Here is a 72,089-nt window from a genome sequence, read left to right as displayed (position 1 = left end):
GAGGGGGGGCTCTGCACGGACTTGCCTGCCTCTCCGGTCCCGCTCCATGGCTGCTCCCGCGACGCTTCCTCCTCAGGCGGCTTCCCGGGCAGCGAGTACCACTGCTACCCGGTCGGCGTCTTCACCGCATGGCCGACCACGCGGCAAACAGGTACCACAGCGCCACCGTGTAGTCATAATATTGCACGTTACATTTGTAACATGCCCTTATAACCTCGGGTGACCTCTTCATGCAGGACACGCCTCCTACTCTCCCTATTTAAACCCAGACTTCCACTTCTGGGTCATCCTTGGTTGGTGTATTTTTGCTACTTGCTTGCACATTAGATTGTGACTGACTGCTCCGGTTTGACTTGGCTTGTTGACCTCGTTCCTGTCTCCTGATTCGGCTCCTGATTCCTGCTCGTCTGGTATTGATTCGGCTTGTTGACCTCGTCTCTGGATTCTGATTTGGCTTATCCTGATTACCTGTCTGACCCGGGTGGTTCTCTGACTTTCTGGTTCCTGTTTGGCCTGGCCCACTCTGCCATCCGGGGTCCTACCTCACCATACCATTACACTTACACTGTTTTAGCAGATTATCCATGGGTTTACAGATCACTCCAGATTTAGCGCTGAGTTTTATTTCTATATTAATAAAAAATTACATTTATCTATTTAGAGGTCTTACTCTATTAGATTCTTAAATTAATTGAGGGGCATTCTCTTATTTTTTGAGTAAGGCATACGGAGAGGCTTTCCTGTTGTGTGGAGTGCTGGTATATGACATAGCCACACCAGTAGGGTGATCAGTCTGATAATGCAGCCCAGGGGTAATTTGCCTAGGCAGTAATAGACCAAGGCAGAAGTAAAAAGGCAGACCTCATGTCTACCAATTAAAAACACTATATGAGAAGTGGGGCTTTCAGGAAAAGTGCTGCATTCCAGATTATCTGCAAATTATATAACTATCAATCTTGCCTTTTTATTATTATGAGCAATTGCTTAAATTAATACTGTACCTTTCCAAAACTCCTGACATGGAAAGAGTTAAAATATTAGCTACTGTCTACTGATCAAAAATGTATAGATTTTTATGGGGAAAGATGAATTGGCTGTGTTCAATAGTTTCCCAAATAGGACATGGGCGCAGAGATTTTTAAATATGCATACCTCTAAAATGTGGCCTTTAACCCCTTGATGATAATTGCCGGTCCGGGCACGTCACGGAAAAACATGTCGTTTACGACAATTGACGTGCCCGGACCGGCACGCCTTTAAACGGGTGCAGAAAGCGATCTACTTTCGCTTTCTGCACCCAAACGGCGTTGCTGTAATGCCTCGACCATCTCTGGCCCCTCCCCGGGGCGTCAACATCCGCCATACATTGTATGGCGGCGGACGCCCGTTTTAAAAGCGTTTAAAACTTAAATGGTGTCGCTGGAATGCCTCGATCAGGAGGCATCCAGCGACACCAAACACTTACCTCGGGATGGACTGTGGCCGCTCCAGAGAGCAGTCACAGCCGCCGCTGCCGGTGATCTTCACCATCCTCAAGATGGCGGCGGCCCGGGAACAAAAACAATAAAGATGAAAAAGTTCGCTAGATAGTCACCAGACCCTCTAGAGAACTCTGGCTCCACTTGCAGGTTGAATACAGGTACTGCATTCAACCATGCAAGTCAATGGAGCCCAGCTTTCTAATAACAGTGTGATTAGTAAAAAATAAATTAAAAAATAAAATAAAATTAATAATTAGAAAAAAAAGTAAAAAAACAGTAAAATGTAAAAATAATTTCCCAATGATGTCACTATCAGGGGAACCTTCAAGTTGAAAAAAAATGTTAAATTTTTTTTTAAAAAAAGGCCAAAAAAAATTAAATATATATATACAAAATATATTTTTCTGAGCAAGTCCTAAAATTAGCATATTAGCTTAAAACAATTCTCGCATGGAAAGAGTTAAAATACTGGCAATGCCCATGGGGTGTCTACTTTTGATTTGATGGGGTAAATTGAATTGGCCGGGTTCAACAATCTCCCAATTAACACGGGGGGAAGGATGGCCACACATCTAATTTCCAATTAGAAAAATGCACACGTACCAAATGTGGCCTTAGTTCCCCCAAAAAATGAAAAATACACACAAAAGAATACTACTGCAGACTTTGAAAAAATTCTGGTGGTAAAATGTGTGCATGCAAAGAGTTAAAATACTAGCATTTGAAATACCCTGGGGTGTCTAGTTTTCAAAAATATATGGCTTTATTGGGCACACTGAAATGGCCCGGCTCAAAGATGTACCAAATAGGGCATGGGCAGTGGATCCCCAAATGCCAAAGTTCAACATTGAAAAATGCGCATGCCCCAAATGTGGCCCTTTTGCCCCCAAACAGCCAGGCAAAATCATTCATGTGAGGTATCGCTGTACTCAGGAGATGTTGCTGAACACATATTGGGGTGTTTTGTGATAGTGACATATATCAGAACCTTTTAATTCATACCTGAAAAAAAATTACTACCATAAAGTTTGCTAAAGGCTGATGGTAGAATTAGTGCTTGGAAAGGGTTAAAATACTAGCATTTGGAATACCCTGGACTGTCTTGTTTTCAAAAATATATGACTTGATGGGGTAAATTGCATTGGCCGGCTTCAAAGATACCTGGCACATAGGGGGAAGAATTACCAGATTTGGAAAAAATGGCTTTGAAATAGCAAAACGCTACCTGTACATATTGCCCCATAATGTGTAGAAAAAAGCAAAAAAACATAAAAACATTGGGTATTTCTAAACTCAGGACAAATAGTAGAATCTATTTAGCGGGTTTTTTCATTACCTTTTATAGATAAGTAAAATATTTTTTCAACTAAAAGTTAGAAACAGTAAATTTTTTCAAAATGTTTCACCATATTTTATACTTTTTTTAATATGATACAATCAAAACAATGTCATCTAAAGAAAGCCCTTCTTGTCCTGAAAAAAACAATCTAATGTGTGTGGGTTCAGTAAACGGGAAAGAAGAAAATTACAGCTAAACACGAGTAGCGCAGAAATGTTAAAACGGCCATTGTCACGAAGGGTACAAAAAGTAAAATCAGCCTTTGTCACGAAGGGGTTAAGCCCCAAACAACCTGAAAACCCCATGCATGGTATAATATCACTGGTAAAACAGGAGATGTTGCTAAACACATATTGGGATGTTTGGCAGTGACACATACCAGGAGCTGTAAATTCATACCCAAATCAAAAAAATACTACCACAAATATTGACAAAGGCTGGTGGTAGAATTAGTGCATGGTAGGAGTAAAAATACTAGCATTTGAAATACCGTGGGGTGTCTAGTTTTTAAACATATACTCACTGGCCACTTTATTAGGCACACCTGGCTAGTATCGGGTTGGACCCCTTTTGCCCTCAGAACTGCCTTTATTCTCCGTGGCATACTTTCTACAAGGTGCAGGAAACATTTCTCAGAGATGGTCTGTATGGCCATGATGACATCATGCAGTTGGATTCAGATCTGGTTACTGTGGAGGACATTGGAGTAAAGTGAACTCGTTGTCATGTTCAAGAAACCAGTTTGAGATGATGTGAGCTTTGTGATATGGTGCAAGTAGCCATCAGAAGATAGGTACTAGACTTGGGCACCAGGGGGCTCTTCGTGTTCGTCTTCGTGCTCGTCTTCGGGGAAAAAAAAATCTTCGTATTCCGCGAATATTCGCCCGTTCCTGTCTTCTCTTCGGGCGAATATTCGCGGACATTCTTCGTGCTCGTTTAATCTTCGTTTTCCTCCTGGTTGCCTAGCAGGGGTTAATACGGGGTTAATAACACATCACAGCAGCAGCAGCTGCCGTGAAGGTACGTGTGTGCAGCTCTATTGGTCGTTTCGGCAGGGGGCTGGTCTGGCATCAACGAGTGAATTGCAGAACTGCAGAATGCACTTCATTCGTTGATGGCAGGCGAGCCCCCTGCCGAAACGACCAATAGAGTTGCACACACATACCGAGGTGTACTGTCCATAGATGTTTAATAAAAGAATAGGGAATATTTTACATTTTTAAATTGATTTTGGACCACTTTACATGCCTAACATTTGCTACCTATTTACAATGGCATACTTTGCAACAACCCAACTTACTTATTGGACAGGACTGGAAAATAGCAGGACTGTCCACCAAAATCTTGGGTGTGTTGGCAGGTATGCTGATGGAAAAATGTTGGACAAGAACTAAAAAATAGCTTAGGGTTAATGTACGGTTATGTTTAAGATTAGTAGCAGTGCACTGGTTTGGTTAAAGATGGATTATGTCTAAATAATAATAATTTAATTTTAATGTTTTTTTTAAAAAAAAAATAGGGGTTTATTTAAATGTATTTTAAAGTTAGATTTATTATTTAGTACTTGATTATATTTATTAAATGTTTATAGTAGCGTTACCTACCGAGCTATAACTACCTATGTGTATTTGCATTTTGCATACCTAGTTTAGCTAAATTAGATGGGACAGGACTGGAAAAAAGCAGGACTGTCCCTGAAAAAGTTGGGTCTGTTGGCAGGTATGTGGATGGAAAAATGTTATAGGGTGAAGTGTGAGTTATAGTGTTAATGTAATGCTATTAGTGAGTGAAGGCCAGGGCAAATAACAAGGAAAAGGTCCTTGTGTTTTGTGCATTGTAAGTGTGTGTGTATGTGTGTTATGTGTGATGTCACTGTGTGTTATATGTGTTATATGTGTTATTGTGTGTGTTATGTTTGGTTGGTTGTGTATCAGAAGGAAAATAATGAAATGGAAAAGGAAATGGGAAAGGCAAATGAGTGGGCAATTGGCGACCCGCTCACCTGTTTCACCCCAGGGCAAAGCACCCAAACACTGTCAGTCTTAGACGTTTGGCAGCAGACTTCCAGAGCTCAGACACAAGGCCCTAGCGTAAGCTGGCCACTCCGGCGGAGGTAGCAGGCGTTGCCACACCGCAAACAGAGGCAGCCAGGGGGGAGAAACTGCCCTTACCATTAGGGACATTTTGGGCATGACTCTAGCCAGGAAGCGAACTGGCAGAGAAGAGATGCTGGCACCACCACCAGCAGCAGCATTGAAAAGGCGAATGAGTGGGCAATTGGCGACCCACTCACCTGTTTCACCCCAGGGCAAAGCACCCAAACACTGTCAGTCTTAGACGTTTGGCAGCAGACTTCCAGAGCTCAGACACAAGGCCCTAGCGTAAGCTGGCCACTCCGGCGGAGGTAGCAGGCGTTGCCACACCGCAGACAGAGGCAGCCAGGGGGGAGAAACTGCCCTTACAATTAGGGACATTTGAGGCATGACACTAGCCAGGAAGCGAACTGGCAGAGAAGAGATGCTGGCACCACCACCAGCAGCAGCATTGAAAAGGCGAATGAGTGGGCAATTGGCGACCCACTCACCTGTTTCACCCCAGGGCAAAGCACCCAAACACTGTCAGTCTTAGACGTTTGGCAGCAGACTTCCAGAGCTCAGACACAAGGCCCTAGCGTAAGCTGGCCACTCCGGCGGAGGTAGCAGGCGTTGCCACACCGCAGACAGAGGCAGCCAGGGGGGAGAAACTGCCCTTACAATTAGGGACATTTTGGGCATGACTCTAGCCAGGAAGCGAACTGGCAGAGAAGAGATGCTGGCACCACCACCACCACCACCACCACCAGCAGCATTGAAAAATTGGAAAGGCGAATGAGAGGGCAATTGGCGACCCGCTCACCTGTTTCACCCCAGGGCAAAGCACCCAAACACTGTCAGTCTTAGACGTTTGGCAGCAGACTTCCAGAGCTCAGACACAAGGCCCTAGCGTAAGCTGGCCACTCCGGCGGAGGTAGCAGGCGTTGCCACACCGCAGACAGAGGCAGCCAGGGGGGAGAAACTGCCCTTACAATTAGGGACATTTGAGGCATGACACTAGCCAGGAAGCGAACTGGCAGAGAAGAGATGCTGGCACCACCACCAGCAGCAGCATTGAAAAGGCGAATGAGTGGGCAATTGGCGACCCACTCACCTGTTTCACCCCAGGGCAAAGCACCCAAACACTGTCAGTCTTAGACGTTTGGCAGCAGACTTCCAGAGCTCAGACACAAGGCCCTAGCGTAAGCTGGCCACTCCGGCGGAGGTAGCAGGCGTTGCCACACCGCAAACAGAGGCAGCCAGGGGGGAGAAACTGCCCTTACCATTAGGGACATTTTGGGCATGACTCTAGCCAGGAAGCGAACTGGCAGAGAAGAGATGCTGGCACCACCACCAGCAGCAGCATTGAAAAGGCGAATGAGTGGGCAATTGGCGACCCACTCACCTGTTTCACCCCAGGGCAAAGCACCCAAACACTGTCAGTCTTAGACGTTTGGCAGCAGACTTCCAGAGCTCAGACACAAGGCCCTAGCGTAAGCTGGCCACTCCGGCGGAGGTAGCAGGCGTTGCCACACCGCAGACAGAGGCAGCCAGGGGGGAGAAACTGCCCTTACAATTAGGGACATTTTGGGCATGACTCTAGCCAGGAAGCGAACTGGCAGAGAAGAGATGCTGGCACCACCACCACCACCAGCAGCAGCATTGAAAAATGGGAAAGGCGAATGAGTGGGCAATTGGCGACCCACTCACCTGTTTCACCCCAGGGCAAAGCACCCAAACACTGTCAGTCTTAGACGTTTGGCAGCAGACTTCCAGAGCTCAGACACAAGGCCCTAGCGTAAGCTGGCCACTCCGGCGGAGGTAGCAGGCGTTGCCACACCGCAGACAGAGGCAGCCAGGGGGGAGAAACTGCCCTTACCATTAGGGACATTTGATTCATGACACTAGCCAGGAAGCGAACTGGCATCGAAGAGACACTGGCACCACCACCAGCAGCAGCAGCAGAATTGGGAAAGGCGAATGAGTGGGCAATTGGCGACCCACTCACCTGTTTCACCCCAGAGCAAAGCATCCAAACACTGTCAGTCCTTGGCGTTTGGGAGCGGACTTCCAGAGCTCAGACACAAGGCCCTAGCGTAAGCTGGCTACATTGGCGGAGGTAGCAGGCGTTGCCACACCGCAGCAAGTGCAACCAGGGGGGAGAAACTGCCCTTACCATAAGGGACATTTGAGGCATGACACTAGCCAGGAAGCGAACTGGCAGAGAAGAGACACTGGCACCACCACCAGCAGCAGCAGCAGCAGCATTGGAAAAGGCGAATGAGTGGGCAATTGACGACCCACTCACCTGTTTCACCCCAGGGCAAAGCATCCAAAAACTGTCAGTCCTTGGCGTTTGGGAGCGGACTTCCAGAACTCAGACACAAGGCCCTAGCGTAAGCTGGCTACACCGGCGGAGGTAGCAGGCGTTGCCACACCGCAACAAGTGCAACCAGGGGGGAGAAACTACCCTTACCATCAGGGACATTCGAGGCATGACACTAGCCAGGAAGCGAACTGGCATTGAAGAGAGACACTGGCACCACCGCCAGCAGCAGCAGAATTGGGAAAGGCGAATGAGTGGGCAATTGACGACCCGCTCACCTGTTTCACCCCAGGGCAAAGCATCCAAGCACTGTCAGTCCTTGGCGTTTGGGAGCAGACCTACAGAACTCAGACACAAGGCCCTAGCGTAAGCTGGCTACACCGGCGGAGGTAGCAGGCGTTGCCACACCGCAGCAAGTGCAACCAGGGGGGAGAAACTACCCTTACCATCAGGGACATTCGAGGCATGACACTAGCCAGGAAGCGAACTGGCATTGAAGAGAGACACTGGCACCACCACCAGCAGCAGCAGAATTGGGAAAGGCGAATGAGTGGGCAATTGACGACCCGCTCACCTGTTTCACCCCAGGGCAAAGCATCCAAGCACTGTCAGTCCTTGGCGTTTGGGAGCAGACCTACAGAACTCAGACAGAAGGCCCTAGCATAAGCTAGCTACACCGGCGGAGGTAGCAGGCGTTGCCACACCGCAGCAAGTGCAACCAGGGGGGAGAAACTACCCTTTCCATTAGGGACATCTGAGGCATGATTTCTGCCAGGAAGCGAACTGGCAAAAGATACTGGCACCACCACCAGCAGCAGCGTTGGAAACGGAAAAAGGTGAATGAGTGGGCAATTGACGACCCACTCACCTGTTTCACCCCAGGGCAAAGCATCCAAAGACTGTCAGTCCTAGGCGTTTGGGAGCGGACTTACAGAGCTCAGACACTAGGCCCTAGCGTAAATTGGCTACACCAGCGGAGGTAGCAGGCATTGCCACACCGCAGCAAGTGCAACCAGGGGGAGAAACTACCTTAAACATTAGAGAGAAAAAATTTAACTTTCCAAGCTAAGAGCTGGGTAACCCAATTTGGGCAGATTGAATTTAAGAAAGGCAATCTGCTCCATCAGATGAGGTGCCATGCGTGAGCGCTGTGGACTCAGTATGTTTCCAGTCATAGAAAACACGCGCTCACTTTGAACAGTGGTTGGCGGACATGATAGAAGCTGCTGCGCAACCCATGAGAGTGCAGGCCACACACTCTTCTTTTCATCCCAGTAGCTAAGAGGATCAACATTAGGAGCAGAAGGAACTTCACAGAGGTAAAGTTTGACCATTTCAGCAGCACTACTCTCCTTTCTGCTGCTAGCTCTGTCAGATGGTCCAACTATACTGCCAAGTGCCTCTTCCCAAAACGCAGCTGCTCCACTCAGCTGTGTTGTGCTGCTTGTGGCACTGCTGCTGATGCTGCTGCTAGGGGTAGCAGACCACATCATCTCTTCCTCCTCCTGCACCTCACCCTCCTCGGACAGCATTCCCATTTTACGCTGCCAGTCACGCACCTTGTTGACCAATTGCTCCCGGTAGCTACTGAGAACATTGAATTTCAAAGCTAGCTTTCCCTTAATTCTTGGATCACAAAGGCACGCTAGCATCATTTCGGGACTCTCTTCCATTCGCTTGCGAAGGTGTACTTTTAGCAGATCCTTCAGCTTCCTGACTATGGCTGCTACGTCAGGATGTAGAGTGCCACCTTGAACAGCCTCACGGTTTCCAAGGAACACATCCATCTTGCTGCCTAGATGGGAGAACACAGGGATTACCTGGGCCAGACTGGCAGTGTTTGAGCTTAAATTTTCTGTGGCATCCCTGAATGGTTTAAGGACTGCCACTAGCTGGGCGATCACTGTCCAATCCTCCCTATTCAATGGAGAGGTAATCCCAATATTGTGCTCTGAGGCAAGATTATGGATTGCCCTCTGCTGCTCCAAAATCCTCTCTAGCATGTCTAACGTGGAGTTCCACCGTGTACTGACATCCTGACGTAGGCAGTGTACGGGAAGACCTGACCTCGCCTGCTCTTCCCTCAAAAGTTGGCTAGCCTTAACACTATGGTGAAAGTGCCCAGCGATCTTTCTGCAGCGGGACAGAACTACTGCTGCCACATTAGTTCCTTCTGACATTGCTGCCTTCACTACAAGATGGATGATGTGGGCTGCACAGCGCACACCAACAATATGACCATCTCGCAGCGCTTTCACCATATTGGCACCTCCGTCAGTTACCACAAAACCAACTTCAACATTGGTGCCCGCCTCTGCTCCCACCCAAAGGCTAAACATTTTCCTAATCGCATGCAGAATATTTTGGGAAGTGTGCTTTTCATCCATCACTTCTGCATGGAGAAGGAATGATCGGTAGCCTGCTGCAGCAACTTCCTTAGACACACCGGGCTGCCACCAGTGTGCTGTCAAAGAAAGAAAGGCATGCTGGGCGCTAGGTGCACTCCACAAATCTGTAGTGAAATGAACACACTGACCAGCAGCCTTGGAAAGCTCCTCTTTCACTGCTGCAACACAGGACCGATACAGCGAGGGGACAATGTTCCTGCTGAAAGTGGAACGTGACGGAACTGTGTATTGTGGAGCCACAGCCGCCATCAATTGTTTGAAAGGCTCCCCTTCAATCATGGAGAAGGATGCCCCTCCAACAGCAATGAACTGACCAATAAGTCGCGTTACTTTATTGGCCTGCTGTTTGGGCATCGTTCTCTTGGAGTGGAATGCCCCAAATTCTTCCAGGGTGGGCTGGGCATGCAGTGCTCCAACCTGCCTTGGTCTCTGGCTGCCAGCACTAGTTGCTGCTGCTGCTGCTGCTGCTGCTATTGGCTCAGAAGAAGAAGCTGTTGGGGTTTTTCCACGGCCACCAGCTATGCTGCCTGCACTAAGTTTTACCTCTGCATCTTTCCCCAATAGCACAGCGTTGTGTTGAGTGCTGAGGTGATGCTTCATGCTAGCACTGGTAAAATGGCCAGACACTTTCCCTCTGCTTATTAGCTTCCCACAATGTTTGCACTTTCCATAGCGCCCTTCTTCAACATTTTCAAAGTGCTCCCAAATTGGGGCGCGCATAGCCTTGGAGTGTGCCTTGGGTGCTGCTCTTACTGCTCGGGGTGGATGAACAGAGGCAGAACTAGTGGTGGTGGGACTGGTGGTAACAGTACTGGCCATAGTGGGACTGCTAATTGCTTTAGATTTGCTAGGTTTTGCTGCTGCTGCTGGTGGTGGTGATGGTGATGATCGTAGCGGAGAAGGTGGAGGCTCAGGGGAAAATTGTGCACTAGTCATTTGGACACTGCTCCCTGAGGAATCTGATTCCTGACCACTCATCTCCTCTACTTCCTCTGGCTCATAGTCTAGCTCTTCATTAGCCAGATCGAATGGAATTCCTGCTAGGCTGGAGCTAAGACTGATATCGTCGTGAGACTCGTGACTAGTAGTAGTGCGAGCAGGAAGAATAGACTCTGCACTTGGCCTCTCAGTCTCAGGCTCCTCTGCTACCTCGCTAGGTGGAGTTCCACTATGTGTAGCCCTCTCTCTAACTGTCTTTACAAAAATTTTGTAAGGACTTGGTGGCTTGCTAGAGGTACTAGGAGGACATGGCGTGGCGGTACCAGTGGGAACAGTAGGCGCAGCACTAGTGGTGGTGGTGGTTTTCCCTACAAAGGAATGAGATCGCTTTGGTTTGGGACCCCTCTGAGTCTTGCTGCTAATTTGGCTCTGCTTGGTACCTTGCATGCTGCTGGTGGATGGGGAAGATGCTGCTTGGGGCAAAAGGCACTTCTTTTTAGTCACTGGGCTGGTACTACTTGTGCTACCCTTTAACTTTGAACGTGCTTCTGGTGCTTTAGGCTTTCCGTAAAAAACCATAGAGCTTGTGGGCCTAGCCGCACTACTACTGCCTGCTTTTGGTGCCTTTCCTTTACTTGATGATCCTTCAAGCAATGCTTCCCCAAATGATAAGCGAGAGCTTGGCCTACTTGGCCGACTAGACTGACGCAAAGGCTGCATCTTAGAGCTGGTGGTGGTGCTGGTGGTGGTGGTAGATGGAGCTTGTCCCTCCTTAGTCCCAAAAGGAGGATCCATTTCAAATTTTGTGTTGTGTGTGTAGTGTAGTGTAGTGTAGTGTTTAAAAAACTATAAAAAAAAAAATAAAAAAATAAAAATAAAAAAAAGGAAAAACGAATTAAAGACAAAAAAATTAGAGGAAGTTCTCTTCAGTGCTACTGCTTAAAAAGTAAAACTATGCACTACTGCACTGTGCTGTGTGCAATCTGCCAAAATCCTAAAGTTATTGAAATTATTAACTCAAGATTAACTATTTAATAACTAGCAGTATTTTATTTTTAATTTGAATTTACACGGACCTAAGAGCTTAGCCTACCACTATGCTAGCCTAAAGCTATATTTCCTTACTATAAGTCTACCTCTAGGCAGACGCTCTCAAACCCACTAAGCTAAAGTGAGGTTAAATCAGATTCAGTATATGATTTATTAATTAATATTAAGTTATATAATATTAATAGATTAGAACTAATTTACTTATATATTATGTATTATAGATAGAAGAATATAGATTATGAATTAGAATTTAGAATTAGAATTACTTATATTATAGATTATGAATTAGAATATTATTATTTATAATATATTATAGATTAAGATTAAAGAAGATTAGAATTATTTTAGTACTACAGCTAGTAGCTTGAAGCTTTGCTTAGTACAGCTCGTCACAGTCAATTTTTCTTGAAAAGAATTAGAAATAAAATAAAATGTCACAGCAAAACAGTTATCTTCACTGCTTGCTGCACTCACTAGCCCAACAAGTTCACTTCACTGATGGACTGAGGTGAGCAAAACACTAAGGGTACTTTTAATAAAATTGAAATAAAATGTAAAATAAATGAGAAAATCTTTGCAAAACAGTTAACGTCACTGCTTGCTGATCAAAAAAAAACACAGCACTTATGCGGCTGCACTCACTAGCCCAACAAGTTCACTTCACTGATGGACTGAGGTGAGCAAAACAAATGAAATAAAATGAAAGATTAATTAAGAAAAATTGACTTGGTCTCTTACTGTTGCTAAAACAAAGCACAAACTATAGAGCTGCAGCACCAGTACTAATAAGATTAGCTGAACTATACGCTAGTAGTAATTAATTAATATTATTACTTTTATTTATAGCTAATTTAATTAACTATTAAGATAAGAAAGAATTAGAGAATTATTGATATTACTGATTTTAGATTAGACACTAGTAGATGTTCTGAATGTCTACAGTACACTCTACACTAGTATACTATTACTAACTATAACTGACAAATATATATATAATTTTATAATGAATTCAATTATTAATTATATTAATTAATATTACTGATTTTAAATTAGACACTAGTAGATGAATGTCTACAGTACACTCTACACTAGTATACTATAGTATATATATATATATATGACTGACAAATATATATATATATAATATTATAATGAACTATTAAATTATAGATTCTATTAAATTGTAATTTATAAATTCTATTTAATGTATTTAAGCAGGACAGGCAATAGGCACTAGTGCCAGCCCAGGGCAAGGGCACCCCAGTGCCACTGAGGCACTGGGTGCACTGTCAACTCAACAGCACTTACACTAAAGTTGATGACAAATTAATTTTAAAAAAATTAAATTAATCAAATTATTATTATTAAATATATAAATTAAGTAGCACTGAAGTGAGGATGAAGTACACAGTGAGAAATGGCAGGCTAAGGCTTACCAGTCTCACACAGAACAGAACAATCTCTCTCTGTAACGCTCGGATGCAGCACAGCAGTGTTGCCAAAGCAGTCACAGCGAAAAATGAATGGATCTCTCAGGCAAGCTCTGGTCTTATAAAGGCGCCTTCAGAATTCAAAAAACAGCAGCACAGGCATTGGACGAGACCCTTAGCGTTACGTCACAAGAGTGAGCTGATTGGACAGACGAGGATCAGCTCACTCCTGTTTGAAATTTTGGCGGTTGCGCGGCAAAAACGAAGACGATCACGAAGAATCTTCGATTCTTCGTGATTGTGAGTCTTCGTCTTCGCCTACGGTTTGCCGGCACTGTATTCTGTTCTACGTTCCTTCGGAACGAACAAAAAAACGGCCTCTTCGTGCTCGTTTTCATGTTCGCCCGAAGACGAATGCACAAGTCTAATAGGTACAGTGTGGTAATGAAGGGATAGACATACCCAGCAACAGTACTCAGGAAGGCATTATGATTTGAACAATGCTCAATTGGTACTAAGGGGCCCAAAGTGTGCCAAAAAAAAGGCCCCCACACCATTACAACACCACCAGCCTGAACCCTTGATACAAGGAAGGATGGATCCATGCTTTCATGTTGTTTACGCCAAAGTCTGACCCCGTCATCTGAATGTTGCAGCTGGAATCAAGACTTATCAGACCAGGCTATGTTGTTCCAGTCTACCATTGTCCAATTTTGGTGAGCCTGTGCAGATTGTAGCCTCAGTTTCCTGTTCTTAGATTACAGGAGTGGCACCCTGTGTGGTCTTCTGCTACTGTAGCCCATCTGCTTTAAGGTTTGGCGTGTTGTGCGTTCAGAGACGGTATTCTGCATAACTTGGTTGTAACAAGTGGTTATTAGAGTAACTGTTGCCTGTCATTTTGAACCAGTCTGCCCATTCTCCTCTGACTTCAACAAGGCATTTTTTTCGTCCACACAACTGCCGTTCACTGGATGTTCTCTCTGTAAACCCTAAAGATGGTTGTATGTGAAAATCCCAGTATATCAGAAGTTTTTGAAATACTTTGATTAGCTCATCTGGCACCAAACAACCATGCCACGTTCATTGCTAGAGATGATGTCACTGCAACCCCCCCTTATTACCCTCAGTTCAGTAGGTAGGTATTGATTCATCCCAGAATTGGTGAAATGTCCTTTACCTTACCCCTGCTCACTACCTTATGACACAACTTGCACTGCACCCATGCCCCCTCACTTTACTATGATGTTGCCCATTAGATGAGGTAGCAGTGGCATTAGTGGGGTTTTGTTTTTTTGGGGGCTATGCATGAGTCATTGATATGTACCCTCCTACACTCAGTCCCAAAATGGCTTATAATGGTGCCGGCAACACGTGGCAAGAATGGACGAGCCATGATGAATTTTCAGAACTTTTGGAGTTCATTTTCATTGATTGGTACAAAAGGCACAAAACAGGCAATTTTTTGTTAAAACGTTTGTACAAAATTGAATGCACAAGTCTAGTATGTCTATACGTGTGTGTCTGTGTATATTTGAATTGCTTTTTTGCTTATGTATAGGTTAGTGTAATGTAGGAAAGGGTAAGTGAAAACATGTTGGGGAGCCAATACAGTGGCTCGGGGGAAATATGACTGGGGGTGTAAAACACAGGGAGTGTAATGGTGAGGTTAAACCAAGACAAGAGTAGTTTAATTTTTTTTTAAAAATGATATGAGGAGGCACAAAAGAAAGGAATAAAAAAAAGACAAAAATAAGTAGTAAAGAAAGTTTAAAAAGTAAGGGCAGAAAAATTGGGAGGGGTAAAAAAGATGAGGGGGAGGGTTAATATAAAATGGAGAAAAGAGTAAAGGATTGGGAAGAAACTAAAGAGAATTGTAGGAGAATTTCATAACTGAGGCCAAAATAGTTGGCCTCAGTTTTATGATTCTCATGCATGTCCCTTAAAATTCTCACCAATTCTTTGCTTAGTGAATAGATCCTAGAATGTTTATGTATTCAAGTTTATCACTGTAAAAAATATATACATTTAATAAAATACTTTATTTTTTTTATTTAAATACACTACATTTTTATTTGTTGTTTAAGGTCTATTTTCATCTTTTTCAAAATCAAATGTTTCTTCCCAGTCATTCACAGATTCATTACAGTAATTTGTTGATTACTAGAACCTGTCAAATTTAAGACAGCCGAATTATAAGGAAACGTCTGAGATAGTAAAAAGCAAATTTAAAACGAATACATCAAGTAAATAAAAGATTTGTTTAAATTGTATTTTGGTAATGGTAAGTTGCAGTTACAGGTCAATTATTTATACTGGTAACATTCTCACTTAGGATGTTAAGAAATGCACAAGACAAAGCAGCCAATAGTTGTGATTTAAAACACCAAAGCCAAGCTTTAAATTTATTGAAGTACATTCTTCTAGGCAGAATGTGAAATCCTCTACCATGAAAACTGTATCCATTACTTAAAGCATTTAAAGGTTATAAAATGTTTGAAATTGTTTTCCCCATCTAATCAGCATAAAAAACATGCTGCTGTGTTCCACTATATCCACTAGAAGGAGGCAGAGCATCAGTTTTAACAAACTGCAAAACATAAGAATACATAATAGTGTAATAACGTAAGAAAAAAGTGATGAAATATGTGATATGGATACACTCACAAACACAGATGGTATCAGAGGCTCTTCAGAATAAAAATATTTTCTTTATTTCTTCCATTAATCTAAAATGAATAAAATAGAAACTGCTCCTATCGGATAGTACCGTGGAAGTTGCTCTTGAAGCAGAGAAGAGGAACTTCCACGGTACTATCCGATAGGAGCAGTTTCTTGGGACTTTCTATTTTGAAGAGCCTTATCAATTCTACGATCCTGTAAGTGCATTCTGACTTTTATCAAACACCACAGGAAGATATTGCACCATTAGTTTTTTTCTATTTTATTCATTATAGATTAATGGAAGAAATAAAGAAAATATTTTTATTCTAAAGAGCCTCTGATACCATCTGTGTTTGTGAGTGTATCCATATCACATATTTCATCACTTTTTTCTTACGTTATTACACTATTATATATTTTTTTCCCACATGTACATGCGCCCCTATGTCTGTTGTATCTGTTGCTGAACACTGAGAGGAGTGTATATTGGGCTGCTGCAGTATTGTGGGAAGTATTTATTTATATTTTTTCAGTTATTTCCACACACGTACTGGTGTTTATTTTTCACCTTTGGGTTTTTAGTTTTCCTACCACAGCATCTACCCTTACGACTTGCCAGAGGACTATTATATTCTTTCGGAATGGAAAAAGCCGTTTCACTCTTTTAGAGGAAAATTGTCTCTCAGAGTGATTCCCCTGTATTATTATAATCTGTTTAAATGGTCAAGGAATAGGAAAATGTTTATGCCTCTTGATGTAACTGGAAGAGAACTTACCCGATTTCTTGTCTTCTCTGGCATTAATAGTGTCATTACAGCTTCTGTTTCCTTTGCCAAGAAAAAAAGGCATCTTCTCTCAATCCCCCTTCTACCCTGAAGAAAGTGTGTCAAAGGACAGGCCTGGGTCCATTCTTTTCCACGTAGAAAGAGAAGAAAGACAGAACCACTAGAGTAGACTGGGGAGGCTGTGTCCTAAAGAGCTCTGTAGTTCAAACCAGAACCATTTCAGGAATTCACAGCCACATCCTCTCTGGATCTAGAACAAGAGACACAGACTTTGGACTTGGAAACATTAAGGAGCTTCTTGCGGTGTGTTTGGATTTAGAGGAGTTACATAGTTATATAGGCTGAAAAAAGACATGCGTCCATCAAGTTCAGCCTTTCCTATATCTGTTAATTTTTTGCTGTTGATCCAAAAGAAGGCAAAAAACCCCAGTTGGCTCTTTCCAATTTTGCACTAACAAGGGAAAAAATTCCTTCTTGACCCCAAAATGGCAGTCCGATTTCTCCTTGGATCATTAAGCTGTTTCCCCATAATTAAAGATTATATCTCTGAATATTATGTTCTTCCAAGTATTCATCCAGTTGCTGTTTAAACGTCTGTACAGACTCCAATAAAACTACCTCTGCAGGCAGAGAATTCCACATGCTTATTGACCTGTAAAGAAAAAAACCCTTTCCTCTGCCTTAGACTAAATCCCCTTTCTTCCAGTCTAAATGCATGACCACGTGTCCTATGCATAGTCCTGTTTAGGAACAGATTTCCACACAATGGTTTGTATTGACCCTGAATATATTTATATAATGCTATCATATCCCCTCTGAGGTTTTAAACTAAACAGATTTAAATGTGTTAACCTTTCTTCATAACTACAGTGCTCCATTCCTTTTATTAATTTTGTAGCCCATCTCTGCACCTTTTCTAGTGCTATAATCCTTCTTTAGAATAGGTGCCCAAAATTGCACAGCATATTCAAGGTGTGGCCTTATCATTGATTTATACAGAGGCAAAATTATATTTTTATCCCGTGAATTGATGCCCCTTTTTATACACGACAATACCTTACTGGCCTTCCTATGATTCTCCAGCTGGGGTCCCTCAGCCTGTTTTTCAGCCACAGTAGCAATAAACACAACGATCAGCAACCACCATCTGTACCTTTATATATGGCGTCCTTGACTTGCATGTATGCATGCTGTGCATCCTGCAAGTCAGCATGAAGCGAAATGAAACTAAGAGCAGGCTTACCCCACACAAAAGAAAGGCTTCCTTTAGATTCCTTTACATTAATAATACCATCTAATTTATTATATATATATATATAGTGAAAAATGAAAACAAAACTTTTCTGCCATTATTTAATTAAATATTTTACTGGGCGTTGAGCCCCAAAGTATTTTACTAGGGGCATGTTAACACTTGATTTAAACATTTTAGCACCAGTCTCTCCTAAATATTGCAGTAAAATGCCATTCTATCCAAACACTATTTCAGTACATTTCTTGCCTTAGGTTCATGAAATTACTGAACCAACTTGTGATTTGTACAAGTTTTTAGTTTTCAAACATGGAGTTTTGACAGATCATATTTCATTTTATCACCCTAAAACTATATATTTCCAAAAACTAGAAAGCTCATGGAATCTAGTTAGGGGCATATTGGTTTGTCCCATGCAGCTGATTCCATACCAGCCCCTTCCTAAGTTATTTTAATTAAAAAAAAAAAAAGAAAACATTTTTCACATCCACTTTGCCGTTTCACCATGTTTATTTTTCTGAGTGGATATGTGAAAGAACTAAAAAGGTCTTGATTTGTGTTCAGTCACACCCTCCGAGTACAGCAATACCCCACATGAATGGATAAGTAATGTTTCTCAGACATTGTGGAGTCAAAACTGGAACATGCACATTTCAGTTTTCAAACTTGAGACAAAGTAAAGGTCCCAAATATACATGTAACCCCATAAAACTATATATTCCTTGAACCTCAACGTAAACCCCTTACCTTTCATTTTAGTGAAAACAGGGGTAACACTAGGATTGTGCTTCTAGTTATAGGTACAGTTAGATTTTAGGTTACAGTACTGTATAGTGTTTGTGTTAGGGATGATGATCAGATTAGGCCTCTGGCTATTGAAGTGAGATGGATCAATGATTAGTGACCAAAAAGGTCATTAATGTCACACAGCATTTTATTAGGTTAAATATATTTTGTATTTTTATTAGATGTATAGCTATCAGATCATTTGTAAGTGACAAGTTTAGGCGATCAATAATCAGTGACCAAAAATGTCACTGACAAGTGATCAAGTAATAATTATATTAAATATATTAAATATTTTTTTTTCTTTAATTGGTGGAAATAAAAATCAGAAGCTTATTACCTTAGATGACTCCTCCTCTCTCTAGGCTGGGGTCATCAGGGGCTGCCATAATAATCAGATCACTCTTTTTGGTCAGATGTGATTTGATCATCATCAGCCCACTTTTATTTGGTCCTGCAGCAGTTTAAACTGCAGTTCCATAACCAACAGTAATTCATCTGGAAGCATTCTTGACTTTTTTTTCTCTCGATAACGTTTAATCGCGGCATCAAAGGGGTTAAGGCTGCACCACCACTTTTAACCCCTTCAATCCCAGGGGTTTTTGGTACCTCAAGTCCCGGAGCAATTTTGCTATTTTTGCGCTGTCGGTTCAGCGATTATTTTCTTTTCCTGTGAATAGTGTACCCATGTAAACTATATATTGTTTTTTCAAGGAGAGATAGAGCTTTCTTTTGATACCATAGTTGGATGATTAGCTGAAAATTTAGAATGAGAAAGTTAGTAAAAACTAGCGAAAATTAGAAGAAAAAAAACACCTCATTTTTTTAAATTTTCCTTCTGAATCTTCCAAATGTATCAATTCAGGTGTCCTGATTTCAGAAATACCTAATTTATATAGAATTGCCATACTTTCCCAGCACATATAGGCAACATACTATAAGGTGTACATTACTTTATACAAAGCTGTTAAATTGTTGCATTAGGTATGATGGGACTATATACAAAGGTATATATGTCTGTAAAGCAGACAATCCAGGCTATCCTATCGGGCATTCTACATGCAGTTATTTGGCCACCAATCACTGTCAAAGGTGGCCGCAGAAATTAGTTCCTGCTCTTTTTTCCCCAACGCTTCTTAGTATTTTGTAGTATTCTTAGGATTTTTGGTACAGGGTATGTGTTACGGCAGATAAATCCAGCCTAAATTGTTCAGCCGCCTCTCCTGATTATGGAAATACCGCACATGCCTAGTTTTTTGTGGTTTTCTGGACATTACAGGGCACAGACGGGACCATGTGCGTTATAGATTCCAAACGTGAAATTTTCACATTTCGCTTTAGTAGACCTAGGTTTCATTTGGGCCTGTTTAGCACCCCACTAATTATAAATACCCCACATAAAAGTATACCCAGAGTATCTCATCAAGAGCAAATCACTACCAAAGTCAGCCGTTGCTCTGATTTCCTGCACTTTTTTCACCACTTCTGTGTTGCTGAGGATTTTTGGCACAAGGTATGTGTTACGGCAGAGAAATCCTAAAGTGTTCAGCTGCCTCTCCTGATTACAGAAATACCCGACATGCCTAGTTTTTCTGTGGTTTTCTGGACAATACAGGGGATAAGTTGTAACGTGCCAGCATACTGGATCATGGTGTGTGCGAAGCCAATGCTATCTATGAAGCAGCTTAGCAGTCCCACAGGATAATATGTTCCCATAAAAGTATCCATTTTTGGAAAGAACTCTACCAGAGTATTTCACCAGGAGCATTTGGACATTTTCCATGCAGCCATTTGGCCATCAATCACTGCCAAAGTCAGCCGTCGCAATAGTTGCTTGCGCTTTTTTCGCCAACACATCTGTGTTGCTTAAGATATTTTGCACATGGTATATGTTATGGCAGAGAAATCAGCCTAAATTGTTCAGCTGCCTCTCCTGATTACGGAAATACCCCACATGCATAGGTTATTTATGCAAATGGTTACGTTTTTTTGGAATTTGCAGGGCAAAAATGTATGGAATTGTGCCAATTGAAAATATCCCCCTTATGGCTCACCCTAACGCAAAATAAAGAAATATAAAGAAATGTAATCTACCTTGGTGTGGTAGATCATGAAGCACTCATCGATGCAGAGTCCTGGCAAAGAGGGGCAGTGGTACCTGGAGTCCTTCCTAATACCCTTTTTGTAACAGACTCTGCATCTTTTCTGAGATTTCTGTTTGGCACCAGTGAGGGGGGGGTTGTACAAGGAAAATGCCTACAGGTAAGACACAGGACATTCTCATCCTGCATGTTAGGGATTGCCTCCTCAAAAAGGAGCTGGAACTCTAGGAAGGTGTAGAGCTTCCCAGTGGCACATTTCTTGTACAACACATACGTGTTGTACATGGCAACCTGGGTGAAGTAAATGGCCACCTTTTTGTTCCAGGTCTTGGTCTTACGCAGCACCAGGTACGGCTGCAGACACTGGTCAGATCTACACCCCCCATGTTCCTGTTGTAATCGGTGATGCACTGAGGCTTGAGCACCTGTGCACCACCTTCCCCACGTAGACTGACAGGTACCACCTTCTCGTTGTGTATAGTGGGGAGGATATACACATCATTCCTGTGGGCCAACAGCTCCTGACTGCGCAGAGCACTAGAAGTGCCATGCCTCTGTTTGGGGTAAGTTAAATTTTTGGGATAACCCTTGTGGGTTGGCCTAACAGTGCCACATGCTGGGGTCTGCTCCAAACATTAAAAATGAAATAAATCTGGGCTGGTATAAAACTTATCCACCCAGAGGTGGTAGCCCTTATTCAAATAGGGGGACCGCAGAAACTTTACTCCCTGTCCATGATGCTGCCTCTGGCAGCTGGGACACAATCAAAACCGGTGACTGGGGAGGAGAGTCTGATTGCTCTCGAAGACCTTGAAGGGGTAAACGCTGCACTATCGCTCTTATGGATCGATCAGGCAGGAAGGAAATGTTGTGGCAGGTCACCTTGTGTGGTGACCCAAGCAACAAACAGCCCCCTTCCTTGAAGCTGCCTGTGGTTTACCAGCGATTGCGTGTTAAGCCTGCCAATCGATGTAGGAGCGATCAAAGGCTTGGGGGGGGGGCTGTGCTGGTCTTCCCCCTGACAGCAGCAGTAGTAGGGGCCCTGCGATCACCACAGTTCGTGACGTAGGGGGAATTCGTTTTTGCATGACGTACCATGTACGTCACAGAATCAATGAGCCCACATGAATGGGTTAATACACACAGCTTTTGTTGCAACTTCAATGTCTCCATTTTAGACCTAACCTCAAGTACATAATAGTATATTCAGGCTTAGATAATACAGGACTTCTCATACTTTACTAGACAAAATATGCCTCATGTTCACTTCCATTTAACATCTTTACAAACCGTATGAACATGTTTTTAATGCTATTTTACCTTAAGTAAAGCAGTATAATTTAGATAAGTGTATTGGTTGTCTTTTATGCAAGTAGATTTTGGTGGGACCCATTAGGAAGCTTTGAAGGATCTGTGCGACATTTGAATAGGTTCAAAGCTCTGTTGGATTTTATGGCATAACTTTATCAGCCTGGTAATGTCTTTTTACCTCTGAGAAATATTTATCTAGAGTACTGTTTATTGCCAATCAATTATTGGGTCATTCCATGCCAAATCATCACAAAAAGGGGACTTTTAGATACGCCCATCTTAGATTTTTATGAAATTTGGTAGGATGGTAGAGGACATTATGTAACTTACATGTGCACAATATACATACGGCAGGGTTGCCAGTGTTATAAATACATTTTCACTTACTAGCTCGACAAAAAAAAAAAAAAAAGTTTGCCTCTAATTGAGGTAGCACCTTCATAGAGAAAGTGTACTAGAAGGGAATGCCATTGAAAATATTACCTTCAAACAGTGAATTACATCATAAATATGCACACTTGAGACACCTGTCATGTTTCACTGACAGATATCTGTGTGCAAAGTTCTGTATCATAAAAAATCACTTCTAATGACTATTTGTATGTATTTGTCATGGAGTGAAAGGCTCAAAGTAATTTAAAATACTTAATAAAATGTACGTGTCTTTAGTCTCAATTAACACATTATACTACAAATAGAACTGGCATTATTTCATATACTCTTCAAATAAGAAAAGGTAGCCTCTTTAGAAATTGTAGTGTAACTGGTAAAGTATTTAACCCCTTAATCACAAAGCCCGTACATGAACGGGCTCAAAATGCATTGTTTTCAATGGGTTTAGGGACCGCCCATTGTCCTTAAGGGGAGACAGCAAGTGCAAAATGAAGCTCGGGGCCATGCTAGTTTAAAAAACAGTAGCTGTACACAAATCAATACAAATCTACACCTAGCATTTCCTACTAGACACAATAACACATGAATCTCATGTATTTGGACTGTACGCTTGTTAAGGAGACCTAGGTGATTTCTTCCATAATACCGTATTTGCTCGATTATAAGACGACCCCCCAAAATCTGAATATTAATTTATGAAAAGAAAAAAAAAAAGCCTGAATATAAGACGACCTTATAGGAAAAAAGTTCTACCGGTAAATGTTAATTCATGTAAACTATGCGAACATTTTTTTTTTTTAATAAAAGCTATGATTGAGAAAAATATTTTTTTTATTTCCTTTTTTTTTTTTAACCTGCCCCCCCCCCAGTTATGCACATCTGCCCCCTGGCTTGCCACTCTGCCCCAGAAATGCCTTATACCCCCCTATATGCCACTGTGCCCCATGATATGTCTTTTGACCCCCTATGTGCCACTCTGCCTCCAGAATTGCCTTATACCCCTATATGCCACTCTGGCATTTAGGGGGTTAAAATGCATATTATGGGGCAGAGTGGCATATAGGGAGGTATAAGGCATTTCAGGAGGCAGAGTGGCGTATAGAGGGTTAAAAGGCATTTCTGGATGCAGAATGGCATTAAGGGGGTTAAAAGGCATTTCACAGAGCACTCTGCCTCCAGAAATGCCTTATGCCCCCCATTTAACACTCCCTCCCCCTCCCTCCTCCAAACTTACCGGAGCTTCTGAGTCCCCGGTGCGTAGTCCGGGCAGTGTGTAGAGCTCTACGCGATTCCTGTAGACAACTTCCGCTGCAGCCGGGAGGAGGTGCGGCTAGCAGCGGGGGTTGTCTGCGTCCATCTCACAGACCTTCCCCGGCTGTCAGAGATCACGGTACTTACTCCGGACAGTGTTTAGATCTCTACGAATCGCGTAGAGCTCTACACGCTGCCTGGACTAAGCACCGGGGACTCAGAAGTACCGGTAAGTGTGGGGGGGACAGGAGGATCCAGGTCCCCTGCATCGCTGCGGGGGATCTGGATCTTAGTCTCATAGTCAGACCTAGTTGAGGTCTGATTATAAGACGACCCCAATTATAAGACGAGGGGTATTTTTCAGAGCATTTGCTCTGGAAAAAACCTTGTCTTATAATCGAGCAAATACGGTATATGTGGACAGAAAAATCAATAATACAATATAAACAGAATGCAACACATACTGTATAGTCCCGTTGTTAGCAAGCATTTGTCACAAATATGTTCAGATGTACTTGAAAAATAATAAGTTTAGATGTTAATGAAAGAAAAATGGGCATAACTTTTTTCTTTAAGGTAAAATTTTGAAGCCCCCCTATGTTCTCAATAAAACATTTCAAACACCATGGATATTTCTATGAGAAACGCTATGTGGTTTATTAACTAAAGCAGGCATTTTGAGGTACAGTTGCATAATTTAAACTCCTTGATAGTAATATGTATTAAGAAGGTCAAATGGCAGTACTGTTAACCTACAAGGGGAACATATCAAAAAAGTGCATAAAAAATAACCTTTTTCAACTGCACATTATGCATAGCAAAATCAGTCAGGTGAAGCTAACTTCTGTTAATGTCCTCTCCAGTGAATAACTCACTCTCGTTTTGAAGCTTAATGCTCTCCCTAGATCTTCATACATTCGCACCCTACACTGTCTAGCAAGTAGTGATGTCCGGATCATGAACGAATCGTTCATTTGATCCGGTTCTTTTTAGTGATCCGGATGAATCGGTTCACTAGACTGAACGATTCATTTGTAGCGGTTCAGTCTGTGAATCATGCAGCTGTAACCTGATCCTAGAGCTGTGAGTCATCTGCAGAGCACTCAGACACAGACTCTGGGGTCAGGTTACAGCTCATTAATTCACACAGGAACGATGACTCATAGAGTCAGAGAGTCGTTCAAAGAGTCGAGTGATCCAAAGAGTCGAATGATCCGAAGAGTCGAATGATCCGAAGAGTCGAATGATCCGAAGAGTCGAATGATCCGAAGAGTCGAATGATCCGAAGATTCAAATGATCCGAATCTTACAGGGATCCGGATCTTACAAGGATCCGAATCTTACAGAGATTCGAATCATTCAGAGAATATTACTGATACCATACTTTTATAAATAAATACATTAATAATGTTCACACTGTCCCCAGGATTTAGATTCCCCTGAGTTTGCCCCCCTTTACCTATAACTGTACCTACAGTTAACTTTATTAAATTAATTAAATTAACCCTCAGTCATCAGCATAAAATTAACCCTTATACCCCATCAACCATAACTGCCTTTGAAATTAACCGTAAAGATCCCATTAACCATAACGGCCCCTGAAATTAACCCTAAATACTCCATTAACCATAACTGCCCCTAAATTAATTGCATGTACTCCAGATAAATTACCTAATAAATTGGTATGGTTGATGGGGTCTTTAGTATTAATTTAGGGGCAGTTATGCTTAATGGGGTGTTTAGGGATAATTTAGGGGCTGTTATGCTTAATGAGGTGTTTAGGGTTAATTTGGGGGTAGTTATGCTTAATGGAGTCTTTAGTGTTAATTTAGGGGCAGTTATGCTTAATGGGGTGTTTAGGGTTAATTTGGGGGCAGTTATGCTTAATGGGGTCTTTAGTGTTAATTTGGGGCAGTTAGGCTTAATGGGGTGTTTAGGGTTAATTTGGGGGCAGTTATGCTTAATGGGGTGTTTAGGGTTAATTTGGGGGCAGTTATGGTTAATGGGGTGTTAAGGGTTAATTTTAGGGGCAGTCATGGTTGATGGGGTGTTAAGGGTTAAATTTAGGGGCAGTCATGGGTGATGGGGTGTTTAGGGTTAATTTTAGGGGCAGTCATGGTTGATGGGGTGTTTAGGGTTAATTTAATGGTGAGGGTTAATTTAATTAATTTAATAAAGTTAGCTTAAGGTGCAGTTGCAGGTAAAGGGGAATGTAAATCCTGGGGGCAGTGATTATTAATGTATTATTTATAACAGTATGGTGATATTCTCTGAATGATTAGAATGCCAATGAAGGCAGAGAGTCGTTCAAAGATCCGGATCTTACAATGATCCGGATCTTACAATGATCCGGATCACTGTAAGATTCGGATCCCTGTAAGATCCGAATCTTTGAACAACTCTCTGCCTTCATTGACATCACTGGAGGCAGGGGGGAGGATTCATAATGAAAGGGGCGGGGCCAATCGTTAGTGTGCCTGCACGGAGTTACTAGAAAACAGTAACTCCGTGCAGGCACACTGAGTGATCCGAAGATCCGGATCATGAATCGGATCATTTCAGTGAACGAATCGAAATGATCCGATTCACTTTAATGATCCGAACTTCCCATCACTACTAGCAAGCTACTGTACAAATAGCATGGATAGGTCATCTCAGGGATCAGATCCTAACCAATCCTCATGGGGGGGATGTACTAAGAGCATCTGAATGTGTACAGCCCATGTCTATGCACTAAAATAACTACAGCTGCTTTATGTCAGGAACAAGACGACTTTATTAGCTTCTCAGTTTGCAGGAGATAAAAGACGATTAAGGAAACGTTTCCTCTGTGATCTCAGAAACAAGTAGGGATAACTGGCTCTTAATTATACAAGAAAAAAGGCAAACTTAAAATCAATGGTCAGTAATGACTTCAGTTTGTGACACTCCAATGATGTAACCAACAAGCTTGCGTAAAGGAGCTAGAGACTCCACATTTTTTCATAGTTACATGAAAACCAGATTAAACGTACAAACCCTAAACTTCTGAGGAGATAATGGATTTTGGAGATTATGTACAACACTCCTGCTTATACAGAACGGATTGCGCATTCTAAATTATACTTCTCTAAGAGGATTTACGTTTGATTACCGAGAGAAAAAAAACACGCTGTTGCCGTCAGTAGCTATGTAACTTAGGTTGAAAAGGGCACTTACAACCACACAACATTAAATTGGTTACTATAATAGCATATAACTTTGACTGAAATGTGTTTAATAAATATGTGCCTGTTTCAAAAATCACAACTAAAATCAGTGAATAGAATGTGAATGTGGTGACAGCCTTCTACTGTGTTGCATGTTATGTATTGCCAGGAAGCACACCATCACATACTCATCCTGAGGTGTTTCCTAAAACAAGACTATAAAGTAAAGGAGTAAAATAAAAACACTATCCACAATGTATAAATGAGAACGCAAGAATAATACGGTCTTTACTTTTAAACAAATTTTCAACACAATCTTTCACACATCGGAATGAGAAAAATATGTTAGTTTTATCTTTAGAATCAAAATACTCCTTAAAATATTTACATTTTACAGTATAAAAAATAGCAAAAACACAAGAATGTACAAGCTCAGATTTCAAGTATTTAAAGCGCAAACAATTTCTAAAATTAACTTACTAAAAAAATGTAAATTTAACAGATTAAAATGTATATTCCCCTATGGCAAGTGCATTTCAAAGCTATAGAAACCGAACTGCTTACACACGTAGTAATCCATGATAACTCAATTCTGATATGAACATAACTGATCCACTGCATCATTTTACTTAAAATTTAAACGCTTTTAACAGCACCAAGTACATATTCTATATTCCACACCTTGTGGACTCTGAAGCTGTTAAGCTTTTTAAAAACAGTGCAATTAAAATAAAGTTAAGTCTGAATTAAAACATCAAATACGTCTCAAAATGCACAACAGAACTGTGGCATACTAGTCAAAACTTCCAAATACAATAAGCTTATTGCATATTCATAAATGAATATATTGTAATATTTAATGTATAGTGGTGTAAAACACTTTTTATAAAATATTTAAATTCTCAGTGAGGACTGAACAGCACAGTAGGTATACTAGGCGTTGTTCATTTGTGTTCATTTTTTATGATGCGGTTTTGTTTCTGGAAAAACACTGATACTTGATAGAAAAAGATGGCACAACCCTAGAAAGCAATGTGTGTTTATCTTTTACTCTTTGATTTATCACTGTGGTCCCTGTCTCTGTGGTGTCGATCTCTCTCTTTTTCTTCATCCATGTCTCTGTTTCTGTCCCTGTTTTTTTCTTTCTCATGTACACGGTCCTCATTTTTTGATTTATCCATATTTCTCACTTCTTTATGTGTTTTACCATCAGGGTTTTTTTCACTATGGGAAGAATGTGATCTCTCTCTATCCCTATATGACTCATCACGACCTTTTCTCTCTCTGTCATGACTTCTGTCCTTGTCTCTATCCCTCCGTCGGCTTCTTTCAGAGTCCTTGTCACCATTCTTATCAGATTCTTTTTCGTGTTTCTTCTCCCTTGAGTGATGTGATTCGCTATAAAATCTCTGCCTGTGTTCGCCTCTGCTTCCTCGACTAAGTGACCTGTCCAACAGATGGTCTTTCTTATCCCAAGGATCACTGTGGCGCCTTTCTGGCCCTCTGTGGTCTTTATGATACAACTTTTGAGGCCCTTGATACCTAATTTGTTCAGGACCTAAAAGAGGACCAGGTGTCATTTGTGCTAAAAAAGGTGGTGGCTGCCGAGATAAAGGACCAGCAGGATGCCAAGCTACCAAAGGGTTATGAATTCCAGTTTCTGCTGAAGGAAACCTGGGAGGTCGTGGGAAACCAATACCTAGTGGAGTAGGAAGCAAAGGTGGTATTTGTGTTGTGTAAGGAAACACCTGGTTGCCTTGTAATGGAAAACTCTGAGTATGCTGGAATGGAAATGCAGGTGGGTTGGCTTTTAGTGGTAGGAACGAAGGCTGCTGCAGCCTCATGGATGCAAGATTACCACCAAAAGCAGGAAGAGGCAGCCTGGAAGAAGTTGCTGAGTGGGTTACATTTGATTGTGATTGAGATTTATTTGCTGCCAACGCTCTTCTAAATTGTTGTAGAGGGTCAGTATCATCAATCAGAAGATCTTTAGGAGGAGTTTTATCATTTGATTTTGACTTTTCTGAATTTTCCAGTGTATGCAGTGAAGGGGAAGGAAACTGTAACCCCCCTGTAGATGTCTCACTCTTAGAGAGTGTTAAATCAGTTTCTTCATATGACTGTTTCTTTGTTTTATCCCGTTTATGTTGTGATGGTCTTTCAGCAGTGTGATTTTCTTTGTGTGTATTTTCATCTTTGCTACTTATATAAGAATGCATGCTGTCTGTTGAACTGGTTTTTGTTCTTACAGCAGCCTGTCTTGGATCTCTTTTAAGATGTATTGGCTTTGGAGATTTTATCAGGCTTGACAGATTTTCTGATGATGATGATGCATTATCTTCTTCAATAACCCCTTTACTAAAATCTTCATGGAGTGGAGATACATTATGGTTTGCTATCTTATCATATTCATGCTTTTCATCAGCAGGTTCATCAAACAAACCTTTATTAACCTCATCTTCATCTGACTGAACATTTAAATTAGCTAAAAATGCTTCAGTAGATACATCAGGAGGTTTCCCCTTTAAAGAAAGGCCTAGTAAATTCCCTGAATATGATGAAGGAACTAATGCTGCTTTTGTTATGCTTTCTTCCATTTTTTCAGTTATGCTTTCGGTTTCAATTGATTTCCCCGTGGATATTTCTGCAAAACATGTATCTACTTCCATCTTGTCAGTAGTCTCCTCCAACAAGGATATATTGTCACTAGATAGAATACTAATTGATTGTTTATTTTCTGTAGTACCCAGCAGACTTTGCAATATGTCATCAACTGGCAAAGGTTTATTTGCTAGATCTAGTGTAGACTGTGAATTTTCCCACCCGACTAAAACTCCTGGGAGAAACCTAAGTGGTTTTGGTGGTTCACGCTTTTTCATCTCTTGACTGCATTCTGCAACATTTTGAGATTCATCAGTATCTGAAAGTGGTGTTCTGTTTCTATTCTTATGTAAAACAGCAGTAAAGGAATTAAAAAAATCATTTTCCTCATCTTCCTCATCATCTTCATTTGAAATCTCAATTCTATTCTTTTTTTCTGAAGAAACATGAATGAGCGATCCAGATGGTTCATCATCAAGATTAACACTATGTTGTCTTTTCACTTTTTGACGAATTATCAAAGCTAACAACAGATTTGGACGGTGGGTTTCAAGACCTATTCCAAAGAAACAATTAACAGTTTAATAGTTTTATAAAAGTAGTTAATGAAAAAATAGAAAAAGATTATTATATATCTATGTCCTTTCACACTCTTTCCTGACTTTTGGGTGTTAATTATAACAGCATATATAAAATTCTCTCTACATTGTTGTAAACCATTAAGCTATGTATTGTAAGGTGTGATTAGGGCAGAATTTTGTGTATTTAAAAATCAACATTTAACGTACAAAACAAAAACTATTTTGGTACAAACAAAATTTGTGATGACGATGCGTCTCTTTGTTAGAAATCATAGAGAAGATGGAATTAACGAAAGATGAGATGAGAGCATTATTTTTTTCTGTACTTTTCTGATCACGGTATATTTTTCTCAACCAGCAAAGGGTTTTTTGGGGGGTGAAATCTGTCCAAAACCCTAGAACTCAGATTGTAGTACAGATTATCCTGATCACAGATGGAACATATCGTAATTTGTGACTGAATATGCCCAATAATGTTTGTTTCGCAGCTGGCTGGATTATATTATGTTAAAATATAGGATTTTTTCTTCAAACATCACTCATGAAGGCTCTACAAGTCAGGTCAAGGGAAAGGAAAATCAAGGTCCTAATATATAACATAAAACATTTATAATTACAATATTTTCACATTGTATGGTTGACGTTCAAACCATACTATGGATATTGATATGATTTAAAATCTATACAGTTACCTGGTCCATCAAAAGGTACAAATAAATGTGGTATTTTTTCTGAAGCACCTAATGGTATGAGATACATGTCTTTCACCAGCCTCATGTTATTTGCCACCACACCATAACGTTTTCTGCTACTAAAATATGAATATAGCAATGTGTACGAGATTTGATCTTCTTCTGTGACTGGACAAAATCGAACTAAGCATGTCTCCTAAAATGAAAGCATAAGAAGAAAGTTTATGAAAAAGTCAAAAATCCTATTTAAATATCAATTTTACAACAAAAAAAAAACTGAAGCAATTTAAGCTTATTTAAATGTCTAATAGTCATACAGATGTTCCAATATTGCAACTAAGATTTCTAATGGGGATATATAGCATTTTTTTTACTGTGTTTGCTTTATGTTCAATGCCATAGTATTTAATCATGCACAGAAAGTGAAGTAAAAAAACACCACTGATTAAGATACAAGTTACATGTATATTTGTTTAAAACATTACCTTTGTCCCTGATGCCTTAATTTTGTCTACATAATCCCACACGGTCTGGGGTGAAATCCTTCCCCCAACTTGAATACTTTCAGGAAGGTCCTATTTAAAAGTAAGTCATTGGGTGTTATTTGAATGCCCAACAAAACATGTAAGTAAAAACAAAAAATGCCTTGTTCTAAAAAAAAACAAAAAAAAACAACAAATATTTCACACTTGGACCTAGTTATATAGCCTGTTTTTTGTCACCCCTAGTTTGCCAATCACTAAAGATACTTTTTTTTTTTTTTTTTTTTTTAATAACAAATGATACATATAATTGAGCAAATGGCTAGACCACTACTCTTGTCTTCCATTCTATAGACACTGAAAGGAGGTGGAGGTGGGAGTTTCTAATCATGGTAAACAAAGATATACAGTATTACACTCTTTTGTATAAATCTATTTTTTTTTTAAGTAAATTATCTACATCACTTGGGGTACTGAGAAATTAAAAGTAAATTTAGGAATAACATGAATTGAGGTACCTCAGTTAAATGCTCTAGTGATCCAGATACTGGATATGCCTTGACAACAACCTTGGCCACGGAAGGCATATTAAGAAATCCTTTCCATATATAACTCAAACGTGCCAAAAATGTTGATTCATCTTCAAGTTTTTCAGCAATATTAAAATGTTCAGAGCTAAAAAGCAATAAAAAAAAAAGTACCACCACTTTACTTCTACAATTATTACAAAAAGCGAATTGGAAGAGTGAGCAAATCATTTCATATTAAAATAAAAGTCCCCCCCCCCCAAAAAAAAATAAACATGTACTTTCTATGCAAAATTATATATACCATCACACTTTAAAAAAGTTTTCAAACCCAACAAAGTTTTTCATATCATACTATGTTATACCTTGAAGTTGAAGATAATGGTTCCTTGGGTGATTCTGGTTTCTCTGCTTCCAAAGCATCTATACTAAGCACAGTAGAGCTTGAAAGGAGTCCCTCATTGTGGATATCTGCCTCATTTTCTGATTGTTTAGGAATTATTCCCATCAAAACATTCGCTTTCTTAGGTGAAAGGTCTTCAGCAGGAGGTGCCATTCGTCCTTAAGTTTTAAAATATATATTTATTATAACAGAGAAATGCTAATGCACCTGAAACTGCCTCAATTGCAAGGTCATGCATATATATAAAATCTCCCTAAATTTCTAAAAACACTATGTAAAGTTGACCAGAAATGCAATTTCGTTTTGGGGCCATTATATGAACACTCATTTATTTACACAGAAATATTGCACGTAAGTCAATAGTCTGAAAAATACTTAATTTATACATGTCATGTTCTTAACTATGGAATACTTCCTTGCATATTATTTTATCTCTTTTATTCAACCAATGCAATATAGATGTTACGTACCTACTTCTGAATAAAAAAAAAAAAGCCTGAATTCTGAGTTTTTAGATAAGAGGTATAGTTTAAACGCTCACTGAAAGATAACATGCCCCTACAAGGTCGGCAAGGTCAAGAAAGACCTTGAGAACAAATACCTCATCTTTAAACATCACATCTTTTGTATGTACAAAGTGTCGTATAGTAACATTCCTTCAATAATGCTAAAACAACCTGGCATGTAATTCTCTTAAATTTGTCTTGGCATCTTCTTGGTCAATAATGTGTGTACCAATCTGCAATGCCAATGATACATTTGACAAGTGTTTTAGCAAGAGAAGAAGCCTTTGAACAAAAATTTTATCTGCTTAAAATTTGATGTGGGCTATTGCCATCTTTTCCCAAAATAGTATTGATTTTCAATTTACACCTGTTAAACCAACACAGAGATGAAGCATTTGTTTCTAGCGAGCAAATTTTCCAGGGTCCTCCCACAACTTAATGGTAAGGTATGTCTTTTTACAGATCTGCAATTGGGTAGACATTCCTGGTGGAACAACCCAAACGGAGGCTGATTAAAGTAAACTTGAACAGTGGTCGAGAATGCGGCAGATGCAGTTTAATGTTTAAACTTTCATTTTATTGTGTAAATGCTTTTAACAATTCAAAATGTATTTTAACAGCTATATTTAATTTTTTGGTAACGTTTCCAGAAAAGCTGCTAATTAATTGTAATCAAGGCTGTAGTTAACCATTGCAATACCAAAGATCTGAAGTATAGAGAGAAAAAAAAAACAACTTCAGTCTTATTAACTATGTCATACACATATTTATTATGTGAGTGATACATTATGTGCATTGGGGTATAAAAAGGGGAAACACACACAAAAAATAGCTTGCAGAATTTATTTCAATGTCATATGCCCCTAAGATATTGCAGTTTAGTGCCAGTATTTTTTTTTATTATTTTTTTTTTTTAAGACGTTAGGTCCACAGTTGTAAGGATGCTAGACTCTATTCCAAGGAGCTAGCAATTTAGTGGTTTAGTTAGAGAGAATGCACCAAAGAGCATAGGACGGTGCGCGAGCAGACGGACGGCAAGCTGCAGGAGTGGTGAAAGGCGGGAGGTGGGATATGTATTATATATATAATACTGCGCACTCACCCACTTTTGTTTTCTGCTTACATTGTAATCTTGCTGTTTGGTCACTGGACATCTTGGCTTATATATATCTGTCATTCAGTTATGCATATTTATTTATTTTTTTAATTTTTTTTTTACTTTTCTCTATGACAAATGGAACAAGAAGAAAGAACTAGAAGGACCAAACGAAATGTGTTTAATAAGCGGTATTTTGCAATGTGAGAAAATACGACATTGTTACACACATAAAAATTGTTTATGTGTGTAGCAGGGATTGTCTCTGACCTCATTAAGATGACAACTTTAAATATTATAGAAAATCTTTAGTCAGCCACCAATCGTGCAAGTTCTCCCACTTAAAAAGATGAGAGAGGCCTGTAATTTTCACCATAGGTACACTTCAACTATGAGAGACAGAATGGGGGAAAAGATTACAGGAAATCACATTGTAGGATTTCTAATGAATTCATTGGTAAATTCCTCGGTAAAATAAGTATTTGGCTCTCACAGACCTGTAACATCTTCTTTAAGAGTCTCCTCTGTCCTCCACTCGTTACCTGTATTAATGGCACCTGTCCACAACCTCAAACAGTCACACTCCAAACCCCACTATGGCCAAGACCAAAGAGCTGTCGAAGGACACCAGAAACAAAATTGTAGACCTGCACCAGGCTGGGAAGACTGAATCTGCAATAGGCAAGCAGCTTGGTGTGAAGAAGTCAACTGTGGGAGCAATTATTCAAAAATGGAAGACATACAGGACCACTGATAATCTCCCTCGATCTGGGGCTCCATGCAAGATCTCACCCCGTGGTGTCAAAATGATCACAAGAACAGTGAGCAAAAATCCCAGAACCACACGGGGGGACCTAGTGAATGACCTGCAGAGAGCTGGGACCAAAGTAACAAAGGCTACCATCAGTAACACACTACGCCATCCAGAGACTCAAATCATGCAGTGCCAGACGTGTCCCCCTGCTTAAGCCAGTACATGTCCGGGCCCGTCTGAAGTGTGCTAGAGAGCATTTGGATGATCCAGAAGAGGATTGGGCAAATGTCATATGGTCAGATGAAACCAAGGTAGAACTTTTTGGTAGAAACTCAACTCGCCGTGTTTGGAGGAGAAAGAATGCTGAGTTGCATTCAAAGAACACCATACCTACGGTGAAGCATGGGGGTGGAAACATCATGCTTTGGGGCTGTTCTTCTGCAAAGGGACCAGGACGACTGATCCGTGTAAAGGAAAGAATGAATGGGGCCATGTATCGTGAGATTTTGAGTGAAAACCTCCTTCCATCAGCAAGGGCATTGAAGATGAAACGTGGCTGGGTCTTTCAGCATGACAATGATCCCAAACACACCGCCCGGGCAACGAAGGAGTGGCTTCGTAAGAAGCATTTCAAGGTCCTGGAGTGGCCTAGCCAGTCTCCAGATCTCAACCCCATAGAAAACCTTTGGAGGGAGTTGAAAGTCCGTTTTGCCCAGCGACAGCCCCAAAACATCACTGCTCTAGAGGAGATCTGCATGGAGGAATGGTCCAAAATACCAGCAACTGTGTGTGGAAACCTTGTGAAGACTTACAGAAAACGTTTGACCTCTTTCATTGCCAACAAAGGGTATATAACAAAGTATTGATATGAACTTTTGTTATTGACCAAAAACTTATTTTCCACCATAATTTGCAAATAAATTCTTTAAAAATCAGACAATGTGATTTATGGACTTTGTTGTCTCATTCTGTCTCTCATAGTTGAAGTGTACCTATGGTGAAAATTACAGGCCTCTCTCATCTTTGTAAGTGGGAGAACTTGCACAATTGGTGGCTGACTAAATACTTTTTTGCCCCACTTTATGTGTGTGTTACTAACGGCTAGGCCTGGGACTTCTCTGCAACACTGGAGGGGCGGAACATCTCACCAGGGGATAAAATTTACTGTATTTTTAGAAAATCAGAGAACCTCTCCAGGAACGTTTTATGGATTTGTAACATCACTGAAAATCCCGAAACTCAACAAGAACATTGAGGTTCCCGCAGATGACCTATATGAGTTTTGTATAATTAGGTCTTTCTGTGTTTCCCCTTGTCTATTTTTACAAACTGTATCATACACTCTGTTCATATACCTTTTGTACATAAGCACTGTGACATTCGTCAGATTAAACTATATATTAATACTGTTTCCGTCTCTGTGCGTTAATCGAACTCTAGTTTCCGAGAAAGCCGGGATAAACCAAGTTACTTAATAGTTTTACTGATAGTGGGTTTGTACACATTTTTGATCCGTTCAGTGTGGTACCAGGTGTTACCGAAGTGTCCATAAACTGTAGTCATCTTAAAACATAACTTGGTGGTGGCAGCGTATTACCAATCTGGTGTGGTTTTTTGTAGCGTGTTTAAGGGTTAAGTGAGTGACCAAAGTTAAGTGGCTGGTATCGTTAACTCTCGCACACCCTATGTGTCCGGTTATCCAAAAGCTAACCGTGACAATGTGTTTAAAGGGTCAGTTAAGATTTTGCAGAAATAATGTATAATCTGGTAGCATCATCAAAATATATTAGATATTACTCATTTGCCTATTTAGCGTTTGAATGTATTATTTTATGAATTCAGTCTATTTAGCAAAATATTGTATGTGCATCCCTGAAAGCAGCCATATAAGGGTATTTGGGGGCATTCATTAACCCTACCACCACCACACATGACAGCACTTCTACCTCACTTTGCCACGACATAACAGAGACGGAATAATGAACCTCAAAAAGGTAAATTTTAAGCACAATGTTAAAAGTTACCTGCTATTAAAATAGTGAATACACTAACCATTTGACACACAGGAAAATGTACGTGAACGTATGCAGTGACAAGCAAGAGAAGTGTTTGGTCGAACACATCTTCTTAAAGCCTAGTAGCAGCGGGGCTAGTTTGATTCCAATAAAACAATTGAGGAATATGTTTTAAAAATCGCTGTGCATTTTGAGAGGAACACCTTATCCTAATATTATAACTTATGTGGTACACAGTGGGATAAGGTAGAGAAGTACACATACCTGTGCAAATTTTACAATTTAAATCAAACAGGTGATTTTTATGTTGCAATGTGGTGTCTGATGTAGGTCCATCGGGTATGTCTTTTTCTTTTTGATCCTCTTCCTCCTTTTCTGCTGGTTTTATAACAGCATCCTAGCAAATACACAAAACACACAGCAGCTTATCCATAATTTTATATTTCTGGAATAAGATTAGTTAATATCTACAGATTAATTTATCAATTTTAATTTACTGATAGAATGTAAAATACTGTAAATAATCAGTGGTGTGCAAACAAATAATGACAGAACCAAGGGGCGTTGCTTGGGGATCTACTGGGGCTGAACCCTTTAGTCTTAACTTCAAAGCCCCAAATAGAGACTGCAGGGCTAAAGTATACTTTCTCTAAAGGAAAGGGATAGATAAAAAAGAAGAGAGGTTTAGATAGAGGAGAGAGAATGAGCGATTAGGAAAAGGGAAGAAAAAGGAGAGAAGGAGGGAAAATGAGGAAGTGGGGAAGATAGGGAGAAAAGGGAGAGGAAGTGAAAAAAATGGAAGCGAGATAGAAAAAAGGTGAGGTAAAGAGAAAGGAGTGGAGTGAAAGAGAAAGGGGAGAGAAAGATGATGTAAGACAAAAGATACGATGGGGACAATAAAGAGATAAGGGGAAGGAAGTGGAGGGATAAAGAGCAACAGGAGAGCTGCGATAAAGAGAAATGGAAGAGATAACAAGAAAGGGTAGGATCAGGAGGTGACCTGAGACCACTGTATAAGCAATGCGTGTAAATCCTTTGGATTGCAATCTGGGCAATTCATGCGGGTGCAATCTGGATGCTGGAACAAGTCCTATGTACATATTACAGAGTTAAAATTGGATGTGTACAGCAGATAGACATTATTGCATATTTTAAAGAGGTTGCTGAAAATTCAGAAATTAGAATTTTGTTAATTTCTGTACTGCTATCCAATTTGCTGTGGGCTTTAGCCCCGGATCTTTTGGAGACCTAGCAAAGCCACTGGAACAAAAGCAACTGTGCTTAGTTAAGATAGCTTGTATGGCTTTAAATCTTCAGATACTGTGTGTATTATATACACACACTATTACATACATTACACACACACACACACACACAACAGTACCATTGTTTTGGTCATTTCAGCCATCACTGGTTTGCATTATGGTGTTTTACTGGGAATTATCTTGTGGGATGAAAAGTTTCATTATGCAAATTTCTCCTGCAAGTTGGTGCTGCATTACTTAAAACCGATTTAAAAGAAATTTCAATAACTAAACATTATTCAGGGCTACCCTCTGGACCCTCTTGCATGAAAATATTAATGAATTGAAACTTCACAATGCACAGTTAAATAGGTAAATGTTTTAGTTTGCTGTAATTACAGTATTTCCCCACGTATAAGACGCACCTTTTTTAGAAAAATTTGGGGTCTAAAACTTGAGTGCGTCTTATACAGTGACTGACCTGCTGCTTACCTTGATCCGCCACGGCTGCACAGGAACCCAGTGGAGTCACGTGAATGCACATCGCATCACATGACTCCGCTCAGTTCCTGTTCCTGGTCTAGCAAGGCAGAGGAGAAACAGTGGCCCCCACGGAAGTTGGCGAGCGGCACCAGAAGATCTGCAGTTCAGGTAAGGTGGGGGAGTAAATTAATGTATGTATGTATGTATGTATGTATGTATGTATATGTGTGTGTGTGTGTGTTATAATGGATCCGTGTGTAGGGGGAACAGGGAGGCTGAAAGTGATGTGCATGTACTGGCTGCCTGAGCATGATAGGAGTGCGATTGATAACAGTTGCTAGCTGCTAACATCTATCACAATCATATCATGCCCAGGCAGCTAGTACAATAACTTTATTAAATTTTATTTTTTAATTTCGGCCCCCAAAATAGGGGTGTGTCTTATATAAGGGAGCATCTTATACTTGGGGAAATACGGTAACATGTGAACACTCACTGACTGATGAATCCCATACACGTTCTTCTGTTGTTTATATGACCTATTCATTGAAAAACATAAAAAACACTTATGCTGTCACCTCAGTGTCCATGGATTCGGATTCCTTAATAGGAGCATCAGTCTCAATTTCAATTTCCCCTTTGTGTGTAATCTTGGTAATTGGTCTTCGTTCTGCTTCCCGTTGCTCTTTCTCAATCATTTCAATGGTCTATAAATGGGGGAAGTGTAGAATAGTGTATAAATAAAATAAAAACCTGAACACTGTTTCCAAATATTCAATTTTGTTGTAAAAAGTAATGTTTATAGTGTATATGGATTATTTCTTCAGTATAACCGTTCAAAGTTTCTACAAAGCTTTAGAAACTTACCCTATCTCACGCAATGTATGTATCTTGCAACTGTCTCAACGTGTATCATTAAAATAAAACAAAATAAAAAATACTTTACATGTCTATTTTCTCTTTGCCTCCAGGCCGCAAGCTCTCTGGATGCCAGTTCCTCTGGGCTCATCTTGATTAGATGTTCAGGATGGATTTCGCCTTTCAATACTCTTTTGAACAATACCTGTTAGAATATCAAATCACACATGATTGTATTGGTGTTAGTGCTAACAAAAAAAAAAAAAAATAATAAAAAATAAATGCTGAAAATATTAAAAAAATGTCACACACATGAAAAATCAGGTATATCTTCATAAGATAACTTACATTGTTCTTTGGGTCTTTAAGGTTGAACATTAAGCTTCTGTATTTGTTCTTATACTTGGCATCAGTATCCCGGTAAAATGAAAACAATTCCTTTTCAATTTTTGCTGAAACTTTTGTAGCTCTTTCTTCAGGAACCTTTAAACTAGATTCTGAAAGCCTAAGTGAAAAAAGAAAAAAAAAACTTAGCGGTTTAACCTCCTTGCGACCAACGGCGTACCAGGCACATCATGAAAAGAAGTCCCTAAAGTCTCAAGTCGTTGAAATTGTGGTAATTGCTTGCTTCTCTGTTGCTGACTGCACCATGACCCAATTGGTCAGCCTGCAGCAGACCCTCTGCACTTCCATGCATGTGATTGCTTCTACAGCCAATTATATGCACGGAAACAATCAGATGATAATGGCAAGATGCAAGAACCTGTTGCTTAAATGTCTATGCTGCCTCAAGTTTTGAGTAAGGGAAATTTAGGGAGATATTAAATATTGTGCTAATAAACAAGAGGAGGGTAAGAAGAAATGTTAGCCGCTGTCTAGGGCGCTTGAGACATTTAGGAGGTTTGCAAGAGCAGGGCTCTTTACGCCTTCTAGACTCAAACTTTATAACCAAAAGTATGTTGTGTACACCTGACCATCACACAACTGTATGAGCTAGATGGGCATTCCATTCCAAATCCATGGGCATTAATATGGATTTGGCTCCTCTGTGGCTATAACAGCCCCCTACTCTTATGGGAAGCCTTTCTACATAATTTTAGAGTGCGCCTGTGGGAATTTGTACCCATTCAGCCAAAGGAGCATTCATGAGGCACTGTTGTTAGAAGAGAAGGTTGCAATTGGCATTCCAATTCATCCCAAAGGTGTTCAATGGGGTTAAGGTCAGAGCAGGCCACTTGAGTTCCCCCACAACAAACTTGTCAAAAAATGACTTTACGGTCCCTGCTTTGTGCAGAGGGGCACAGAAATGCTGGAACAGGAAAGGGCCTTCTCCAAACTAGTGCCACAAAGTTAGAAGCATAGAATCTTTTCGTATGCTGTAGCATTAACTTTACCCTTCACTGGAACTAAGAGGCCTAGCGCAACTAGACCAAGACCAGATGGACATAAAGTAGGCCGGGGCAGATCTAGCAGGGCAGAAATTTCACGACCTCACCTGTATCAAAAGGTGGCATTCAATGAATGCGTCATGTTTAAGATGTAATTTTCTTCTCTCTCATTTACAAGTTGTTTTTTTTACAGGAGAAGAATGTCTTTCTTTAGATTTATTTTGATTGTACCATAAAATTTACTATAATAAAAGTATAAAATTGTCATGCACAGAGTAGGTTGAGACACCGATATCAGACAGGACCGTAAAAAGGGTTCAAAGTCATACAAGCCGAGATCAGGGTGTCAGAGAGCAGGAATGTCGTAGAGCTAGCCAAGTTCAAGATACCAAAAATCAGGAATAACAAGTAAACAAGCTGGATCAGCAACAGGGAATCAACCAGAAGCCCGTACTGAGGAACTGGCACTACAGCATAAAGGCACGATCATCAGAAGGCAAAGTCCAAGGATTTTTGAGAGTCTTAAATACGGAGGAAGGTTTTGGCGCCAAATTTTCAAATGTTCCATTGCGTCACATCCGTCCCACGGCCATCTTGAGTGCAGCGTGCACGTACCCTCCCTATACATGGTGAGATCATTTCCGCCAGGTGCCACTAGAGGGCGCAAAGATGATGCTGCTTTGACGGAAGAGCCGGACCCTGCCTCTAGTCTGCAGTGGCTGCGGAAGGTCTCCCCCCTTCTTCGCAGCGGCTGAGGCGGCTGTGACTTGGAGGTGGGGGGTCTGCACCTTCTTTGTATAGGCTGAGCCTCAGAGGCAGGGGGGGTCTCCCCCTTCTTCGCAGTGGCGGAGGCTGCTGTGTCATAGATGCGGGGGGCTCTCCCACTTCTTATCAGGTAAGTGACAAAAATATGGTGAAAAATTGAGAAAAAAGGACTATCTATAAAAGCTAATGAAAAAACCTGCTAAATTGATTCTACTATTTGTCCTGAGTTTAGAAATACCCAAAAGTTTGGGTTTTTTTGCAGGTGTATGCCACTATCAAACAACATCTTGTGCTCAGCAACATCTCGAGTACAGCTGTATCACACATGCCTGGGGTTGTTTGGGGCTAAAAGGCCACATTTGGGATACGTGCTTTTTTTCAAATTGGAACTTTGACATGTGGTCATCCTGCCCCTATGTGTTATTTGTGACATTGTTGAAGACGGTGAATTTACCCCCTCAAACTACAGATGTTTGAAACTAGATACCCCAGTGTATTTCAACTCTTTCCATGCACTAAGCTTACCTTCTGGTTTTGTCAAAGTTTGTGGTGGAATTCCCCCCCCACACACACACACACTTTAGGTATGAATTTGCTGCTCCTAGTATATGTCCTCTCTCGAGTACAGTGATACCAACCATGCATGGGTTTATCCAGTTATTTGGGAGGCAAAAGGGAACCTTTGAGAGGTACGCATTTTTTTTTTTTTAATTTGGACATCTGTGCCCATGTCCTAATTTTGGGATATCTTTAAACCTGGACAATTGTATTTATCCCATGAAGCATTATTACTGGGGTTTTCACACACAACCACCTCTAGGGTTCACAGAGAACGGTGCAAAAAAGAGAACATATCCAGTGAGAGGAAAAGTAAAGGTTTTGTGTAGGGCTGCAACTAACGATTATTGTAATAATCGATTAGTTGGCCGATCATTTTTTTGATTAATCGATTAATCGGATAAAACTCTTCCCCCATATATGCCTTATACCTCCTATATGCCAGAGATTCCACTGTGCCCCCGATATGCCTTATACTCCATATATGCCAGTGATATGCAACTGAGCCCCCTGATATACCTTTTACCCCCAGATGTCTTATGCCCCCCTGATATGCCTAATATTGATATGCCTTATACCCCCTATATGCCACTGTGCCCCCTGATATGCCTCATAACTTCCAATATGCCATTAGCCCCATTTATGCCTTACACCTCCCTATATGCCACTGTGCACCCTGATATGCCACTCCGCCCCCATAAATGCCCTGCACCACCCTGAAATTCATTATACTCCCTGATTCACCACTCTCCTCCCCCAGATATGCCACTCTGAAATTCATTATACCCCCATACACCACTCTGCCTCCCCCTATACACCACTCTAACTCCCCCAGATATGCCATTCTGCCTCCCTGAAATTCATTACACCCCCATACACCACTCTGCTACCCTGAAATTCATTATACCACCCATACACCACTATAACTCACCCATACACCACTCTGCCTCCTCCCCCCCTTCCATACACCACTCTGCCACCTCCCCCCTTCCATACACCACTCTGCCTCCTCCCCCCCTCCCATACACCACTCTGCCTCTCTCCCGACTCCCTGGTGTTTTGTGAACCTCCGTTGCTGACAGGCACTTTCACTGCAGCTTCATAGAAGCCTCAGCGTAAGTGAAGGGCAGTAACGGAGGCTGTCTGTGCGCATCGAGCAGACCCCCACCAGCTGACAGAGAGGATGATCCTCTGCAGGAGACCTCGATTCTCTGTCAGCCAGTGGGGGTCTGCACGATGTGCACAGACAGCCTCCGTGAAGCTGCAGTGAAAGTGCCTGTCAGCAACAGAGGTTCACAAAATACCAGGGAGTCGGGAGAGAGGCAGAGAGGTGTATGGGAGGGGGAGGAGTCAGAGGGGTGTATGGAAGTGGAGGGGAGAGGCGGAAGTTGTCTGTACGTATCGCACGGACACCCACCGGCCGACAGTGAGGGGAATCGAGGTCCCCTGCAGCGTTGCGGGGGATCTGGATACTAGTGTTATAATCCGATCTCTGTTTGAGGTCGGATTATATAAAGAGAGGAGTTTTTCAGAGCATTTGCTCTGAAAAAAACTTTTTATAATCGATAAAAATCGATTCGACTAATAGATAATGAAAATCGTTGTCAACGATTTTAATTATCGATTATCGGTTTTATCGATTAGTTGTTTCAGCCCTAGTTTTGTGTTATTCACTCTATTTCAATCTGCATATTTTATTTAAAAGGATTAGTGGCACTAAATTGAGGCTTCAAGCGTCCCGTGTATGATGACTTTTTTAGTGCACTGATGAACTCTCAATACCATCATATTACATCAACATGCATTAGAAAAATCGGGACTTGCCTCCAGGCCTTAGACTGCCAGCGCTCCCCTGGGCACAACGAAAAATCCCCACCTGCCGCTGCCTGCTATACAATCAATTACTTTGGGCTTGTTGCAGCTGCCCGACTAACGTAAAACTTACGTGCGCATCAAATTGCACAGCAGACGGACCGCGATGCTGCATGGGAAGGCTGTGTCTTCAATAAAAGTTTTCCACACTACGTTTTTTTTCTGTTTGGCGGCAACCGCGAGGAAGGAGGACAGACGGCCAGAGAAGGAGCAGTTTTACTTTACAAGTTTTATATTTAAACACAGCCATATAAATATATTAATAATAATAATAATAATAATAATAGATAATAGACTCTGGAGCAGTGGAACCATGTTCTGAGAAGTAAGAAATCACTGGTGTGGGTTTGGCGGATGCCAGGAGAATGTTACCTGCCTGACTGTATTGTGCAAACTGTAAAGTTTGGTGGAGGAGGGACAATTGTATGGGGCTGTTTTTCAGGTGGTTGGGCTAAGCGCCCTTACTTCCAGTGAAGGAAAACCTTAATGCTTCAGCATACCAAGACATTCCCTGCATTACAGGTTAGGTCAACTGAAATACACACAGATAAAATAAGATGTTTTAAAAGTACAACGGTTTGTATTGCGTATTTCACAACTCAACTACATTTAAAAGCACACATATAGGTGCACGACTAAGTAAAGAAGCTGCGAACACACAAAAGATAAAACGTAAAAAGTGAAGATAACCCGCATACCTTTTAACCAAAATATCTTTTAGAGAGTGACGGACACTTTGTCTTATTTGGTCAACAGAAGGTTTTGGAGTAGCAGGAGAAGAACTCTGCAAGGATGATCCCTTCTTTTCTGTTTTTTTCTTTTTAGTATCTTGCTTTTCATTAAAACCTGTATTAATGTGTATAAATTGAGAATCATGGTCAGTTATTGTCAGTTTTAGATACAAGTGAAGTTGGAAAATGTATACAAGGTAAGTGGTGCTTACATGTGTGATAATGTATGTTGAATAAACAAGGCACATTGTTTGGCTGGAAAACTATAACTATAAGCTATTTGAGCCATTTTGTATTACTATATATACACCTTTGTGACATCTATAAAATCAAGTTCTCTTAAAAGTGTCAGTCTCTAGTAAGAAAAATTTGTCAAAGCAATCTTAAAGGCAATATTCAGCAATGATAGTAATAGATCATAATTAAAAAATGTTTTGTAGAGTCACTTAATTCCCATACTGTTTCCAGGCTTTGTAGTTTTTTCATCATGACACGGAATACTTGGTGAATCTTTGGAAGACTTTTCTCGTTTTTCTTCAGAGACTCGATGAAATGTTGTAGCAGACTTAAAATGTTTTCGATCCGATGCAACGTTTCTTTTTATCTCTGAGTCCTTGCGATCAAATAGATGTCTTGCATCACTCAAATCCTACAATAAAAATACAATAACTTGCACAGCTAATTTCACAATTTTTCATCTCAATAGTCAATAAAATATAAAAAAGAAAAGAAAAAAAAAAAAAAAACGAAGAAGGAATCAAGAACTGATGCAATACTACCAGTTGGTAGTGTTCCTTAACCCTTTAACGCCCAATGACGACCCAGGCACGTCAAACACACATGGCACATCATTTCATTAAACAAGCTGAGAAAGTGATCTAAGATCTTCACTAAAACAGTTTTGCTGTAATGCCTCGATGTCCAGGCATTCAGCAAAACCGAGATTGCCCCTCGCCGGGGCGTCAACATCCGCTATACACTGTATGGCGGCGGATGCCCATTTTAAAAGTTTTAGAAAAGCGATCAACGATTAGGAGGCGATAAAACAAAAAAAGTAAAGTTTCTAATTATGAGCAAGTGCTTAAATTAGCGCTGTATCTTCCAAAAATCTTTACATGGAAAGAGTTAAAATACTAGCATTTCAAATACCCAAGGGGTGTCTAATTTTAATAAAATGAATGGTTTGATGGGGTAAATTGGAGATTCAAAAATAGATCATAGGCATAGACATTCCCAAATGTGGCCTTTTAGCCCCCAAACACCAGACAAACCCATTGTATCACTGTACTCGGAAGATGTACACAAACAGGTTACAGAGTATAAAAATATTATATTTAATAGATGCTTATGGCATCATTATTTAAAATACATAATTGAACTTAGAAAAAACTATTTATATCAACTTGCAAAACAAATACACAAATGCCAGTGACCTGACACATTTCGCACTCAAGGGGCTTCTTTAGAGGTGGCTTTATGATATGGACACTGTAACCTTTAAGGCCCACAGCTGGATTTAATTCAAAACTGTGTATATCCCTCACCAGGTTCAATTCTGTTTTATATGTGGGGAGTACACAGAGGTTTACCCGCTACCCAGATTGCAGAGTCATCAAAGACTCTATATGTTAAATTATGTATTTTAAATATTGATGCAAAAAGAATTTATTATTTTTATACTCTGTAACCTGTTTGTTTTGGAGCTAGCGCATACACCAGAATTTATAGATAATATACCGTATTTGCTCGATTAAAGGACAACCCCCTAAAATTTGAATATTCATTTAGGGAAAAAAAAACACCTAAATATAAGACTACTCTATAAGAAAAAAGTTTTTACTAGTAAATATCAATTCACATGTAAACTATTTTTTCATATTTAACCCCTTAAGGACAATGGGCGGTCCCTAAACCCATTGAAAACAATGCATTTTGAGCCTGTACATGTACGGGCTTTGTCATTAAGGGGTTAAGAAAAACTATGAGAAAAATGCTTTTTTTTTTTAAATTTCCTTTTATTTGACAACGTGCCCCCAGTTATGCACATCTTCCCCCCAGGTATGCCTTATAACCCCCTTATATGCCACTCTGCCCCCCAGATATTCCTTTTAACCCCTTATATGCCACTCTGGCTCCCTGATATTCCTTTTAACCCCTATATGCCACTCTGCCACCCTGATATTCCTTTTAACCCCTATATGCCACTCTGCCTCCAGAAAGCCCTTATACCACCTCTATATGCAACTCTTACCCTCCCCCGACTTACCAGTGCATCCCTAGACTTCTTGGTGTCTAGTGGTGCAGCCTGTGAAGCTGCGACGTGCACAGACAACCTCCGCTGCTGCTGCCGGCACTTTTGCAAGGGCTTCTATGAATGAGCACTGGAAGGTCATGTGACGCCAGCACTCAGTCATAGAAGCCCCGGCAGCAGCAGAGGTTTTCTGTGCGCATCGCACAGACCTCCACCGGCTACCGGAGAGGAGGGTCCAGGTCCCCTGCAGCGCTGCGGGGGATCTGGATCTTAGTCTTGTAGTCAGACCTCTATGTGAGGTTTGATTAGAAGACAACCTCAAATATAAGACAATGGTTATTTTCCCCCAGAGCATTTGCTCTGAAAAAAACCTTGTCTTATAATCGAGCAAATATGGTATATTATAAGAATTTGCTTACATAGAGTAATAAGAGTTACTTCACAGTAACAAACATGCTACTACAGTGACAAAGATAATGTTGTGTACCCCAGTCCCTTTCAGATGTTGAAAAATATGTTTTCACTGATCCCAGTTTTCCTTCAATTTCAGCAGTGTCAATGAGAAACACGGATTAGTAAATTACTGGCTTTCTCCAGTCAGGATAACCCACTCTAAGAGTCCTCCTAAGTAGGGCTGCAACTAACTATTATTTTCATAATCGATTAGTTGGCCGATTATTTTTTAGATTAATCGGATTAAAAGAATAAATGTACATTTTTCATTTATTTAAAATAATTTAGAATAAAAAAAACTTTGATAAAAATGCATTTCTTGTTTATATTTCCCAACCTGCCCCCCCAGTTATGCACATTTGAGCCCAGACTTGCCACACTGCCTCCCAGATTTGCCTTATATACCCTATATGCCTTATATCCCCAGATATCCCACTCTGTCCTCCCCAGATACGCCTTTACACCCCCCAGATATGCCATAGTGACTGGTTCTCAGCACACTGACACAATACTTTTATATATAAATACAGGATTAATCTTCACTGCCCCCAGGATTTAAATTCCCCATAGTTTGCCTCCCTCCCCTTTACCTCTAACTGCACCTTAAGTTAACCTTATTAAATTAACTCTCAGTCCTCAGCATTAAATTAACCTTAACAACCCCATCAACCATAACTGCCCCTAAAGTAACTGTAACGACCCCATCAACCATAACTGCCCCAAAATTAACCCTAAAGACCCCATCAACCATAACTGTCCCTAAATTAACCCTAACAACCTCATCAACGATAACTGCCCCTAAATTAACCCTAAAGACCCCATCAACCATAACTGCCCCTAAATTAACCCTAACCACAACTGTCCCTAAATTAACCCTAAACATCCCATTAACCATAACTGCCCCTTAATTAACCCCCACCTCCCTAACTTTCAGCAGCCTAAATAGTAGTTTTATACTTACTGTTAGATGAGTTTCTGAGCAGTGTGGACGCTATAAGGAAAGGGGCGGGGACAATCATCAGTGTGACCGCATGAAGGGACTGGGAAGCAGAAATGGGCGGGGTCAATCGTTAGAGTGACTGCAGGGAGGGACTGGGAAATAGTAACTGCTGTGAGAGACATTGAATGAACCGAAGAATCGGATCCAAACTTCATCGCACAGACACCCCCCACCGGCAGTTAAAGAGGAGTATCCAGGTGCCCTGCAGCGCCGCGGGGGATCTGGATCTTAGTGTTATTATCCGACCTCTATTTGAGGTCGGGTTATAAAACAAGGGGTATTTTTCAGAGCATAAAAACGATTCAACTAATCGATAATGAAATTCGTTGGCAACGATTTTCATTATCGATTATTAATGATTTTATCGATTAGTTGTTGCAGCCCTACTCCTAAACATTTCCTCTTGTAAACGACCGACCTGTACAGAAGCCTGCTAGCCAGCCTAACCAAAGGTAGACTGGATTTTATTTAAGACAAAAAGGAAGTATGCTTAATGCAAAAAAAAAAAAAAACTACATAACAAAAATAGTGTAATTAAAAACATGAAAGATTCAGCTTAAATAAAAATTATACTAATCAAACAGAATTTTTATTTTTGCTGGTTGTTTAAAACCATTCATACTATACCAAATGATAAAGGGAACATTATCAAAACAATTTACTAATATACCTTTTTAGAAATTTTGACTTTGTGTTTTGTTGTGTCATCTGTCTGTTTGGGTTTTTCTTGAGCCCCGCTTGGGCAGCTAACAGATTTAGATTTTGTCACAGATGTTTCGAGTTCCAATAGTGCATCTATTCTCTGGTGGTTGCCAACAGCCATTGAAGAATCAACTTCTACCTTTTCTTCTTCAGCACAGCACTTCATACATATGTATTCTTTGTCATCACCTTCCATTTGTTGTGCTTGGGAGAGACTTAAGCCAACACATTCTCCATGAAACCAATCATCACACCTTCCACAACCAACCATGAACCTAAAAAGTATTAAAATATAATATGTTGATCAGAACTCACAGTAAATTCCAATATTTCTAAAGATGTCTCTAAAATTCCAGAACAGCCTATAGTCACAGCATTGCCCTGATCTAAATTCCTACTAATCAAAAGATTGGTCAACAGCAATATGCAAATTAGGCCCTTGAGGTGTCTAGTTTTCAAAAATAAAATAGTTTGATTGGGTAAATTGCATAGGCTGGCTTTAAAGATACCCGAAATACCACATGCGGCAGAACGACCAGATCTGGAAAAAAATTGGTTTTGAAATAGCAAAAAGCTACTGGTACTTATTGCCCAAAACAAAAGTTGTAGAAAAATGCAAAAAAAATACAAAAAACAAACATAAAAACATTGGGTATTTCTAAACTCAGGACAAATAGAATCTATTTAGCAAGTTTTTTTCATATAAAAGTGTTTTTTTTTTCAATTTTTCATATTTTATTATTTTTTTTTATAGGAAGTTAAATGATATGATCAAAAATGGTATCTGAAGAAAGCCCTTCTGTTGTCCTAAAAAAAAACCAATATATCACTTGTGTGGGTGCACTAAATGAGGAGAAAATTACAGCTAAACACGAGCACCTCAAAAGTGTTAAAACAGCCTGGTTCTTAACCCCTTCAATCCCAGGGGTTTTTGGTACCTCAAGTCCCAGAGCAATTGTGCGCTGTCAGTTCAATGATTATTCTCTTTTCCTGTGAATAGTGTACCCATGTAAACTATATTTTGTTTTTTCAAGGAGAGATAGAGCTTTCTTTTGATACCATAGTTTGATGATTAGCTGAAAATTTAGAATGAGAAATTTAGTTAAAACGTAGAAAAAAACACCTATATTTTTTTAGGTGAATTAAAGTTTTATTGAAAATTTTTGAAAACATGGATAAACATAATACATCAAGACAATAGGGGGAAAGACATAATAATGAGGGTGGGGTAACGGGGCAGACAAAAATTCGAAATCTTAAGAGCAGTGGCAACATTCTATCACAGCATTTTTTTACACAAGTCTGAGTTGCGCACGGTTGAGAAGCAATGCGGAGTGAGGGCAAGGTCAGTCAGACCGCGTTGGCAAGACCCACATGAAAACGAAAACAGGAACAGACCGACACGAACAAGAAGGGGGGAGGAAGGGGGGAGGGGAAGGGAGACGGGGGGAAGGAACGGCAAGGGGAGAAGGAAAAGTAAACACCGGGAGGGAAGAAGTGCAATAGCAAGAAGTGAGAGCAGCATAGGGGAGGGAAAGACACCCAAACGCCCAGTGGGCGATCACTCCCGAAGCAGGGAGGCCAAAACGGGAGAAGATTGGAAGGACAACCAGCTAGCCCACACCACAGTATACGACTCCATCCTGTCCGAAGCCAGATGTACCATCTCCTCCAAGCCCCGGATCTCCTCCAAACGAGTGATCCATTGGCGCAACGAGGGAACCTCAGAACGTTTCCAGTAAAGGGGGATGAGGCTGCGAGCCGCATTGAGAAGGTGGCGAAGGCCAGAACGCTTCATCAGCCCCAAGGAGCGCTCCGAGTGAAGATGGAGGCCCAATCCCGGAAAAGGCCGAAGCGGCTCACCCGTCACCTCCTCCAGACAGCGAAATATCCCAGTCCAGTAGGGCTGAAGTCGAGAGCAGCTCCACCAGATGTGCAGGTAAGTGCCCCTCTCCACCCCACACCTCCAACAAAGCGGATCACTCCCCGGGATAACCGTACTGATAGCAACCGGAGTCCTATACCAACGAGACATCAGTTTATAAGCGGTTTCTTGGTACCGCGACGCAATAGAACATTTGTGCGTCAAGACGCAAATCTTCTCCCACTCCTGAGCTGTAAGCACCGCACCAAGCTCAGCCTCCCACTTCCTCATAAACGCCGGAGGAACCAAAGAGTCCACTTCCAGAAGAAGGCGGTAAATTGCAGAGATCCCACCTCTAAGGAGGCGATCTCGGCCAGCAAGCTGTTCGAACGGGGTGAGGGGCCGAGTAACGTGATGTTTGCCCGGGAGAGACCGTACATATCTCGCCATCTGGGCATAGCGAAAGTGTTGTAGCAGGGTGCCCTGAATGGTAGGACTCACGCGGTCAAAAGGCACAGGGGCATCACCATCCCAGATGGTCGAAACTGTGGCATCAGGGGGCAGTCCCGACCTCCAGACCCGGGTTGCCAGCAAGTGGAGTAAGCGGCGACGGAAAGGAGGAGAGAGGGCCGCTAACACACCACCTCCGCCACACCCCCCAGGTGGCCTGCACAAAGGGGTTCAGACTGAGGGAGGACTGAAGCGCCTCAGGGGGGAGCCCCAAGCTGCCCCCGAGGGGTATACGCGTATCAGACTGTTCCATTGCCACCCAAAGCTTGGAGGCCGGACGGAATCTCCACTCAAGGAAACGCAATAAATGGGTAGCACGATAGTAGCCAATGAAGTCGGGCAGAGAAAGACCCCCTCTATCTTTCTGGCGCGTTAGCAGCATGTAACTGAGCCTAGGACGACTGCCCCTCCAAACATATTGCGTCACCAACGTGCGTCAGTCCAAGAAAAAAGTCTTTGGAACGACAATCGGCAGGGTCTGAAAAAGATACAGGACTCTCGGGAGGACATTCATTTTGATTACACTAACTCGCCCGTGCCAGGAGAAATGAGGGAAGTTCGGCGCGTAACTGTTGGAGAAGTCGGGAAAGTTCACCCTGTAGATTGACGCAAGATCCCTGGGAAGTGTCACCCCTAGACACTTAAGATGGTCCGGACACCACCTGTAGGGAAATGAAGCGCATACAGCGCGTGATTCAGCCGCCGACAGAGACACGTCCAGAACCTCCGATTTATCGGCATTAATCTTAAAATGGGAGAGGGATCCATAGGTCCGCAGTGCAGCGTGTATGTGGGGAAGGGAAACGACAGGCTGGGAGATCGTGAATAACAAATCATCCGCGTAGGCAGAGACCTTGTACTCGCGGCCAGAACAGATCAGACCGAGGATGCTAGGATTGTTCCTGATAGCCTCCAAAAAAGGTTCAAGAGAGACAGCGAAGAGAAGCGGAGACAGGGGGGCAGCCCTGCCGCGTCCCATTGTGGATGGGGAAAGAGGCCGTGAGGGCCCCATTCAGGCGTAGACACGCTGAAGGGGATGAGTACAGCGTCAGTATCCAGTGGAGCCAGGCCTGCCCGAATCCCATGGCGTGTAGGGTCTGGAACATAAAGTCCCAAGCGACCCTATCGAACGCCTTCTCCGGAGGAGAATTTTCTGTCCGGTCGAGCGAGCCAGGTGAATCGTGTTAAGAGCTCGATAGGTCCCATCTCGTCCCTCCCTCCCCGTCATGAATCCCGACTGGTCAGGATGGATCAGAGAGCCCAGCACCCCCTGCAGCCTAGTGGCCAGCACTTTTGCGAAGATTTTCAAGTCGGAGTTCAAGAGGGAAATGGGCCTATAACTTTGGCAGAGCAGCGGATCTTTACCCTCCTTCGGCAAGACAGTGATTGTGGCCATCAGAGAGTGGGGGTGCAGGAGCTCCCCCAGCCGCAACGCGTTAAGGAGTTTCGTGAAAGGAACCCCCAACTGCCCCCAAAACGTGCGTTAGTAGCGGAGGGGGAGGCCATCCGGACCCGGAGCCTTCCCGGCCGCCATCGACCTCACCGCCGCCCACACCTCCTCCTCCCCAATCTCCTCCTCCCCAATCTCCTCCTCCAATGCTGCGGACTGGTCCGCCGTTAATTTACGACGCACGTGTTCCTCCAGGTAAGCGCGCATGAGAGGCATCCGACTAGCACCCTCCGCATCGACGGGAAGGTTGTATAGTGAACGATAGTATCGACAAAAGGAGTCGGCGATGTCAGAGGGTAAGCAGGACGTAAGGCCCTCGGGTGTTTTAATCCTACTAATGAACACGACAACGTGCTGTTTGGCACGCATGGCCCGGGCAAGTAGCCGACCGCTCTTATTACCGTGCTCATAAAAAAGGGAACGGGTACGAAGGAACGTCCGCTGAATATCCTGGTTAAGCAGCGAGGTTAAACGACGTCACAGGACGTTCAATTCCAGGTAGGTGTGTTCATCACAAGAGCGCTTGTGAAGCGTCTCCAGGGCGGCTATCCTCTGAGTGAGGTCTGCGATCTCACGGGTTTGAAGTTTCTTGCGGGCTGAAGCCTTACCAATAAATAGGCCTCTAACGGTGCATTTGTGAGCTTCCCACACCGCGGGCAAAGCCACCTCCGAGTCAACATGATCCCGGAAATATAACGCTAATGGGTCGGACACCTCCTGGACAAAGGCAGCTTCAGAAAGTAGGGAATCATTCAGACGCCAAGAGGTGACATTGGGCCGATAAAGGCAAGCCCGGAGACGCAGAGTCACCGGGGAGTGATCCGAAAGTGTAGACACCGCAATAGAGCATTGCTCAGCAAGGCCCAAGTGAAAGTATTCCATAAGGATAAGGTCTATCCTAGAATAAGTGCGATGCGGGGCGGAATAGCAGGTGTAGTCCCGCTCCCCCGAGTGGAACGCCCGCCAACAGTCAACCAGGCGATACTTCCCCAAGAGTGAGTTAAACTGTTTGATATGGGACGGAGGGGCACCAGCTGCACGTGAAGTAGAGTCAAAGCGAGGGTCAGGCGTCACATTAAAGTCCCCCCCCCCACCACCAGGATGCCCTCCTTAAAGGCCATGAGCTTACGGAGTATGTGCGACAGGGTAGAGCAATGTCTCTGGTTGGGCAGGTACACGGAAGCGAACGTGAATACTTGGTCCAGGATCTTGCCCTTGACAAATGTGTATCTACCATCAGGGTCAATCTGGGAAGCAGACAGGAGGAAGGAGTCCGGCGGGAAAAAAGGACCGCCGTCCCACGTGACTTAGAGCCAGAATAGTTACTGCAGTATACCTGCGGGTAGGCCGGGTGACGGAGGGAAGGAGCATTAGCCCCGCGAAGATGGGTCTCTTGTAGGAGAACCACAGAAGGGGCGGGTTTACGAAAGCTCCGGAAAACCCGAGACCTCTTCTCAGGAGAGTTAAGGCCTCTCACGTTGAGACTCAGAACCTCAAGGTTTGACTGGCGAAAGGCGGGGGCAGGGGAGGGCATGGGGAGAAGTCAGAGAAGGAAAGGAGAGAAAAGTCAAGGGGGGAAGCAGGGGGAAAAAGAGAGGAGGAGGGGAGAAGAGAAAGAAAGAGAGAGAAAGAGAAGAAAAAAAAAGGGGGGTAAGGTATAAGAGGGGAGGTAGGAAGGGAGCACAATAGGAGAAAGGAGGGAGCACAACACGAGAGGGGGAACACTGAACACAAAAACGTAAATAAGCGCTAGTAGCAACAGCAGGAATCAGTGAGAGCAAAGACGTTTCAGCCAATCTCTCAAAGTACGGGATACCGATCTGCGAGGGGTAAATGGAAGCTCTACTGCAAGTGGCAGCAAGGCAGAAAACGTGAAGTAAAAACTCCGCAGTACTTCGCAGCCATAGCTCACATAGACAGTGAAAGGAACCAGAACCATCCGGAAAAAAAAAAAAAAGCCCAAAACATATCATCGAACATTTGGACCAAACTCCCCAGAGGCGAAGCACATGTGGGAGTAGTACAGGTGTCGAAACGTAAGGAGCGAGACTAGCAGGGACCCTACAATGGGGACCAGGTGCGGACGAAGTCAGGCCCCCTTGGCGGTAGAGGGAAAAAAATAAATAAATAAATAAATTAATTAAAAAAAATAAACCTGATCAGGGAGCGATGCCGTACAGCATGCTCGGGTGGCCCACAAAACCCTCCAACTTAGCAACCAACCCGCAAATGTGTACAAATCATATTAGTTATAGGAACAACAGAGCAAATGAAGAAAACATCCACTGGTTATCAAATATAATCAGGTATATTCAGTAGCCACCCAGCGGAAGGCCAAGTGTAGTGCATTTATGTAGTGCAAGGCGTACATATATAGATAAAAAAAAATAAAATAATAATTTTAAAAAAAAGTAAATAAATAAATTAGTAAAATAAATAAATAAATACATAAATAAAAAATACAAATAAAAACCCACCATGACTAGAGAGTGCGACTGTACAGCGAGCCAGAGTACAAATAGGACCCCCAGCACTGCAACCAATTCGCAGACATGCATAAATCAAAAAGGCTATAGTAACAGCAGAGCAAATGGATAAGATGCACAGTGACATGTATCAAATGTAACCAGGCATATTCAGCGGCCGCCAGCATCTCCAAGTGGGCGAGAGAGGTCCCAGTAACACCGCTACAGTGAGCCGGCAGGGCAGATGCGTAGAATAGAAGAGGACGGCGCACGGGAGCAGCGGGAGGTTAAAAAAAAAAAAAAAAAAAGAAACGAACCCCGTGACTAGGGGCAATACCGCACTACATGCTAGGGTGGCCCATAAAACCCTCCAACTGAGCAACCAACCCACGAATGTGTACAAATCATATTAGTTATAGGAACAACAGAGCAAAGGAAGAAAACATCCACTGGTTATCAAATATAATCAGGTATATTCAGTAGCCACCCAGCGGAAGGTCAAGTGTAGTGCATTTATGTAGTGCAAGGCGTATATATATATATATATATATATATATATATATATATATATATATATATATAAACAAACAAAAAAAAAACAAAAACAAAACACAAAAAAAAACCAAAAAAAAAAACCACCATGACTAGAGAGTGTGACCGGAAAGCGAGCCAGAGTACACATAGGACCCCCAGCACTGCAACCAATACGCAGACATGCATAAATCAAAAAGGTGACAAGTAACAGCAGAGCAAATGAATAAGACGCACAGTTACAAGTATCAAATATAATCCGGCATATTCAGCGGCCGCACAGCATCTCCATGTGGGCGAGAGAGATCCCAGTAACACTGCTACAGTGAGCCGGCAGGGCAGATGCATAGAAGAGGACGGCGCACGGGAGCAGCGGAAGGTAAAAATGTATAACAGATGTGTAGTACATGGTGCAGGAAAAAAAAAACAAAAAAACACTCACACCCCCAAGGGAATTGCATAGAGACGAGTATGAACAGGAACGTCACAGTTTACTCACTCCTCAGGCGCCGTGGGATAACGTCTCCCATCATCCGTGTCTCCTCCCCGTCTCGGCCTGGATCGCCTCCGAGCCGGAACATCACGAGAAGCAGGAACTGAGGAAAACCCCGCAAGGGCCCAGTCGTCAACGTGTGGAGTAGGTATTCCTAATGCGAGGGTCACCTCCGCTACATCACGGTGTGTCTTCACGTGGAAAGTGGAGCCTTCATGTAGAATAGAGAGCTGGAAGAGGAATCCCCAGCGGTATTGAATGCCCCGGTCCCGGAGCAAAGACGTAAGCGGCCGCAGCAGTCGTCGGTTGCGCAAAGTGATTGCGGAGAGATCCTGGAACAGCGCCAATTGTTGGCCTTCGAATGTAAGTGAGCGCAAATTACGCGCCGTATTCATGACTTCTTCTTTCACATTAAAGTCTTCAAAACAACAAATTACGTCTCTGGGTGGATCTGTGGGCCTACTGCGGGGCCGCAACGCGCGATGCGCTCTATCCAGGCGTATGGGAGAGTCCAGGTTGCGGCCCAACACCGTGTTAAAGAGCCGTTGCAGCAGGACCCGGAGGTCTTCAGGACCGTCAGATTCACGCAGGCCCCGCACCCGCACGTTGTTGCGCCTACCTCTGTTTTCGAGGTCCTCTACCGATCGCCGCAGTTCTGTCGCCAGGCCGGTCAGATGAGAGGTTGTCCGCTGCAGTTCCAACACCTGTTGCGCGGTACGAGTATGTGAATCCTCGAGGTGAGTAGTTCGCCGCTCCACGCCAGCCATATCCGCGCGGAGGGCCGCAACCTCTTCATGTAAGGTGCGCTTGACCTCCGCGATCAGGTTGCTGAAATCGGCCTTAGTAGGGAGGGACAGGAACAACTCCTGCAAGGCCTCAGCCGATGGGGACGCTCCGGCGGGTGGCGGGGAACGCGAAGTCTCCTCAGACAACGTGGTACTGGCCGGTGAGGACGCCATGTGGGGTGACGGGGGCTGCGTGTCTAAGACCGCAGGAGTCTGGAAATAGTTGCGGAGCGAGAGCTCCGACGAGCTCGGTCGCGGCTCAGGTGGTTCCTGGCGCTGGGAAGAACGTGTGGGTTTGCCCATGTTGTGCCGTATCGCCGGATGGGTGCAGATTGTAGTGAGCAGGCTGCGGAGCTAAGGGTTCAAGCAGCCATCTTCCAGCTAGGCAAGCCACGTCCCCCCCTATATTTTTTTAAATGTTCCCTCTGAATCCTCACAAAATTAGGTAAAGTGATGGAATTTATCAATTCAGGTGTCCTGATTTCAGAAATACATAATTTATATAGATTTTCCATACTTTCCCAGCACCAGGGAACATACTATAAGGTGTACATTTTGTTATACTAGTTAGATGTTATGCTAGGGCAATTGGATGTAAGGTTTTTTAATTTTTATTTTTTTTATCATCTTTTTTTATTTTATTTTATTTTTTTGTATTTTTTATATATATATATATTTTTTTTTTATTTTTTATTTTTTTTAATGATTAGAGGTTTTCTTAGGGACTAATGCCAGTGATGTCACAATCTATTTATATTATTATTTAATGATTTTTTATTATTATTTTTTAAATGAATAACCGTTTTTTTTTCTCCTCTGTTTCAGGACGGGAGGGGGTTGAGAGACATGGTTTCTCACTCCCCTCCCCGCGATCCCCCTGCACCGATCACACTGTGATCTCTATGCAGGTCCTCACAGACGTGCATAGAGATCGCAGTGTCTGTGCCTCATCGGAGGACAGGATAACCCCTGCAGGGGATATACTGTCATCCGATGAACTACCGGGTTACATCAGCAGTGACGCAACCTGGAAGGGAATGCCCGATCGTGCATTTTAAACTGCCCGATAACGCGATCGGGCAGTTTAAAATGTAACAGCTTTCCGGCTTTCATGCCGGAAGCTGTTACATCAGATCAGACAGCAGAAAGCCGGGGATGCCGGCTTCTGCTGTCAGGGGGGAGTCCAGGCTGTCAAACGACGGCCTGATCTCCCGAGCAGCGGCAGGGATGTGTCCCTGGCGCTGCAAGAAGGGCTGGACGTACCGGTACGTCCATAGGGAATTCTTGGAAAGCGTTTTTCGGACGTACCGGTACGTCCATAGGGGATTGAAGGTGTTAAGGGATTAAAAATATTTTTTGTTGCAAATGGAACAACAAGGTCTGTATATGTTAAGAACATTTCATTATACATGAGAACAGGTAACCCCCTCCCTTTCCCTCAAATGCAACAAAATAAATGAAGAAACCATCAACTCAAAAAAACAAAAGATCTCCTCTAATCCTCCTACGTGAATTGAACTGAGAGAGCTATCACAATCATACGAATCAGATTTTTGTCTTAGCACCAATTGCAAATGAAAGAGTTAACAACAGATCCATAGACACAAAAAATGTTGAAGGAAAACAGTTACTTACCTATTACCGTGAAGTTTTCTACAGGAGCTGCAGTGCCTAACAGGGTTCCATGCATGTTTATCAGTGGGGGAGGTAACTTCTGCTCCTTCTTTTTTTACATTAGGAATGTTATCAGGAATAAACAATGGAGGTTCATCAACAGAAACACTTTTGCTGCTTCTTCTTTGACGTGGTGGAATTGACTTTTTCAATTTATTTTTTTCATCCATTTGATCAAATGTTTCTTTATGTTCCCCGGTTTCTTTTCCTTGAACGTTCACCTTTGATGATACTGGGGGTGGAACTTTCACGGCTGATTTTTCACTGGTATAAGAGGAACTCCTTGCACGCGAATGTGCATGAGTCTCCTTTAAACTTCCTTGATAATCATTTGAAATATCTTCCAGTTTGTTCACTTGTGCACTAGAATGTGAATGAATTTCTTTAGCTACTATATGTCTTTTCCTTTTTAAAGCTTTATTCGCTGAAGGAACATTATCATCCCTTATATTATCTAGTGTTTTTTTCTTTACTGTGACAATTTTTTGTGTTTCCTGCAGACTTGTATCCACATTCAAGGGGATTGACTCCATGGAATTAATAAGAGATTTTTTCCTAGTTTGTTTGGTTTTGGAATTTGAGCTGCCCTGTACTGTACCAACTGGGTCTTTGTGAGTGTTAGCTGTTGTTGGCTTTAGATGGGATTTAGCTGAATTGAATATTGGGTTTTTTGAACCTCTCCTACTGCGATTTGGTCTGCTGCAAACCTCATCACCCTGCATTATTTCCAATTCTAGCTTCTCACTCGTTTTCTCACTTTCCATTGATTCTTGGAGTGTTTGAACAGTACATTCTTCAACATCAGGATTTACACCTGAACTACTTTCAAGCTCAGAACTCTCCAAGTTATTTCCTCTGTTAATCTTACATTGAACCGTATCACCATCTGCATTTTCTCCTGAGCACTCACTTTTAATTTCTGAGCGCACAACTTTATTAACACCAAGATTACACTCAACAACCCCAGACAGGAGAGCAAGCTCTTTGTGAACTTTATCATAAATTACATCAGCTTTTTTTTCACAATGATAAATCTCCTGATCAATTTTGCCTTCTATCGCATTTTTCTGTTCTACATCTGAAGAGGAATTTTGTGGTTGTAAATTAATATCATTCCTAGTCACATCTAGAATGTTACCACTAATCTGACTTGGTGAAATATGTGGATCCCCTTGCGAAGTTTCAGACCGGTCAACCTTTCCCTGCAAGACACAAAGTGTGTTGGATGAAATGTCACCAGAACCTTTGTCTGTTCCCGGATTTTGAGTATTCTCTTCATCTGTGATACTTTTTTCCTTTAGTTCTTTATTTGCTATTCTTGTTGATCTCCTGGAATGCAAAGGTGATGTGTTTGTTTTCTCCAAATTACTTGTTTTCTTGCTTCTTTTTTCTACATTTTCTGGGTGCAGGGCATCCTGATCAACCCTTGCCTGTTCAACTGGTATAACCTTCCTAGAGGGCCTAGACTTTGTGGGACTAGACACTTGCACAGGACTGGAATGCTTTTCTGGTCTAAGACTTCTTGAAGATTCTGTGGGGGGGAAAAAAAATTATAATTTTATAGTGTAATGGAAGACTGAATATATAAGATATTAAAGCGCTTAAATAATTTCACATACCAAGAAAATACTACAATAAAAAAAGGATGTGGGACTTACATTATACTACATTAAAAATGAAAAATACATACATTTAACTTATGTTGAAAAGTGAACTCATCCCAACTTTTACGTCCATTTAACTAGCTTTTAAAAATGCTGACAATCTCTGTATAGTTATCTTTACACCCCAGAGGAATCATGAAAACATGCACAGTACTGTTGTGCATGGCTGGAAAATGGATAAGCATAGCCATGCAGGAGTATAAAGATGTATGCCATTTTGCGTCCGCTAGGCTTAAAGTGCCAAGCCAGTTTACTTATCCCCAATCTGGTCCTGGAACCTTTGTACGTTACTACTGAAAAAGTATTTTGCCTACAGGGTCATGATCTATCAAGAAATGCTAAATTATTACCTGGGAATTTCTTTGTGTATCCCCCATCAGCACTGACATATGAGATGTAGCTCCTCCTCAAGGTAGGGCAGAAAAAAATAACGTTAGCCCCTTCCAATTGCCACGCCACCTCTGATAATAAAGCCAAAGAAGTATGCAAAAAATAGTGCCTCGTGGGGGGGGGGGGGGGCGACAAGGAAAAGAAACTCCCAGGTAAGAATTTACTGTTCCCCTTGTGATCCCTGGGATACAAAACAAAACAAAAAAAAAAAAAAAAAACTCACAAAAGGTGGGAGAATTATCAATGTATAGCAGACTGCAACCCTCATCTGCTAAATAGCAACTCTTTAGAAAAAGAGATATCAATGACAAAAGGTATTGAGAGGACCAAACTGCTCTGCATATCTGGTCTGGAACATCCACTAGCCCATAAAGTTGCTACAGACCACGTAGAATGGGGTTTAAGCCCCTTGGGAGGTAAAGAACCGTCAGCAGCATGTGTTTCCTGGATAGTCTGCACTATCCAACCTTCAGTCCCTTCAAGCTTTTTGCGAAGTAAACAAAGTTGCTAGATCTGCAAAACTGAGCAGTCCATTCCAGATAACTCAGCAGGGATCTCCTATCATTGAAATAACGCAGCTGCATTTCAATTGCATTCTTAGGTGTTGAACAAAAGTATTGTAAAATGATCTCTTTAGAGGTATGAAAAGAAGAAATTCTGGGGATAAATGCAGCACCACACGATCCGCCAAGATCTTTAAGAACAGAGGACGAGAACACAGGGCTTGAAGCTCATAAGCTCATAAGGTGTTTAAAAATCAACCTCAAATCCCAAGAAGGCACATGGGTCAGAGATCTAGGCCTATCTCTGGTTAATGCTGACATGAATCAACAGACCAGAAGGTGAGCAGCTAAATCTAAGTCCTGAAATAAACTCAGGGATGCAATATGTCCTTAAATAGCCTTAAATAGGCCCATGGAGAAGCCAAAATGAAGAAAATCCAGAGCTTAGGGAACTGATAAAACACCATTAAAAAAAAAATATATATATATATAAAAAAAATCTTCCAAGGTGGCATACCTCTTCGTGCTCTTCAAAATGTCTACAACTCTGAAGGAAAGTTTATGTCTAAGCAGAAGAGCCCTTTCAATCACCAGGTGATCAGCTGAAGTAGTGCTGGAGATGGACGGTAAACGGGGCCCTGCGAAAGTAGTTCTGGATGGCATGGAAAGGTGAACATTTGGACCAGATCTGCATACCAAACTCGACATGGTCCTTCTGGGCTATTGATATTGACATCACCCTGGCCCGTTTTCAACTTTCTGATCACTCTGGACAGGACCAAGTTTGAGAGAGAACATCCAGAGCCAGGAGAGTTCCTTCCAAAGAAAAGGTGAAAGACTACGGTATTCTTGTTTGCCACTGAAGCCATCCATCAAAAAAAGCAATCTCTTGAAAGACTGCTGGATAAAGAGTCCGTTCTCCTAGATGAATCTCCTCATATGTTAATATACATCATAACATTATGACCACTGACAGGTGAAGCGAATAACACTGATAATCTTGTTATCAGTGGTTAGGCTGTATTAGGCAAGTGTACATTTCATCCTCAAAGTTGATGTGTTAGAACCAGGAAAAATGGGCAAGTGTAAGGATCTGAGCGACTTTGACAAGGGCCAAATTTAGATGACTGGGTCAGCTCTTGTTGGGTGTTTCCTGGTCTGAAGTGGTTAGTACCTATCAAAAGTGGTCAAAGGAAGGAAAAGTGGTGAACCAGCGACAGGGTCACGGGCAGCCAAGGCTTACTGATGCAAGTGGGGGTGAAGGCTGGCCTGTGTGGTCAAATCCAATAGATTGAGCTGACAAATTTAATGCTGGTTCTGATAGAACACACAGTGCATCACAGTATGGGGCTGCGTAGCGGCATTCAAGTCAGGGTGCTCATGCTGACCCACTGCCGAAAGTGCCTGGAATAGGTATGCGAGCATAAGAACTGGAACAAGCAATGGAAGAAGCTGGCCTGGTCTGATGGATCCCGTTTTCTTTAACATCACGTGGATGCACAGGTGTGAGTGTGTCGCTTATCTGGAGAACACATGGCACCAGGATGAACTATGGGATGAAGGCGAGCCGGCAAGGCAGTGTGATGTTTTTGTCCTGCTGGTAAACCTTGGGTCCTGCCATTTATGAGGATGTTAATTTGACACATACCAAAGTAAGCATTTTTGCAGGCCATGTACACCCATTTATTGACATGGTATTACCTGATGGCTTTGGCCTCTTTCAGCAGGATAATGCATCCTGCCACAAAGCAAAAATAGTTCAACAACGGTTTGAGGAACATGGCTTGGGCTCCAAATTCTCTAGATCTCAATCCAATCGAGCATCTGTGGGATATGCTGGACAAACAAATCCATTGAGGCCCCACCCCCGAATTTACAGGACTTAAAGGATCTGCTGCTTAAAACATCTTGGTGCCAAATACCACAACACACCTTCAGAGGTCTAGTGGAGTCCCTCCCTCCTCCAAACTTACCGGTGCTTCTGAGTCCCCGGTGCGTAGTCTGGGCAGCGCGTAGAGCTCTACGCGATTCGCGTAGACACCTTCCGTTGCAGCCGGGAGGAGGTGAGGTTAGCAGCGGGGGTTGTCTGCGTCCATCGCGCAGACCTTTCCCGGCTGTCAGAGATCACGGGGAACTCTAAGCACCGGGCAGATTGTAGAGCTCTACGCGAATCGAGTAGAGCTCTACACGCTGCCCGGACTAAGCACTGCGGACTCAGAAGTACCAGTAAGGTGGGGGGGGGCGGACAGGAGGATCGGTGAGGGGGATCTGGATCTTAGTCTCATAGTCAGACCTAGTTAAGGTCTGATTATAAAACGACCCCAAAGTCAAAGTGCAATTTAATTTTATTTTTTTTAAATCAATTTTAATGAATCCCGATTCAAACATACTAACAAGCACTATACATTGATGCACTGATCTGGTACTACAGTATACACATACACTACTCCCCCTCGCACCTCGAGGATACCTCCCGCACCACTGCCTTTTACCTCAAGGTCAAGTAATGTATGTAATGGACCCAGATTCCCAATGACAGCACTGGCCAGTGCTACAAACTCCCAAGAGCGCCAGGAAGTGATTTCTAGTCGCCATGGCTACCTGGCTCCCAAGGTTTGTCGAGCCTTGATATAAGGGACGTAGGTATTTGTATTCTTGTTAGGTATTTACCCACTGAATAATTACCCCACGATAAAATCAGACACATGGGGGGAAAAGGGGAGGATAGCTAACTGGGTAATATCAGGATGGCCTTATAATGTATATAGATATACTGTAGGGCTGCAACTAACGATTATTTTCATAATCGATTAGTTGGCCGATTATTTTTTTCGATTAATTGGATAAAAAATTTACATTTTTCATTTATTTAAAATAATTTAATAAAGTAACATAGGATGTTAAAAACAAACGGCAGAATAAATTTTTTTTTATAAAAATGCATTTCTTGTTTTTATTTCCCAACCTGCCCCCCAGTTATGCACATTTGAGCCCAGGCTTGCCAAACTGCCTCCCAGACATGCCACACTGCCTCCCAGAGATGCCACTCCACCCTCCCCACATATGCCGTATATACCCTATTTGCCTTATACTCCCAGATATGTCACTCTGTCCTCCCAAGGTATGCCATGTAACCCCCCCCCCCCGATATGCCATAGTCCACTCATAGATTTGCAGACTCGTTCACAGACACAATACTTTTATAAATAAATACAGGGTTAATCTTCACTGGATTTAGATTACCCTCAGTTTGCTCCCCTTTACCTCTAACTGCACCTTAAGTTAACCTTATTAAATTAATTAAATTAACCCTCAGTCCTCAGCATTAAATTAACCCTGAAGAGAAGACCCCACTAACCATAACTGCCCCTAAATTAATCCTGAAGACCGCATCAACCACAACTGCCCCTAAATTAACCCTGAAGACCCCATCAACCACAACTGTCCCTAAATTAACCCTGAAGACCCCATCAACCACAACTGCCCCTAAAATAACCCTGAAGACCCCATCAACCACAACTGCCCCTAAATTAACCCTAAACACCCCATTAACTAGAACTGCCCCTAAATTAACACTAAACACCCCACTAACTATAACTGCCCCTAAATTAACCCTAAACACCCCATTAACTATAACTGCCCCTAACTTTCAGCAGCCCAAATATTAATTTTATACTCAGATGAGGTCTTGAGCCATGTGGATGCTATAGGAAATGGGTGGGGCCCCTTTCTCCATGTCCCTCCTTGCCGATTGACCCCGTCCCTTTCTTTCTCCCTGTCCCTCCTTGCAGCCAATCGGCAGTGAATGCAGGGAAGGACTGGAAGAAGGAAATGGGCGGGCCAATCGGCAGTGACTGGAAGGAGGAAATGGGCGGGCCAATCGGCAGTGACTGCAGGGAGGGACTGGTAAGTAGGAACTACTGCTGTGAGTCACACTGAAACGGATTATAAAACGAGGGGTATTTTTCAGAACGTTTGCTCGATTCAACTAATGGATAATGAAATTAGTTGGCAACAATTTTCATTATCGATTAGTTGTTGCAGCCTTAATAGAATGGAGCCTCAATTCCATTCTAATGCAAATAAGCGGTAAAGTATGCCTACAAAAAAATCATGAAAATATCTCATGTTTATTGTAGTGATGGTTAGCAACAAACAAGAAAAAAATATTGTGAAGTTAGTGTAAAAACAATATTGTTCTAGTATTGTTTCCCAACATTAAGCATTGGTTGCTTAAGCTTACCCTGCTGTATCAAGCGTGAAGAGTTTCTTAACATCACTGAAGGTTCATCCAGACCACTAGTATCCTTGTTTGTTAAAATAAGGTCATCTTCATCATTAGGATCAGCTTCTTTTACATCTGTCACATCCATTATATCATCAAGACCAACACCTCATTAGGAAATAAAAATTTAGATACAAAATATTTAAACCATAACAAAATCACTTAATGGAATATAAATTAAAAAAAAAAATCACAGTAACTTTGTTTCCAAATTACCCCATGGGCTTTAATAACATATTTTTTTGTTTGAATTAAGGCATCTCAAAAATAAGGGAAACGCAAACACACACAAATACATACAGTTGCAGGGGAAAAGCATGTCACAAGAAGTTCCACCATTTTGTCCGAAGCTCACACAGTGATGTCTTCGACAAAGCGGTGGAGCTTCCAGTGACATCCTCTACCCTGATCCTCCAATCAGGTGGAGGTTTGGTTGGAGGTCATCTTCGTGGAGATGCAGAAAAAAAAAACTGCGAGGCACATAAGCAGAGCTGCGAAGGCACAATGAAAGAGCGTGTGAAACATTTCATGGGGGGGGGGCAGAGATTTCGGATATTCATAAGAATTGACAAAATCTGCAGATTTCATTAAAATTGAATTTAAATGAACCCAAATGCACAAGTCTAATAATTGCCAAGCCATTCTCTTTTGTTGTTGCAGATACCATCAATATTATAATTTTGCCTTTGGATCTCTATATCCTGAGTGCATTTTTTTATATTTATCAACACTGAACCGAAGCTGCCACACTCTCAATATGGTAGCAGTTGGCTAGCCCATGACCTACAACAATAGTGTATACTGTTCTGCAATATGAATGTTGCAGTTTTCATAGCATTAATGAGTTACTTATTGATTTGATCTAATCCTGACACCGAAAATGTAAATGTATTTCTTAATCTTAAAGAAGTGCTCTACAAACTACACGTACACCCAAACTAATAAAAACAAGGAAGTCTTCATTGGCCCCATTTCTCAAGAGATCTGTGAAGCAAACTATGCTTGTTTTACAGCATCTGAGTACGGGATAATAACTTATAGTTTAAAATCCCTTTAAAAGTAGACTTGCAAAGGAACCTGTAATAGGTTTCTGTTTTTGTTATGGTTAGAGGAATTTGTCTTTTTTTTTTTTACTAATGGATATTTCAATATACAGATACATAATGCCTAACAAATGCAACACCCGTTAAGTATTATCTGATCTTATGCACAAGAGTAATACTATGCTGATGAAAAGACCATTAATAGGTTCACTTCTTCAAAGAGTATACCTGTGGAGGAGGATATTTGGAAATTAGGATCTGTGCTATCCAAAACTGGTAAACAGAATTGGGTGCTTGCTGATCCTAGCATAGGATCCTTGTCACTGAGCATGTTCTTCAGTGAATCCTCTATGACATCCTGACTTGCGACAAATTCTTCACAACATTCACTTTCTAGGTTGGATCCTAGAAAAAGGGCATCATCTAAGTGTTCAGTGGGGATTAAATGGTTGAATGTGTCAACTATATCCATGAAGACTTCTGTATATCTTTCAGTCCTAGAATAAAAAGAAAAATGTAGGATCACATTAAATAGGTTATATAAAACAGAATTAAAAATGTATAAAAAAAAATAGCTATTTTATATACTGCTTAAAATAAAATAGTTGTAAATATTACAAATATTTACAGCTAGCTAACTTTAGTACAATTAAGATCCATTAAGGTTTCATTGGCACCTCATGTGTTTAAACAGGTTTAGAAAGCAAAGATAACTTTCTTCTCTCAAACAGTGTTTCTGTAATGTCTCGATATTGACCAGATGTCAAACCCCCCCCTCCATTGAAAAAAATGTGCACCTCCCAAATGTGGCCTTTTAGCCTATGTATGGGTGGTATCACTGTACTGAGCAGATGTTGCTAAACACATATTGGAGTGGTGTTTGGCAGTGACACATGCCAGGAAATGTAAATCCATACCCAAAACACAATGTGTGTAGAAATAAAATGTGTTTTTTTTGTTAGTTTTTTTTTAAAAGACACAAATTTGGGCGACTAGTTACCAAAGATATAGTTTGATGGGGGTGTAAAGTTGTCCCAAATAGGACATGGCAGCAGAATTACCAGATCTGGAAAAAAAATTTGAAAAAGCAATATGCTACTTGTACTTATTGCACTATAACTTGCAAAAAAAAAGATTTCTAAACTCAGGACAAATCTCGATTGTAATAAATTAGCATGCGAAAACTAAAACTGAGAAGATTATAGACAACATCTTAAAAAGTTCAAGAGTTTGACAGGACTTGGACTAAGTAAACCAGACTCTGATAAGTTTGGTTTGACAGGAGTGCAGTCGTCATTGATTTGACATTTACAGTCACTTGTTCAAAGGCTATGGAAGCTACCACTTGGCTACCATTTTTAATCCTCCTAGTTATCTGGCCGTTTTTTATTTTTTGTATCCTTCATGACCAAGGATGTTTTAACATTTTTGCAGTGCTTGCGTTTAGCATTCGTTTTCTTCTCTCTCATTTAGTGTACCAACACAAAGTTATATATTTTTTTCAGAACAAAAAGGGCTTTCTTCAGATACCGTTTTTTGATCATATCTAATTTCCTATATAAAATAGAATAGGGTGAAGCACTCTCATTTTCACTTGAAAAATCTTTTACTCATCAAAACCTAATAAAAAATCAGTTCTACTCTTTGTCCTGAGTTTAGAAATACCCAATGTTTTTATCTGTTTTTTGCTTTTTTCTGCAAGTTATGGGGCAATAATTACAGCTTGTTTGCGTAGGGACCTCCTCCCCTGTTGTCTCTGTTAGTCAAATTGTTATGTTACATACTACTTGTTGTGTCCTGTTCACCCATTGTACAGCGCTACGGAATTTGATGGTGCTATATAAAACAAATAATAATAATGTAGCATTTTGCTATTTCAAAACCATTTTTCCCCCCAACGTCGGCCAACGCAATTTACCCCATCAAACCACATATTTTTGAAGACTAGACACTCAAGGGTATTTCAAATGCTAGTATTTTAACTCTTTCCATGCACCAATTCTTCCACCAGTCTTTGTCAAACTTTGTGGTAGTCATTTTGTGTGTATTTTTACCACACACATTATACTTTCAGTATAAATGTATAGCTCCTGGTATGTCACTGTCAAACACCCCAATACCTCGTCAGCAACATCTCCTGAGTACAGTGATACCCCACATGCATCGGTTTGGTTTTATTCGGTTTGTTTGGGGGCTAAAAGATCATATTTGGGATGTGTGCATTTTGCAAATTGGAAATTTGACATGTGGTCATACTTCCCCCTGTGTTAACTGAGACATTGTTGAACCTGGCCAATTCAATTTACCCCACTATAATCATACATTTTTAAAAAGTAGACACCCCATGGGCATTTAATATATATGCCAGTATTTTAACTCTTTCCATACGAGAATTGTTTGAAAACATAGCGCTAAGTTTATGACTTGCTCATAAGAATAATTGATATATATATATATATATTTAGGGATGCACCGATATATCGGTGGCCGAAATACATCGTCCGAAAAGGGCATTAAAGGCAAAATATTCCAGTTTCTGCCAAGTGAATCCTGAATTTTCGGTTTCGGTCCAGAATTTTCATTCCGGTGCACCCCTAATATATTTTATTTATTTTTTTCATATTTTTTGTAACTGGAAGGTTATTTTTATTGATTTTTTTTCTTTTTTAATTTATTTTACTAATCACATTTTGATTAGAAAGCTGGGTTTCATTGGCGGGGAATCAGAAATCCACTAGGGGGCGCTCGTGTATCTCAACAAAACAAAAAACAAATAATAGTGTAGATGTAGAGATATATTTCACAGTCAATATGTCCCAAATTTTGCACTCACACTTAGTCTGAGTTGATCAAGGTAATATCTCAACCGTCCGCCTGGTGGATTACGGATGCGGCATATATAAAACAAAACACATAAACAAGCCAATAGTGTAATATTGCTTAAAAGTGGGAACCGCAAGAATGAAGTTGCACTTACACTTTGGTAGAATGATTTGTGCCCGTAGTATCAAGATGTTTCTCCTTTGTAATTGGATTCCAATGGCAGAAAAAATTCTTACCAAATGAAGGTACTGCACACCGAAAATTAAATAAAGTAATATTTTATTATCTGATTTAAATATAAATAAATAAATATTACTTTATTTAATTTTCGGTGTGCAGTACGTTCATTTGGTAAGAATTTTTTCTGCCATTGGAATCCAATTACAAAGGAGAAACATCTTGATACTACGGGCACAAATCATTCTACCAAAGTGTAAGTGCAACTTCATTCTTGCGGTTCCCACTTTTAAGCAATATTACACTATTGGCTTGTTTATGTTTCTAAGAGTTGCAGCTGCGAATCCAACATAGTGGAAAGAAAGGGAAGTTATCCTTTATTAATTTATTTAACATTTTCTCCTATTTTCTAGACTTGGTTCGATTCCTTTCGTTTCATTGGAGGGGAGCCAGAGTTCTCAGGAGGGTCTGGATAATTTCTTTATTTTTTTGTAACCGCTCTTCGGAGCAGTCACAGCACGTCCTGGGGTGGGTATGATGTCATTTCCTATCCGGCACAATGCCCTCACGCAGCCCTGTTTGTTTCTGGCTGAGGAAGTAGCCCGGGGAGCAAATGTGTGCATTTTAGTGGATGTGAGGAGAAACTCATTAGGTTAAGTCCCCAGGATGATGGGCTCTGTATGAGGACTGCTGTTAACATTATTTAGCTGTTAATACACATGCCTGGTGCATAGGGGATAATGTATGCAAAACAAGGTATCACATCACAAACCAAATGATTTAGTGGCACCAGGCATATGCGTTGATTAAAATTATTATTTTTTATCAGGACAAAGATTGTCATGAGGGACAAGTAGATTGGGCTACCATTTTAGTCCCTTGGACAAGTAGATTTTTTTTTAAATTTCCACACATCTATGGTTTGTTTTAGTAGTGAGGAGATTGTTAGTAACTTTAGTGTGTTCGCGGTGGAATGCTGTAGATGGAAACTATACTGTAGAGGGTCAAGCAGGGAGTTGGTGGAGAAAAATTTAGTTGGATTATAAGGTTAATCACTCCAGCAGTTTGGATGCCCTGGGAGAAGAGAAACTGTTTGATAAATTGATGGAGATGTGGGATCAAGCAAGGGTTTTTGAGATGATAGCATGTTTAAATGAGGATGAGAACATACCAGAGGAAAGAGAGAGAAAAAGCTGAGGTACAGCATTGAGGTTGCACGTGGTAAGGCAGGAGATACCAGAGAAGCTCAAAAGACTAATTAAACTTGGTTAGTTGATTTAATAACTAAAAAAACAAATACTTTTTCACATGGAGTTAGATATATTTTTTTCCTTATGTACATGAAGTCATTTAACCCTTTAGCGACCTTTGAAGGTCGTCACGGTAAAACGGTCACTTAACGACCTTTGAAGGTCCTGAACCGTCATTAAATTAAAGAAGCCTAGAAAGTGATCAACGATCACTTTCTTCGCTTAAACAGCGTTGCTGTAATGCCTAAATGTCGAGGCATTCAGTAACGCCGAGATCGGCATCAGGGGCCATATCTGGCCCCTCCCCGGGGCGTCAACATCCGCCATACAATGTATGGCAGCAGACGCCCGTTTTAAAAGAGTTTAGGAGGCGATCACCTCCTAAACTTCAATGGTGTCACTGAAATACCTCAATCACGAGGCATTCAGCGTGTGTTGAATTATTGCTTTGTTTTGTGTATTTACCCTCTAAGCAGTGGTGGTTACATGTCTCTGTGAGGTAAGCGGGAGGGGGAGTAGTGTGTGTACATGTATAGCAGTAGATTGCGTATGTGTAAGGTAGGGTGATGGGTTGAGAAATGAGTTTGAAAAAATACATTTAATTTGTAAAATATCCATAATCAGACACATTTCTTATGATATAAAAATGTGTCAACCAATGGCCTAACATACATCCGTTCTGTGACTCAGCTCTACCTTATATGCAGAAACCCCTGTGGTGCAAGGCCCGGTACACTGCAATAATATGGAAGGAGAAGAAAAATTGAAAAATTGGGAAAAACCCATTGTTTTGTTTTTTTTCCCCAAAAAAAATTTAAGCAAAATGAAATGTGGAATATCTTCTTTTATAATAATAAATATGTTTATGACATGACATTCAAACTATATTACATGAAGACCTTAATGAAAGATGCAATGTGTCCACATCTGACTGGCACAAATAATGCCAGTTACTTAACTTTTCATTTGCAATTGGTGCTAAGGTGCTAATCATATAGGAGGATTAGAAGAGATCTTTTGTTTTTTCAATAGTTTCTTCAATTATTTAGTAACATTTAAGGGAAGGGGGGGGTATCTGTTGTCATGTGTAGTTGAAATGTTCATAACATCTTGTTCCATTTGCAACAAAAAATAAAGTTTTAAAAAGCAAATTTACTTACTTTACTTATTTACTGAATAAGCTATACTTTTATTTCAAGCATGATACTTTCATATATACTGCATATCATGTTCCCAGTATAACAAACTAATTGTAAATTTGTAAAAACCACTCCACTCTCCAATTTCTGGAAATTTTACATCTCTAGTTTATGCTAGATAATATTAAAGAGAATCTATGATGTCGAAAACTTGTTTTTATTAAATGCTTATTAGAGCCCATTTTGCAAAGACTAATTAACTTTCTTTATAAATCTGTGTTAGCATTGCAACACAGTATAAAGTTTT

General features: G+C 41.4%; 1 protein-coding gene across 1 annotated transcript; it reads right to left on the bottom strand.

The window, feature by feature from the left end:
• Positions 1-27,814: 27,814 nt before the first annotated feature.
• LOC149302371 (PHD finger protein 3-like) lies at positions 27,815-66,865 on the bottom strand. The gene is made up of 15 exons (XM_089482444.1): positions 66,622-66,865; positions 65,309-65,458; positions 58,470-60,039; positions 48,705-49,011; positions 44,790-44,979; positions 44,298-44,445; positions 39,365-39,521; positions 39,105-39,221; positions 38,737-38,865; positions 36,696-36,828; positions 32,023-32,218; positions 31,649-31,805; positions 31,134-31,223; positions 30,649-30,844; positions 27,815-29,931 (listed from the first exon to the last, which is right to left on the bottom strand). The coding sequence occupies exons 1-15, from the start codon at positions 66,863-66,865 to the stop codon at positions 27,815-27,817; spliced, it is 5,901 nt and encodes a 1,966-aa protein (XP_089338570.1).
• Positions 66,866-72,089: the final 5,224 nt, after the last annotated feature.

This window comes from Sceloporus occidentalis, unplaced genomic scaffold, assembly GCF_023333645.1.
Source record: "Sceloporus occidentalis isolate IW3139 unplaced genomic scaffold, rSceOcc1.0.p SCAF_19, whole genome shotgun sequence".
NCBI lineage: Eukaryota > Metazoa > Chordata > Lepidosauria > Squamata > Phrynosomatidae > Sceloporus > Sceloporus occidentalis.
Note: the sequence above shows the minus strand (reverse complement) of the source record. Positions and strands in the feature narration are given on the sequence as shown.

Bases quoted from the DNA above. Each gene is read 5' to 3' on its own strand.
- LOC149302371 (XM_089482444.1), bottom strand. From the start codon at position 66,865: ATGGATATAGTTGACACATTCAACCATTTAATCCCCACTGAACACTTA. The intron at 65,459-66,621 runs GTATACTCTTTG...TTTCCTAATGAG, and splicing joins CCAAATATCCTCCTCCACAG to GTGTTGGTCTTGATGATATA. The intron at 32,219-36,695 runs GTATGTGTACTT...TTAAAACTTAAG, and splicing joins AAATTGTAAAATTTGCACAG to GACGAATGGCACCTCCTGCT.